At 33.9% G+C, this 72,089-nt stretch overlaps 2 protein-coding genes across 2 annotated transcripts; one reads left to right on the top strand and one right to left on the bottom strand.

Moving 5' to 3' along the window:
* Window positions 1-16,363: 16,363 nt before the first annotated feature.
* On the bottom strand, window positions 16,364-18,754 carry LOC149957265 (uncharacterized). Its single transcript, XM_090166936.1, has 3 exons — window positions 18,698-18,754; window positions 17,794-18,089; window positions 16,364-16,601 (listed from the first exon to the last, which is right to left on the bottom strand). Exons 1-3 carry the CDS (start codon window positions 18,731-18,733, stop codon window positions 16,364-16,366), a joined length of 570 nt encoding a protein of 189 aa, XP_090023062.1. The 5' UTR covers window positions 18,734-18,754.
* A 36,810-nt stretch (window positions 18,755-55,564) lies between these two features.
* LOC149957264 (uncharacterized) lies at window positions 55,565-66,488 on the top strand. Its single transcript, XM_090166935.1, has 9 exons — window positions 55,565-55,627; window positions 60,559-60,789; window positions 61,172-61,375; window positions 61,438-61,689; window positions 63,466-63,564; window positions 63,629-63,830; window positions 64,313-64,584; window positions 65,286-65,472; window positions 66,352-66,488. Exons 1-9 carry the CDS (start codon window positions 55,565-55,567, stop codon window positions 66,486-66,488), a joined length of 1,647 nt encoding a protein of 548 aa, XP_090023061.1.
* The last annotated feature ends 5,601 nt before the right edge of the window (window positions 66,489-72,089 follow it).

Here is a 72,089-nt window from a genome sequence, read left to right as displayed (position 1 = left end):
ATATTCTTAACTGCTTTTTTTCATTCCAACTGATTACGAAACTATACCAGCAGTAGAAAGCCGAGTAAAACTCATCCAGATATAGCGTCAATAAAACTGCCTCTACATTTCTGTAATATATTGCGTGAAATGGAACAAACAAGCCCATATGGTACTGGACTTTATAGAAAATTACTTAAAAAATAAGATTTTCAACGAAATTAATCTTTTCGTATTACTATTTCAGATAACACCGTTGTCACAATTAAAAGCTGTGGTGTTGCGATGGTTGGTGGCTATGTAGTTAGGTGTGCGAATGAAAGGACTGAATGCCTATTTTCCTTCGATAAACTAATCCAACCACAATCTCAATCTCCATTATTTTCACTAATTCACGCCCAAGACTGCGGAGGGCTACGATATCCTTCAAGAATGTTAATTAAGCTCTTGTCTCTTGTTACTGAGTTCGTTCAATCCTCCCTTCACATTATTCCCTGAACGGAAGTATTACAAACATACGTCAATGAAATTTTTCCCTACTTTCAAAGTTCATTAGCTTGTGATAAAGGTAAAAATTGATCATCTCGTGAAAATCCAGATTTAAGAATAATCCTTTTGGGGAAATTTTTAAGAGCCATTTTAGATAATCATGCAAAGGAGTCATCTGATCGCAAAGAAAAGTATAAAAAACTCAATACAAAGCCTTTATACAGAAAGTACTCTAAGTTTAAAAATTGCTGTGGTTAATAAAATATTCCAATTTTTTAAAGAAAAAAAGTCATATTACTCAAATAAATTTTATTCCTGTTACATTCGTGATAATGTAAGTTGAACTTTATGTATGCCAATCAAAGTAAATTAATTATTGATTTAAACAAACAGTTCCTGTTTATTTAAGGTTGTCTTAAATTTCAAAATAAAGGTGCTTAGGAAAGGTTTTTAAAGTCTAATGTGCGAGAAAAATGATTATGATACAATAAAATAAAATAACTTCGTTAAATTTCCATATTTAATTTTTTTATAGAAACAAAAAATGATATTTACAATAAAACTGGTTAGACTTTTATTGTCAATATTATCTTTTGATTTTTATAAAAATTTTAATTGTGGAAATTTAACGGAGCTATTTTATTTTATTATATCATAATGAAATATGGTGATAGTATTTCAGGGAACAATATTAAATAAAATGTAAGGTTTATATTTCCCCTTATAACTGAATTTTGTATGGCTAATATTGGTAACTTGGATAACATTATAAGCTAATGCGAACAAAACTCAATATTTTATAACTGGGTGAAAAGCGCCATCTAACGCAAAAAATTAGAAACTTCAAAGAGGGGGGTACTCATAGTAAAGCAAACCCGGGCCTTGATAATTACGGAGGTAGTGGTTTATGGCTCTAGTTTAACTTTGCCTTAAATGTATCATCAACCTTAACATGGCCATTAAATGATTGCAGGTACCTTGAGCACCATAGGCACATTTGCAATAAGAATCAATTAAGATTCCTTCTATTAGATGCATGGCGGCTAGTACTGGATATGCCTGTTCCCTGTTTCTTTGGCTTCTGTGACAGTTTCATTTTCGGAAATGTAAGTACATGTATTTGAATCAGTCTAACTCTAAAGACTGTATTAAAAATTGACAAGGCTTACCAATCTGTAAGAGACAGCAGTGTCTTTTTGTCAATATACTCTTCCACAAAAAGTTTATAACTTTTTTTTTGTAGTGAGCGTCGGTGTAATTTTTTGTTCCATAATATACTAAAATTTCATTTTCCTTAAAATTTGGTACATTGGCAATTGTTGGACTTTAACCTGTAATTGGAAAAATAATTCCACAAATTCCGACGGGTGTCATTTTAATATAATTGAGATCTAAATGACTTCTTAAAGTTTTGATTCAGAGCGCCATCTATCCAACCACAGAATAAATAAAACTTCAGTCTTAAGAAAACTGCCCCTGCCATTCCGTCTTTCCCTCCATTCATACGAATAATACTGTCTTGTACCAACATAAGATTGAAGCTTTAATTAAAATTGCGAATGTGAGAATCCATGTTGAAAGAGTGGCTAGTGAATTGCGACAAAAGTATACCATATTACATAAAAAGTTACCAATTAAACTTTTGCATGTTGTGGAAAGTGAAACAGTTGCCACAATTGTAAAGGTAGCTCTAATTGCATGTGCTTTTACGAATCTTGGCCAGTCCGTGGTTCCTTTTGAATAATTTTCACTAACTTTTCAAATAAACAAATTGAAATTTATTAAAATAATTTTAAATACCATTGTAAACATTCGTTAACTTTCTAAAAAACCAAATTTATAATGAATAAATTAAATTAAAAGATAATTGTAAACAACACTTACTAACATTATAATAAATACTTTTCAATCACATTAATTTCCTCCTCTATTTTACTATATTTCTTAAATTTTCTGTTCTTGTTTTTTTTATTAATCTAAGCGCAATCTGAGCAATACCATTTGCCTCTTGGTATGTTTTCAAATTTCAAACATTTAGTGTGAAACCATTGGATGCAACAATTTTCATTGGCACATATAATCATTGTTGAAGAGGTAAAAATTATTTAGATACAATCCACAATTTTGCTAAGTAAAATTGTGATGTGTTGCGCTCATAGTTCCTAGCAATTTCTTCATTTTCAATTCCTAATTGAGTCGCTTCTTTTTGAATTTTGTATTAATTTGGGTAACAAATTATGTTAATGAGCGATAAAGATGGCATAGTTGACTCTTTTGAACTTTGATGCTGTAATTCCAAAGTTGGCTTTAAGATTGCAGTTTAGTATCTGTTTCAAGCACCTCTGGCATTTATTAAGCACCTCTTCATTTATAAATAATATTTTGCATATATTAGGCACATTTGTTTTATTAATTTATCACGTCTTGCATTTATAAGGCACCTTCTATTTATCAAGCATTTCTTACATTTTGTAAGCCGCTTTTGTTTTAAGTCACGGCCAACTTCGATCGCGTGTACCGCGCTTTAGCGGTCCCGCCAATCGCCTGAATTTACCGTGTATATATTTTCCCGCCAGGGCTCCGCTACGACCAAAATTTAACGTTAGTCAGATAGGAAAAATCAACTAAAAACAACTTTTTTAAATGAATTTTAAAAAACATTTAATTGAACCGAATGTAGGTTAATATTTAAATAAGAGTATAATATTTTTTAAAGATTATAATTTTTTAACGGTGTTTATAAATTATAAAAGAGTTAGGCCTAAACAGAAACCAAGAACATCCTCTAGATGCTGCCAGCCATATAGTATTATTGCGTAATACATGAAACACATGTAAATAAATAAAACAAAAAGTGAAAAGAAGATTCAATGTAACTTCAGGGTAAATATATTATTTTAACATTATTAATTAAATAATATTAAGTTAAAATATATTTTAAGCGCAATAAATTATAATTTTAGGTTTCAACAATTTTCCATAAAAAAGGTACAAACCTGAACAGAAATCATCCTCCTTGAAATGCAGGCTGCAGACCATCTGTGTATCTTTTGGTACAAAATCATCCCGACTAATGTTTTTAACCATAAACTTCTAAGGCTTTCTTCTAGGTCTTTTCTATTTACATGGTTTGATGTATAATGTGGTGCGCAACGCGAAGACATTGTGATGAATATTTATATCTTTTACCTATTTAGTTCCAAAGATGTACCTATAATAATCTTTTATTTTCAATTATATTAGTTTTAAGATTCTTACTCTTAAAACTAATTAGATTTACAGAAAATACTACTTCAGAATGGTTATAAAGTCGTGAATTTGCTATATATATATATACTATCAATAAAGATTAGTTATTATTAAAGATTTATAAAGTTTAAGAGAGACATTATTTACGCATACAAACGCTCTAAACACCTCTACAGCCTTCAAAACTAGGTGTTCTAATATGGCGACTTCGCGTAAAAAACGCGTCTCTTTTTCTTAATTTAATTTTTACACGGTAATAGTTTTTTTAAACTATGAATAATACATAAATATATTGCGAAAAGAAAGTTTCTAAAATGGAAAGTGGAAAACCGAAGAAAAAACATTTTTCTGCGATTTGGCTTGCATTCCCCGCCTTTGGCGATAGTATGTTTTTGGTCGTATGTAGCGCCCCTATCGGGATTATTCATACACGCAAATTAACATTAGATGCGAGGCGATTGATGGGTCTGCTAATGCGCGGTACGTGTGATAGAAGTTGGCCATGTTTATGTTAACACCTGGCATTTAGTAAGCCAATCTTGGATCAACTAAAATGGCAATAATATTTAGAAAGTTTTTGAAAGATGTCGTTTGGAAATCAAAAAAATGTTTAAATGAATGGGGACAATGAGTTTTGATGTGTACAACGGTTAAAATCTATTTTCTATTTTCAATAACTCCCGTCCCCGCAAACAAATCCGGGATATTTGCGCAATATAACTTTGCGCTAAGTTTATGAAGAAAACATAGAGTAATAAGTTATTAAAAGAAAATTCGTGTAGTGGTTGAAAACCTTACAACGATAATGCACTGTCACAAGAGCTAGACAATTCACCCGCTAAACATCAATATGCTCTAAATCAATAGGATCAAGTGAGCCTCAGTCAAGAGTTAAGCAATAATGTTTAAAGTTTTAAAGATTATTCGGCTAAACTTTTCTGTGAATAACTATCTTCTGATACTAGAGCCAAAGGCAAGCCCCACATTCATTACTCTTGCATGTTGTAAGTCTCAAGTACGAAAGCTAATATAAAACCTTTTTTGTCAAATATGTAACTACATCTCAATTACTTGCATGTAAAATATAACAAGTTGGCAAGCCAAAATATACCTCTCCTCGGAAGAGTTTTTAATTTTCAGTAAAGCGTAACTGTATCCGTGGTTCTGCGGTAGAACACTCAGCTGTCGTTCAACAGGGTTCGGGATCGTATCCCGGCCGATTAAAAAATTATACTACACCCAATGACAAAAAGAGGGCGCTTTTGGAAAAACCTTTTCCTTGATTCTAAGAAACTGCGTACGCAGTGATTACCCTTTGCCCCGAAAATGCGAACGCGTTCGCAGGCCTGACAGACAGACCGACAGACAGACACGGTGGTTGTATAACCCCTCCTAGGGTACAAAGTCCCCTCGGAGAGGTAAAAACTAAAGCCGCGTTACCATGTACGCTTCTACTTTTAGTAGAGGTTTTCATAATTTTTGAATAGCTGCGCTACTAGCAACAAGCAAAAGTTTTCGTTTTCACGGAAATTTGTAAATTATGATTTTTGTAAAAATTTAAAACGGAATTTACTTATTAGAAAAAAATGGTTTATTAAAGCTTTAAGTTATTATAAAAAGTGTAAATAAAGAATGCTATATATAATAAGCAGAAAAATTCTGGGGGTGCCCGATTTGAAAAAATAGGAAAACCGAGGGGGGATTATGGAACACTAGTAAGTATATGTAGATTTTTTATGTCTGACTGAATTTTTTTCATTATTCTTCCCACTAACGAGTTTCAATGTCTTGGTATAACAATCAAATAATAATAAGCTAAAGGCCACGATGAAGACGGGCAGTGTTTACTTTAGAAACTATACATGAATGTATAATGAAAAGTTTTATTGTTTGTGGTCAATGGTCGGCCCATTTTTAAAATCAAACTATTTATAACTTAAGGAAAATCTGGAATTAAGATGAAGATTCAAATACAGGGTGCTTTAGAGAAGTCTTCTTTGGGTTACAAGGAGTCTAAAAGCCGATTGTTCGAATTATTTATTATTTACGTCTGTTATATGCTCCTTTAGGCGGAGAGCCGAATGTCACTCCGTCTGTCCAATGTAGCGCATGTCACAGCTACAAGTGATTAAATAAAATCCCGGATTAACTACTTAATTGCTTTTGTCCTTAAGATTGGGTAAGATATTGATGATTTTATTTATAGGTTTGAAATTATGTGTCCTATTTTGGTGATATGCCTGGATAACACGGAAAGATACTCTGTGCATAACAGTAGTTTTCTGAGAGAATAGCGTAGTACCGTTGCGTTATTGCAATTTGTTTTGTTAAATTTGCGAATGGCCATATATAATAAATATCAGGGTTAAACCCTCTATCCATGGCAATTTGTTTTAAGTACTCTAGTTCTCTATTCAGAAGTAATGGAAAATTACAAATATTGATCGCCTTATTACAAGTGACCAGTTACTCTAAAACGATTGTATACCGTGGGACCGAATTCCAATCATCCAAATGTACCATTGAACCGAATGCCGATCATCCGAATGTACCATTGAACCAAATTCCAATCGACCGAAAACCACATTTTGCGCGGTTTCCATTCAATATAATGTTAGGGATACTTTTTTATATAAATATATAAAAGATACAATACATACAACTACTATACATTCGGTCAAATGGGAATACGGTCGTACGGGAAAACTAATACAAGTGAATTCCCATTCGGCCGAATCAAAGGATTTTGACGGATTTTATCCTAACCTAACCTAACCTTACCTAAGCTCAACCAGAACTATAGCCTATACTATACACTATACTATGTCTTTAGTGTCGGTTTGACTTTTAAAACGTGCAATGTATTCTAAGTATTGACGCTTAACGGCGCCGCGCATTCACTTCGCTCGATCGCCACCCCAACCCCATTCTTGCTATCACGATACGCCGTCTAAGACGCAAACTAGAGGACAGTACCTAGCCAAACGCACCTAGTATTGCCCAATCCGATACTAATCCAACCTAACCTAACCTACCAAATCATATATTTCTTAATTCGGTTGAATGGGACCCCGCCAACTTTCGTGCTATTTTTATAAATATATTGGCTATATATTGATTCGGTCGTATGGGAATTCGGTTATATGGGATATAACTCTCTAAAATGGCCCACTGTCACGAGAACTTTAATATTACAATGGGTCACTTCATCTACGTTTTGGCATATCTTATTCTATGTTTAAATTTTTTAGTTCATTTTACGGTATGATAATTCCACACGAACAAGGGTTTACTAAGAAACGAAAACTCTTATTTTTAGATAGGTACAGGAGGGACGCGTTATCCCCTGAATTGTTAAGCTGTATACACGAAATTTCTTTAATAGTTTAATAATTCCGGCTTGGCCTCTGTTTTTCTTTATTTTTAAAAATTCTATGAAAAAGCCCTCGAATATTTTTAGCAAGGATGGGTTATTTTACCTTTAAAAATAATTTAATAAATTGGGGTCATTCCACGTGTAATCATCTAGTGATGCCACCAAGGGTCAACCGATTTTAATGAAATTTTACACAGGTGTTAACGGTCCCATTTTAACAACGTTCCAAAATTTTGAGCCAAATATACAGGGTGTCTCAATTTGCTCGTTCAGGCCATTTTTCTCAAAATGTATTTATGCTAGGGTTCTGAAATTTTCAGGGTTTATTTGTTAGGTATGGAAGACTTTGGTTACTAAATTTCAGAAAAATCGAAAATTTATTTTTTCACCGGTAGGTGTCACGTAAAATGTTTCAATAGAAAAGTTGTAGGGCATAGTCGAAAGTGTAAAAATAATTTTGGTTCGTTTGAAAAAGACCTATTTTTCACTGAGTTTGGAGGTCAGGGGAAAAAACAAGTTGTACTAGCAGGCAATAGCCTTTAACGTAAACAATCGTACATAATCACAACACGCATGTACATTTATTTTAGGGAACTTATGCTTTCAGCTAGGTAGTTAATAATCAGATCTGCAAAAAGTTATTGTTAAAGAAAATTATTACGTTCAACACCTAATTAGACAAAGTAGACAAAGACCGCGTTTTCCATTTCGACGTGGTTACGAGTAAGATCATCAAACAAAGATTTGTAGAACAAAAATTACGCTTATTTTTCTTTTGTTGTTTGTTAAACGTGAAATATCAATTGTCGTAGTAGTATTTAAAGCGTTTACATTTCAAAGTTAAAACATTATCTCAGCTTGGCCGATTGTTGTCCAGTATGCCTTTTTTACACTCGAGATCAGCGCGCTCATATGCTAGAATTATTTTACGGAGAAGGTCGTCGTAATGCTACTCTAGTAATTCAGTTATTTAGACGAAGATTTTCCAATTGCAGACCAAGTCATACGACGGTTCTTAGAGTGGTCCGCGACTTTGACAACTGGGGTAATATCAATCCGAAGTTTCGTCGTGGTCTCCAGGACATTGACATGGAAAACACCATACTTGCCTACTTCGTTGCCTATCCTCGAGCAAGTTTCAGGACTTCCAGCTTTGACTTAGGGTTGGATCGAAAATACGTTTGGAGAACACTCAAAAGACACCATTTTCATCCTTATCGAGCGACACTTCACCAAGGACTGCATGACGGTGATAGACAGCGCCGACTCGACTTCTGCAATTGGTTTTTCCTCATGGCTGACGCACACCAGGATTTTCACGATCCACTACTGATGTCCGACGAATGTTCATTCGGAAGAGATGGGCCTTTCAACCGTCAAAACCAACATATTTGGGACTACGCGAATCCACACTGGGGATTTCCTCACCGCCACCAAGTGCAGTTTCGCTTAAATGTGTCGGCTGGTCTGTTAGCTGACAGAATTATTGGCCCGTTCTTCCTGCCAAATCGTCTGAACGGTCGAAACTACTTGGAGTTCCTTCAAAATGAAATATCCAACGTGTTGGACGATATTCCTCTGGCCGAGTACAGACGCATCTGGTTCCAGCAAGATGGGGCGCCACCTCACCAATATCGTGACGTGGTTGTATATCTAAACGACGAGTTTCCTGGAAGATGGATCGGAAGAACTCGTCCTGTTCGTTGGCCCGCAAGATCCCCTGCTCTAACACCACTCGACTTTTTTCTTTGGGGATTCGTAAAGGACTACGTATACCAAACACCTGTGACGAGCGTTGAAGATTTACGACAAAGAATCATCGAAGCATGTCGCCAGGTGACTACAGAAATGGTTCGGGGAGCATTTCGCAATATGCAACATCGTGAATATTTGTGCATTGCATCAGAAGGTGGCATTTTTGAAAACATTTTGTAGAAGTCACAAACATTTGTCACTTGGGCTAATTATTATTTGTTTATTTTTCGAAATATTATAACTGAAATGCATGTTACCTACAATTCGTTAAAGGCTATTGCCTGCTAGTACGACTTGTTTTTCCCCCGACCTCCAAACTCAGTGAAAAATAGGTCTTTTTCAACCGAACCAAAATTATTTTTACACTTTCGACTATGCCCTACAACTTTTCTATTGAAACATTTTGCGTGACACCTACCGGTGAAAAAATAAATTTTCCAAAACGGCACAACATCGTTCGATTTTTCTGAAATTTAGTAACCAAAGCCTTCCATACATAACAAATAAACCTTAAAAATTCAGAACCACAGCATAAATACATTTTGAGAAAAATGGCCTTATCGAACAAATTGAGACACCCTGTATTGAGTAGTTATGTTGTTACGGTACTGTGAAAAAACCTCTGACTTTTAGGATTTGTCTTAACCCTTTTCGGTAGTGTTTAGGAAATATATGTTTCTGAAAGTTTGGCTTTAGCTACGCTTTTGAAATTGTGTGGGGTATTAGAAATTTATCCTGCGCATAAAATTCCAGTGAAAAATGTGCAATTCGACATTTTTAAATATTAACATGTTTGGATAGCTTACGTCGAGGGCTTTCAGAAAATATACATTTCCATATTTATATTTAAATTTAACCGAAATGTTTGTTAAAAGAAATCTGTTAGATCTTAAAAAATATTTATGATTTTATTATTTCGAAAAACAAATTAATTTTAATAAAAAAAGATTAATTATAGCTTCGAGTAAAGGTAATTAATTTTCTTTACATCGTTTGAGTGGATTTTAAAATATTTCTGTCTTTTGCCATCTATTAACAAAGGTTCTGCTACTTTGCATAAAATGCAGCTTAAAGGCACACAACACTGAGCTATCTTTCTAGGCCAATTCAATCTAGTGTTTTGGTCATCCTTCATGAAGTTGATTTGACAATCCATTTGGTCTTGACATTTTTCGCTTATTACGCCGATGTACCAGTCTTTGTCATAGACTGCAGCAACATATTGTCCTATGTCGAGGTCTTCTAGAGCGAGTGTTTCTTCCGCAATTTTTGTTACTTTTACTGTGGTTATGAAATTATCAGCAGAAATACGATACATTTTAAGTTCGTTTTTTGAAATGGGAACAAAACGGTGGTGGCTACGTGTCTCGACAATTGTACTGGCATTTGACATTCTGACGTTTTGATCTACTTTAGCATTTTTAATGTCGGCTTTGGAAACGACAAAAATTTAATTCCTTTTATATTCTGATTGGCAAATTGAAAGAATTGTAGTGGCGTTAAAATCTGGTTACTTTCGGTTCGTTGAAGGGATTCCTGTCTCACAATTCGTTTCGCAGTGCCACCAATTCCGTCACAATTTCTTTTCCCATGACTAGTCGCAAAATTATTCCATTCCGCCTTCATACCGAAGTCTGCGTCATGGTGGCACAAGTTCAAAAGATTTTTACAGTTTGTGTACTGAGAAGCTGCTCCGTCACTGAAGTAGTGCATGTGTTGTAATTGAGGTTGTAACTGTTTTAGATGGTTAATGAGTTTGGCAAATACATGAACCGTTATTGCGCTGTGCTCCATATCATCGCTAACAACGCAACTACACAAGCATTCGAGTTGTTCGTTTTGTTTAAAGTACGTTACAAATGGATGTAAAGTGGCTTGCGAGGTTTCCCAGTGGAAACCTTGAACAGCGTCTTGAACTAAAAAAGAAAAGTTCTCAGCGAAATCCAAAATGGTGATAGCATGTCCAGCTTCAAGATTATTCTTCAAATCCCTTAAATAACCAGATTGCGACTTTGCTATGTAATGATGCGGAAATGCCTTTTCTACCATAGCAGTTAGTGTTTCAACGAATTCTTCAATTGTTTGTGTGATCTCTGCTAACTTTGTTTGTCCTTCTTGGTGAATCCACTGCTTATAAGTAACTGAATCATCTCCATCAATCTCGTTTTCTTCAAATAAGTCTCTAATTAGCGCAGATAAATTCTCTTCAGATGGGCAAACGTTACAACGATGTAACAAACATTGTCGGTTTGAGGTGGAGCATACGAACTTTAACATCAAGGATTTGTATTCTTCTTTTTGTGGTAAGGCTAAAGCCAGTAACTTGAGATTTTGGTGTATTTCGCAAACACATACATTATGCACACCTTTAGATCCTGCAGTAACGCACCACTTTGGTCTTAACTCACAAAATTTTGAAAAACCAATTTTTAGTTCAGGGTGCATCAATTTGAAATGCTGATATATTTCTTTTAAATTTGCTAATAAGAGTTTCTTCTGTTTTTGAACCTTCTGTCCTTCAATGTGAACGGAGACAAAATCCTTTTTACCGGGGCATGTTCTACTGATTTCTTGATCGTCAAAATACGCAACAACTTCATTAACCGTTCCCAACGGAAGTTTATTTCCCTGCCTTTTCTCAATAGTTGGAAGAATTCCGTGCTCCTCTTTAAGTATTTTCGATTTCTTAGCTAGATATTGGGACACATTGAACTCCTCGCATATTTTATTAATACTCCACGAATGGGGTACTACAGTTAGGAGCTTGCATTTCTCTTGTCTAGACGAGCTATGTACTTTCATTTTGAGATTTTGAATACAAATTTCTAAATCAGTTTCCAATGGCAGATTAGATGCACATTCGGCTTGTGGTAAATTCAAAACTTTAGCGACCTTTGTTTGCACTGCTTCCACAATCTCATTTACTTTGCGTTTCGCGTAATTGGATTTTTCGCGTTCGTGAAGAGAATGAAGTTTAATTGGGCTTGTCCCAAGATCCGACAAAGTTTTGTTAAAATCCTCCGTTTCTGTGGTCAAAATAGCTAATCCGACACTAGACTTAGATATATTACTTTCCGGACTTCCGATTAACTGCGAAGAAGAACTGGCCTGGCTCTCAATTAAAGGTGTTGTAACACAACTTTGGCTGAGTTGCGGCTGGCGTAGAGATACGTAGAAACAGTTTTGGCAAAGATTTGGGCCAGGAATTAGCGAAATTCCACTTATGGAAAGTATTTCGTCGACATCCTTCAGTGTGAAACAATGAAAATTTACTTAAAATAACAAGTTGGCAAGCCAAAATATACCTCTCCTCGGAAGTATGGTCCCTAGTGGTATTAATTTCTCGATACGACCCCCAAAGATATCTCCGCAATTCAGAGTTATTTACGAAAAACGTATTCTCGGTTCAAATTCTGCCCGGTATAAAATTTTAATTTTAATTTAAATAATTGAGACGAAACAATCGAGTTTAATTTATTCAGAATATTATAAATTAAGTAGTTACAACAGCGTGTTAGATTCACTAAAACAATGCACAATTGAATTTAACCCTTTTTACAGTACATGTTTATCAGTTGAATATAATACTAAGCAAATTTTAATGAAAGAAACATCTACAGATGGTATTTGTATTTTTCTCGCTTACGAAATACTTGCCGCATCTTTAACGCTCATTTTATTTCAACTTCCAGTTGACGTTGTGACACATACCGCATGAAAAAGACCAATGCCGTCCAATTTCCAATATCATATAATGACTCGCACACCCAAGAAATCATTGACTGCGTTAGAAATCGTAGATATCCAAATATCCACACCAAATATATTTACAAGAAACAAAAACCTTACCATCAACAAAGCACAGAGAGCCACTTGACTAACCGCCAGCTCTTAAAGCAATTAACGTTAAATTATCTCCTTTGAATTAACACAACTATATATAGGTCGTTAATAATACCCGTAAATAAATAACAAAAAAAAACTAACAAAGTGGACCACCCACAGGGTCTACCCTATAACCCTCTTATCTTGGCTGACTGCGCTAAAACAAGATTTAACCTTTAAAAAAAACCAGATTAGGCCTTCATAAATTCATTAATAAAAAAAGACTTTATTACCTATTATGCTTACGATGCCTGTCTTAATTTCAGTGAAGCTAAGCAGCTATCGGTGGTTCTGTGGTAGAGCGCTCGACTGCCAAGCCGAATGGTCTGGGTTCGAAACCTGGGTGGCGCATTTGTTTTTAATCAATAGAGAAACGCTAAATTAGAATTTCTTCGTTGCAATAATTTCAATTTCCATTCTATTTCAATTAAACCAAAATTTCGTACTCTATTAAATACGCTTCCGATAAAGCTGAAGGTCTAATTTTCAATAAGGCGTAACAAGTGTCGGTGGTTCTGTGGTAGAACGTCCGCCTGACAATCAGGAGGTCTCGGGTTCAAATCCCGCCCGATGCGATCGCAAATTGATACTAAGACGAATACCGTGTACAACTGGTGGAAACCCTGCCATTGGACGTTGAGAGGTAGCATTACACTCAGCACTCGGTCCGTCCCAAAGTCATTAAGAAGAAGTTGGAGAGAAAACGCCCATATAAACACAATAGACTCAACATGCACAGCCATCAGAACACAAACACAACAAATTCAACACTCACAACCTGCGCATAAACATTACAAAAACGTAATACACCAAACCGTCACGACGGTGAGCGAAAAAACACCATCCAAACCAAACCGCAAATGCTTCGTCAACGCTCACCGTCACACGGTGGTTTTGCCAACCCTTTGAGAAACTGCGTACGCAGTGATTACACTTTTCACCGAAAATGCGAACAGACCCACAGACCCACAGACAGACACGCTGTTGGTATAACCCCTCCTAGGGGACTTTGTCCCCTCGGAGGGGTAAAAATGTTACGTTAATTTCCATTTACTTAAAGAAACAGTATCGCCTATATAAACTTTACCCACCTCTTATAGACTTAGAGTGAAGTTCAAGTGGATCAATGCATTTTTTTTTAAATGATGAATATTTGGAAATGAGAATGGCATAATGGTGATAGCATACTGTGTGAAGAGTGACGTCTCTTAAATTTGCCCGTAAAGAAAGAAGTTCTATATCCTCTTTATTTAACTCAGACACTTTCATCAATCCTTTCAGTTTACATTGTGTGATTTGATGACAAGATTCAAGTTTAAAATCACCAACTGAACATAGCGGTAAATCACACTCGTCATTGTTTTCCATGTCGTATTCCCAACCAACTACACGAGCAACGAAATTCAAATATGACTCCTAACGTCAATAGCAGACTGACTTGCAGACTACTGTAGTCGCTTAAAAAACTTCGTATGGGCTAGATATAAGCCAAATATTTTTAAAAGATCTAACAGATTTCTTTTAACAAAATTTTCGGTTAAATTCAAATATAAATATGGAAATGTATATTTTCTGAAAGCCCTCGACGTAAGCTATCCATACATCTTATTATTTAAAAATTTCGAATTGCACCTTTTTCTCTAGGGTTCAACGTATTACACCCCCTCCCCCAACGGAATTTCTGAAATTGCGCCAATTTAGCAAAATATACCTTTCTCAAAACATTACTTAAGGATAAAAATATAAATAAAAAATGAGTATTTTCTGAAAGCACTAAACATAAGCTCTCCAAATTACTTGGTATTAGAAAATTGGTTTGTATTTGATTTACTATGGGTCAATGAATGACACCCCTCCTAAAATTGAACTTAGAATTTTGGTCAAATTTCGCAATTTATAAATATCTCGACATCGTACCTTAGGAATAATATATACATATCAAAATAAGTATTTTCGGAAAGCCCACGCTGTAATCTTAAAGAAAATACTAATTTAAGAACAATTGAAGTTGGACCTTTTTCCCTAGGGGTCTCAGAGTGACACCCCCCAAGATGTTAATTTTCGTGTTTCGGGGCTAATTGCGAGACGGGTGCTTATCGTAGACTCGTGGGAACACTGGAATTTTATGCGCAGGATAAATTTCTAATACCCCACACAATTTTAAAAGCGTAGCTAAAGCCAAACTTTCAGAAACATATATTTCCTAAACACTACCGAAAAGGGTCAAGACAAATCCTAAAAGTCAGAGGTTTTTTCACAGTACCGTAAAAACATAACTACTCAATATATTTGGCTCAAAATTTGGGGAAGTTGTTAAAATGGGACCGTTAACACCTGTGTAAAATTTCATTAAAATCGGTTGACCCTTGGTGGCATCTCTATATGATTACACGTGGAATGACCCATTGTTATTAAATTAAAAACTTTACAACGATTACCGGTACTCTATTAAAGAAATTTTATAAACTAATTAAAATCGTGTTACATGTTTCAGCCTATTGTACTTACAAAAACTACCTTAGCCTTAACGCATGATTGTAGTTTTAAATATGTTCGGCTAAAAATAGTGCCAGAATGATTAATTTTATACTTTGGAATAAAGGCCACGTTGATACGATTTCTAGCATTGGATTTTAACTGTCCTTTTGCTCAAAAAGTAAACTCCTTTAAACCAAACAATTCAGATCAGAACGTTTTCTCATTGGTCTGAGGTTTTCCCCGTACCGCGGAAACATTTTCCTATGAAGCCCGCGGTTCGTCTTGACATATTTACTCACCCTGAGTTCAAATAAATGCATTTTTGACATAAGTACAAAAACATCCGTTAGGCTAGAAGAATTTTTCGAAACCTCTCTAACTCTCGAAACGAAGAGTAGCATTTGGTATGAGCCCCACCTCCTTATATACGTAAGAAGTACACCACCCTTTGAATTTCAATTGCACTATTGACCTAGAATTATGAAATTTATTTCCAAATGAAGCGATTTACTTTTTTGTTTTACCTCTGACACATCTATTCATACTATTACTAATGATAAAACAACTGTAAAATTGCAAATGTATCTTAAAATAGTTGATTATTTAGGTTCTAGTATAGAATTATGATATGCTGTTTAATATTTGAGCGTCCTCCCTAATGTAACACACAGCAACGCTTGTTGAAATCCCACTCCCTACCTTCCTGTGTTACGTATTTTGTGAACGTCCCCCTATAAAGTTTTTATTTAATTAATAACTGAATTTAATTTTCTTATTTAAATAAACTGGGCTATAACAAAGGCTATAAGGACCGCAGCGGCATTATTTGTCGCTAGTTTTATTAGGGAGCTGTGGGAATTGGGCTGAAAAAGTTCCATAATGTGATTGGCCGTTCAAGATACGGAATAAAAGTAGCTTCGCTATTTGATCCTAAATTTTCTGTCGCTTTGGTTAGAGATGTACGCCATTTATCGGGGTTCTCTATTTTAAAACGCGACTTTTATAATATACTAGCTAGACAAATTTTACGCAAAGAAAGTGCAGACGTTAACATTTAAACATCAAGAGATCTACATCATAAAGCACATTTAACTGGGACAGTCTAGGTATTAAAACACTTAAGCATTCAGATTTTTGGTATTATTGAAGTGTTTAATTAAATTTATTCTTTTTTTTCTGTGTCGGCTTGAAGACAGTCAACTCGGCGAGCAGCACCACTAAGCAACAAGAGAGAAAGAACGCCAGTAGTTGGAACAGCGGAAGTAGGTGTTCCATTCCCAGCGGTGTCTCTTCCGCCCCCGAATTCTCTTCCTCTTCGCATTTGCGGAAATCCCTGACGAAAAACTTCATCCAGCGGTTCACGAAGTCGCCTTCCACCAACCACGATATTCTGCACATACATTTTCAGTTTAGTTTTAAAAAAGGTACTTTTCCCCGACAAAGATATCACAATCAATTGAAAAACATTACAAGTCAATGGGTGTATTAACTAAATGATGTTTCACCTTTTAAAAACCAAAAATATGTTAAACTTTATCTTGCTGTCAATGATTATTGGTCACCCGTCCGGGCTGTGGACGCTTGCGTGGGGAATAATGATGAGACTACCTTTGATATAGGATGATATGATTTCCCAGGTTCACCACTTTATCAAATAATGATTCAATGACTTTCTAGGGCTGCATATCGAAAATTATTTATATCCACGGGATTTTATAAAAATGATAGGTGGCTTGGATAAAGTAAAGGGAACAAGTTGGCAAGCCAAAATATGCCTCTCCTCGGAAGAGTTTCTACTTTTCAGTGAATCATTATATGTATCCGTGGTTCTGTGGTAGAACGCTCACCTGTCGTGCAAATTGAAAAAATTATGAAACATCCTATGACAAAAAGAGGGCGCTTTTGGAAAAACCTTTTCCCTAATTCTAAGAAACTGCGTACGCAGCGATTACACTTTGCTCCGAAAATGCTAACGCTTTCGCAGCTCTGACACACACAGCAAGCCACAGACACACACAGCAAGCCACAGATTCGGTGATTGTGTAACCCTTCAGGTAACTAGCAGGTGGCAAACAGTGGTAAATACCGGCATGGCCAAAATTGTATTTAGTGGCCAATACATTTTTTACTATTATGAAGATTTAAACATTAAAGTTTTTGCATTTTGGACTATAAAATACAAATATCTATACATAGTTGCCAGAGTTTGGGCTAGTTTGGCGGTAAATATTTTTATGTTAGACCACAGATATTTATTTTTTGGCTATATTTTGTCAGTTTTTCTAGAGCCCAAATTCGTCTGCTAGATGTCCTTAATTTTTTGTAAAACGTTTCATCATTTTATATTTTATTATTTTTCATTTGTAACAAACAAATGAAGAAATAAGTGAAAATTAATAAATAAGTTCAAAAGTTTATTATTGATAACTGTTTATTAGATTTTCAACTTATTCTCTTTTCGAGAGGCCTATTTTCTTTATTAGCCACTATTTTCCACTATTTGCCAGTATTTAATTTTTTTTAAAGTTTTTTATAAAAATATCTAATTTTCCCCAAGCGAATTTTAAAAAGAACAAAAGTACCTTTTATTTAATTGTTGTAAGAATGCCGGTGGGTAATTTTTGCGCAACGAAAACACGAAGTAGTAGGGATAGAATTTCTCTTTGATGAAGTAGAATGAGCGGTCGTTGGTCAAGTTTTGACAGAAGAGAGGCATGATACTCTTCATAATAGCTTGATCAGCGACTCCGTAACCTTTTCCGTCTTTTATGTTCTGATAGAGCGGAGGCGTTAGGAACATTTCAGATGACAAAATGGCCTTATCTTTGTGCGCCATGGCGGTTTCCCAAATATTTTGATAATCTTCCAATGGAGAAAACTGTTGAAAAGAATTAATCAGTGTTTATAAATTCAATTGTAATTGTAGCTTGAAAATTCTTAAACTATTTTGGTGAAGATCGATGTACGGATTTGCAAGAAGGGAAAAGCTAGCTGTTTACTTAATTATTTTATGTTATTGAGAACTCTTAAGATTAAGAAGTAAATATAAATATATATTAAGGAAAATTTACTGTCTTAATTTTTTCACTCGTAATTTTAACTGAAATTTTAACATATAAATCTATTTTAGACGTACGCTCTTCTCAAGAATATATTTACTTTACACTTCATTTATTTAAAGTAAGAGACACTAACAAGGAGACTACCCGAGGTGTAATTCACCGATTTTCTTTGTACTCGGGAGTTAAAGGGAATATAACCTCAAGTCTTTTTTTAAGGTTTTTTTATGTTAACAATTTTGGCGGGAAATCACTAACCAGCGCCAAAAATGACTGAAGCTATAGGAGGGAGCGGGAAATGAACCTGAGGTTATATTCCCTTTAAGTAGACTTTCATGTAACTTAAAAAAAAAACACTTTTTTTGCTAAAGGCTTTAGTTTTGCCATGGCAACCGAAAACACTTTTGACAACTAAATTAAAACATACCTTTATGTAATCATATAAGTTGATTTTCTTTACCATGTCTAATACCTAATTTAAAAGCCATAAAATTTTACGTGGACGGATAATTCATGGTATTTTTATTTTTTACAAATAATTTTGTACGTACAAAACGCTTGAAGGTGTTATTTTCGGAACGTTCTTATAAATTTTGTTTGTAAGTAGATAAATAAAATGTCTCTTTGTTTTTTCCAAAAATTCGCATTTTTCTTTATACGAAATTAAATCGTGTAATACCTTCTTCGCCATTGTCTCCTTGATTTTTCAGCGGTGTTTATTGCATTGAACACCAGATTAACAAATTTCTGACTTTCATAAAGTTACACTACTCTCATAATGGAATTCAAAAAAAGTTATTTAAGCTTGCCCAACTTGTCACTTTCTCAAGTCGTATTTTGTCAGTGAAAAAGACGTCTATTTTTTTCGCGCCAATGCTATTTGTACGTTTTCGGTGACGCTCTACAATTTTCTCATTGACAAATTTATCACCTAGCGGTTAAAATTTAAATTTTCAAAAAACGTGAAAATATTTTTCGATTTAGATGCAATTTTGGTAGAACGTGTCCCCCGTCACGTATAATGGACAGTACCAATTTCAAATTTATAAATCATCAGAATCAGAAAGAGTGCTCTGATGGAGATATAACTATTGGCCAAAAGAATGTGACGCGGGACTCATAATAGCACTAATTATATTAAACGTAATTCATCGACAATACTATTTTTATCAAACACCAAAGCATTTATCTCAAAATTAGATATATTTGCCCAATTTACTCCATTTCGAAAAATTATTTTTGATTTTTCAATTTTACGCATTTTTTCACGAATTTACTGAAATTTAGCACCGCGAAATATAGTGTCAAGATAGTAATTGTACCTAAGTGAATCTTAATACGTTCGTGATCTGCTCTAGTGCTCAAACTCCATTTGGAAATTTAAAACTTAATAACTGGCTTTAATGCACTTTCAATGAGATATTGTTGAGCGGAGCGAGCGTAGCTCTCTTAGCAGCGAGTTCAATGGGAAAGTTTTGTCCGTCCGTCCGTCCGTCCGTTAGTAAGTTTCAAAGGAGAGGGGGGGGGGGCGCACGATAAAGAGGCATGGTATGAGCCACGGGTTGCGAGAGTGAGAGAAAGCGAGAGGGTATGGGTGTGCTAGACGGGGATAGGAACGGTCGTCCGTTAGTAAGTTTCAAAGTAGGGGGGGCGGAAGAGAAAGAGGAATGGTATGAGCCACGGGTTGCGAGAGAGAGAGAGAGAGAGCGAGAGGGTAGAGGGGGGGGGGTGCTCGGCGGGGATAGGAGCGAGTTGTACGGGAACGTTTTGTAGAGAAGTGGAGGGGGATGGGGGCTCTGATAATTCGCAGAAATTTCGCAATATCTCGAAAACAGTAATTGATCAGGGGAATCCCTTCGAGGGTTTTTTAATTGAGAGATAGGGTACTATAGACGAAGTCATTGACATTATCTATATTTCCACCGATACTCGCGAGTATTTAAACGAGTTGCCACTTTGTGTGCTTGTTAATTTTCCAACATACTCAGGTCCGTCGTTATACAACAATCTGATACCGATCCCACCAGTCACCGTTTCGTTTAAAAAGGGGGTGGCCACTTCTACCCGTAAGCAATTCCCACTGCAACTTGCTTACGCAATCAGCATTCATCGTTCCCAGGGCTTAACACTTGAGCAAGCAGTTGTTGGTCTCGGACCCAACGAATTCGCTCTCGGCATAGCATACGTTGCCGTTTCGCGCGTAAAAACATTGGACGGCATAATTTTCGATCCCGGATTTAACGTAAAACGACTTTTGAAAGTCAATAGTAAGACCGGCTAGCTTTCAAAAAAAAAAGAACTGGAGAGGCTGAAACTACTATGATATGTATGTCATAAAAATTAAAGTTATTACCTTAATTTCTTTAAATGTGTGTTGAATATTTGAATTATTTATATTATCGCTAGCTCGTTCTGCTCAGGTTTTTGTCAAAAATACCCGTTGGGGTTTTGTGACGCCCTAGTTATTAAACATACGATCATGGCTTTTTTGTATTATTGATTAAAAATTAAAGGGCCGTTCTCACATTACGTAACGCGAAGTCGGTTTGTAAAAGGGTCCCTAAATGTTAGAAAGGGGAAAAGGCCTTTCTATAAAGTAACATTGGAGTTCGTGTTTAGATGGATCAGGCGCGTCACTCGTGACGTAGAAGTGACGTTTCACTATGAAAATTCGACGAGCTGCCCTTTTTTTAAAGATCAAACCTTCAAAACCGAACTTAACTCCTACGTATCTCGTGACGAAAGCGATACATTAAAACAAGATCGGCAAGCGTAATGACTTTATATAAAGGCCTATTGAAGAAATCGCTTATTTGTTACGTCTTATATTATGAGTCTACATCCGAACATAAATAATCATTTAATTTAAGTCACAATTAAGTGCTTGTTTATTCTCATTTCTATTATATTATTAGTTTGCTTAAGGTACAATTTTTTTCCGAGATTTAAAGGACCCGAGGGGCTAACCACTCTTAGAAAATCTGTACACCGGATTACGCTTAGATTACCACTGCCAAAGGCCGGGACTTCAAAGATTACGGGTAATCCTATTAGTACAGTCAAAGGTACGGCTCTGTACACCGATTACGCGGAGTGATCAGCCCCTCGAAAGGATCTTTCCAATTGCTACTCTACGTATTTGGATTTTAAACAAGTATAACTGTTCGTGCTTTCACAATACCGCGTCCATCGCCGCTCAACATACATTGGTCAACAAATATAAAGTTTTTTCTAATCATTTTGCCCCAAGAATTGCGCAATTTAAAAAATCCTTCACTTTATTGGAGATTCGAATCATCCTTATTTACTTCAAAGACATCCGAAAAGATCGTGTCCATTGGAACGTAAGGGAGAAGGTTCTTTCTCCTGGAGAGCTGTTGCACCGTATCGATTATGTCCGTTTTCGACCTGACCATCAGAACTGACTTGAATTGACTGGTGAACCCGTTGGTTAGAATCAAAACGGACAGGAGCCAAAGGGCCAAAATGAATTTCGTCATTTGTGAGGACGGATTACGCACTGAACCTAAAAATATGAAATGAACGATAAATATTGAATATAAGCTTACTTATCAAATTGGGATAATGTTGCTCATCGTCGTTAGCGTAGTTAAGTTTAAACAATTTGAAAGAAATGTTGAAAATGACTAGAGATGGAAATTATGCATCGTTATAATTTCCAAATTTGGGCCTGTGGTCTGTGATACGAGCGAATTTAAAAATTGAAAACCTTAATAAGATCGAGCATAATATTTAAAAATTTATTACTATATAGTGTTGTCCTCTGAAACCCTGCGACGTCACCATTGTAATTTGCCTATTGATAAAAAACGGTAACTGTCATGACGGCCACTATTAACACTACAGCTGTGACGTTACAAGTTTACAAAATCGTATCAGACGACAACACTCTATTTATTTATATTAATATATTTCACCCGCAACTATTAAGGTGTTCAATTTCTAATTTCCGTCGCACTATTATTCGTTTTTTTATTAAGAACCTTTATAGTAGTTCTAAAGATTGAAAGATTTTGCGCTTACCTTCTGAAAGTAGAGCGGCTAAATACATCCAAAAGTACTGATTCGTTTTATGTTTGATGTCTTTTGTCAAAGCAAGTGTTTTAATGTTGGATTTACGCTGTTCGTAGAGTATATCACCAGCGACGGACAATATAATCAGTGACGCGAATCCGGCTAGCAACGAATACCATATCTGCAAGGATTTTTACTTAATTATCAGCAGATATTAACAGAATAGCACTTTGTTTACTTGTCCATCGAATGTGTAGAGAAACCCGAAGAAACTGCTCAGTTCACTTCGACCACTCGAAGCCAAGATGTTAATTTCGGCAATATTAAATACAGTGGTTTGAAAAGTATCTCTGCTCCTTAATTCCTCAAGAACCCAAGGTCCCAAGATCAAATCAGTTTCCTGAGGAAACTCATAATTAAATTTTGACTGAACTCTTGAATTTCATTTCGTTTCGAGCTTGAAGCTGAAGTTGAAAATCGATCCCGTACATGAGCTCCATTATCAGGAGTATTCACGTAATACTGTTTATTCCTAGACTCAATCTCTGCCTTCTGTAAGCCTATGCCTTAAACAACGGAAACTGTTACGGATCGCATGGCTTTGACCTAAACTGGATCGTTTAGCGCGAATTTTCAATGATTTTTGGCAGGGGTGAAAATTTTTACACCCATTTATTTCCGCGAATCTAGAGACGAAACTAGTCATTGAAGACAAATTCTGTAAGCACCATCGGATTCCTGACACTTCAATATCCTCCACCTAGTTGATATTTCAAGTTATTTTATTTTATTTTCATTAGGAAATCATTTAATACAAAACCATTTGGCTCTGAAAGCTACCTCCATTTAAATAGGAGAATCTTGAGAAAAAACTACTTATCGAAGACAGAATCTGACGCCACTACTGGATTCCTGACGTCGCAAACATGTGCCTTTTAAGTGTTATGAATATAATTGATAAGCTGTGACCTAAAAAGGTAGAGGTACCGAAAATAAACAGTGACTTAATTTTTAAAATTAGACATAATTAATTAATTAAAATTAATAAATTTAGTTATGTGTATCAAAAAATTATTATATTATTAAATTCAAAATTGAACAAATTACTATAGTAGATATTTAATTTAATTTAATTGAAATATACGATCTATTAAAATTTTATAAAATTTTATGTTAAGTGATTAACTACATGCAGACAACTACCAAATTAGAACTTAAATTTAATTATTTATTTGCTTAACAATTTGTAATAAGAGTAATTCATAAGTCTAAATATTAACTATTTTAAAATATGCGTAATTTCCGAAAATAACAATTGCCTAAAACTATTTCGATTTCTTACCTTAAGCAAAATACTAATTTACTTAAAAAAAATTAAATACATACTTTTTAAAACTATAAATTAAAAGTATAATGAAAACCAATTCCCTAATTTTATATTAAATCAGTTAATTTTATATTAAAGCAGTTAATTTTATAACTAATCAGTTAATTAAAAAAAGTTAATTTCATATACAAAAGCCACAATTTAGTAATTTGTAAAATGTGAAAAGTAAAAATACAGTAAAAGAAAAATTAAGAAATTTCCAGTTAATTTCAGAAAATTCTCTAAACAAATTAATTAGTTCCTTAAATAGTAAATTATGCCAATATTAAAGTAATAAATTTCTAAAATAATAAATTACTTAAATATTAATCTACTAAATTTTTTAAATGTAAATTCCCTAAATATTAGCCTAGTTAATTTCTAAACTTATAAATAACATTAAAAATAAACAACTTTATTTCTATAATTGTAAATTATTAAATAATAATAATAATGAAATAAACAATTTTTTTCTAAAATAGTTAATTCCTTAGATATTAAACAACTCAAATTAAAGAAAAATCAACTCCTTAAATATTAAACAACTCAAATTCTAGAATAATAAACTCCTTAAATATTAAACAATTCAATTTATAAAATAGTAAATTCCTTAAGTATTAAACTAATTCATTTCTTAAATATCAATTTTTTTAATTTTTCAAACACTTAATTCCTTACATATAATTTTTTTAATTTTTCAAATAGTCAATTCCTTAAACATTAAACTATTTCATTTCCAAAATAAAAAATTCCATAATTTAGGAAGAAATTATAAAATCCCACAAGATAAATTTATTTAAAATGAAAATAGCCCGACTAGTTTTGAAAAGTGTTATTGGTCCCCCTTATGATGATAACGCTGTCCAAAACTAGTCGGGCTATTTTAATTTTAAATAAATTTCTCTTGTGCACGCAAAGAATTTCGTTTGATTTTATCATTTCTTCCTATACTATTGTGCAAATTGCTAGACAATTAATTAAATAAATTACATAATTATTAATCTGTTGAATTTCCAAAATAAAAATTCCATAATTATTAAACTAATTTATTTTTTAAATAGTTAATTCCTTATAAATAACACTATTTAATTTATCAAATAGCTAATTCCTTAAATAATAAACTATTTAATTAACAAAATAAAATTTTTCAGAATTATTAAACTAATTTATTTTTTAAATAGTTAATTCCTTATATATAAAACTATTTAATTTCACAAATAGATAATTCCTTAAATATAAAACTATTTGATTTCTTAAACAGTAAATTCCTTAAATATTAAACAAATAGTTTATAAAATAGTTAATACCTTTAATATTAAATCATTTTATTTAAAAAAAATTCCTTTAATATTATACTTTTTATTTTCTAAAATAATAAATTCATTAAATAATTAACTATTTAATATTTTAAATAGTAAATTTCTTAAATTTTAAACTATTTAATTTCTGAAATAGTAATATCGTTTAATAATAAACTATTTAATTTCCAAAATAGTAAATAACTTAAATATTAGCCTAGTTAATATCTGAAGTATAATTTTTTTTAAATTCAACCAATTAATTTCTATAAAGGTAACTTCCTTAAATACATATCAATTTAATTTCTAAAATAGTAAATTTCTTAAATAGCAGATTACTTAAATATTAGCCTAGGTAATTTCTAAAATAATAAATTACTTAAATAATAAGTTTCCAATAGTTAATAATTAATTTCCTTAAATAGTTAACTATTAAATTTCTTAACAAGTCAATAAAGTCGAAAATAAACCAAAATGTTTATAGAAAACGTTTTTCAATTTGTGTACATCCCCAAGGCACTTTAGCGCATCCTATGAGGAAAAAACTTCATCTCTTTATACATTTGTTCATAGGTATATTGAAACCCGATTAATTTAATATAAATCTAACATTAATAAAAAATACTAAGTCTGCTTTTTCAGAACCTTTATATTTTAAACCAGCTCACACAATTTGTTGGAATGATTCAAAATTAGTTTTGAAATCAAAAATATTTTTGAATTTTAATTTTGCTGAAACTTAATAATTTTAAATAGTATGAAAATTTCCTCATCAGAGATGTGGCACCTTGTGTAGATATGATCAAATATGTTACTTTTTGGTTTGAATGATCAAAGTTTTCTTACGTCCCCCACCGCGCTTTTCCTGCTTCCTGAGTAAGGCGGATAAGCCTTGCATTATATTTTAGCTCATTTGACCTTTAGTGTTTGATAAAGGTGGCGTATTCGCCTGAAACCGAAACATGTAACGTGGTTATATTGCTGTTAAATAAAACGCAAAAGTGTACCAGTATATGTACCGAGATCAATATATCGTTAAGGGGGAAGAATACGGTAAAAGCCTCTTTTTCTTTCAAGCTGAACGTTTCTGTTTTGACAATTACATCATTAAATTATATTTTTCTCATTAGGCTGAACCTTCCTCTAGTGCTTAAAATAATTTTGAAAATTCTAATATTAATAGTTAACGAGATATAAGGTTCTAACTAAAGGTTAGTTCGAGCGCTTGCCCCACTTGTTTAGCTCCGGGGGTCCCAATTTTAACGTAATAACTTAATTACTTTTAAATTTAAAATTGTCAAAATTATTTTAAGCACTAAACAAAAGGCTGTTCTACACATAAATATTAATTTTATAAGTTAAAATACAAAATTAAAATAGTTCAGCTTGAAATAGCGAGAAAGTAGACAATGGCCACTGTAGTCTTCCCCCTTAAGGAGTGTGTATTAAATTCCTTAAACATTAAAATTTTAAATTCCTTAACAAACAAATTGTTTCAGTGAAAATAATTTAGTTTTTATGTTGATAAATGAAAATACCCAGCAATTAAATGATTTCCAAATAATTCCTGATATGATAGGATTTGGATTATAAAATATAATCAGATTCCATACAAGGCCTTGCAAAGCCTAATAACTGGTGTTGTCAAATAGATATCTAATTCAATTCCCCTTAAAGCTTAAGTTTAAATAAAAATCTGATGATAAAATACGCGAATAAGTAGACTAGTCCATTTGTTTTCACTCGAAGATCTATTTCCTCTGATTTTCACGTCTTTATGTTTGCTCAAAGACCTCTTGGTACGAGCTATTTACAAGTTTTCAAATTTGTTTAGGGTTTAGCTTTTTTATCCCTGTTTTTGTGGACTAATCTATTTATTTGCGAATTTTATCATCCATTGCAATGCAGTCCATAGCCGTGGTTCCTTTTAACTAAAAGAAATCTGTCTATTACTGTGGTGAAACCAATTGTGCAAGGTCTGAACAAAATGTATGGCAGCCAAGAAATCATCAAGATAAAATTACAAATGATCAAGTCAGACTATCAGGCTTTATGCATTTCATCGGTAGCCATTGTATCTTGGCGAGACACCAAAGCTTGAGACCCCAAACCAAATCATTGTCACCATAGCTACTTGGTGAGCTCCTTCCATTATTGGTTGGTAGTTCTTACTTTGTCTAATAGCTGGCCGAGCATTCCATCTGTGGTTCCATTCGGGTAAGTTTTGCCAAAAGTGAAATCTCTCCCGATGAACGACTGTAACCTGTAAATTTATTAAAAAATACGTGACACCTCATACAGCAGAATCAGAGATTTGCATTTTCCTATCATTTCTGACCCAAAACATTCTTCAACAAAATCAGTGACATTGATAGCTACTGGTGGCATTACTAACAATACCCAAAAGCCCAAGGGAAGGAAAATTAGCGTTATTTATTTAAAGTTTATATCGAAAAATCTAAAACTAGACAAGAAAAACCTATGTAACGATGTTTTCTACGATATAAAGTAGGCTTTTCTAGTATTTAAGCGGTTTCAAAGTTTATAATTAAAATAATATTAAAATGTTTTTGGTAACATATTATATCTAGAAGTACAGTGTATAGTCGGGGTTAGAAAAAACAGAAACCCAGTTAGGGTCAGAGTTTTCCAAGAACTTAAATAAGGCCAGTTTTCAATGTTTTCTGCTCTTAACTCCATCAATTATTTCATGTTTACCAGATACACTTAGGGTAGACCTGATTTCATTACCCTGGTGATCTCGAAAAGTCGGATAGCTAGCCGAAAAATATTATGTGTTTTGTCAAAGATTAATTTACTGCATTGAGATTGAATTTTACCATTGTGCAATTTTATAGTACCTTTTTAACATAAACGGGTTAATTAGAAACGAAACAACTGAAGAATGAAGTTAAATTCACTATTGGAAAAATAAACCTCCATGATGAAATATTGAAATATTCGGTCGTTTAGTATAAAGAAGAATTCATGTACAGAAATAGCATGCTTCGAAATAAACTTTGTAATGGCTATTGAAAATGATTGTGGATGAAAGATGTGTCAAACACTAATAATATAATTCATGTAAATAGAAATCGATTAGATGATTTTTACTTGATATTAAGAATTTCGCATATCGTGAATATTATTTGATATGAAATTCCATCCAGCTTATATCCCCCATTCTCGTCCTTTCCAGTTATTATAATCCACGGAGGATACTAGAAAATAGAACAATGAGTTAATTAAAATGTTAATAATACTCTACGGTTTATCCATTGCTGACACAATAATTTGTTCAGCGGATTTATCTGCAAATTACTGTGTCTTATGTTATTTAACTTATTTTAGAGATTGGTGGATATTGTGATTGTTACCAGATTTTGTTGAAAGTTTCTAGATTTTTATTAACGCAGAATAAGTGAGACTACTGGTGTAGTTACAATACCATGTCATCTTAAAATATGGTAGATTTTATAACCATAATACTTAAGGTTAGAAATTAAATCCCGAGTTCAGTAGTCTTAGTACACAAATTTTACATGAAAGTGATTTGAATGTAGTGACTCATTTTGTCGCCTTTCATAATTTTGTATACTTGAAATTAATTTTTCCTGAGACTAAGAGTAATGAAATACGGTGATAGCCTCTGGTTCTTGTATCAGAAGAGTAATTTACAGAATAGTTTTGCCGAATAGAAATAAAAATTAGACACCCGAGTCACTTAAATTATAAAAACTTTGACTTCAATCTTGATTGAGGCTTGCTCGACCCTAGCGATTTATGGCAGCTTCAAAAACGTGTGAATTGTCTGGCCCTGGGTTAACACTTAGAGAGTGTGCTCATTGAATTTATCATTAAAATCGTTGAGAGTGTGTTACAGTTCTTAATAAATGCAAGAGGTGCTTTAGAAATGCTGCTAAGTTAATAAAGAGGTGCTTTATTTTATAAAAAATGTGCTTAAAAATTTAAGAGGTGCTTCATACACGCAAGCTGGGATTGATAAATTAAAAGGTGCTTAAGAAATTGAAGAGGTTCTTCATAAATTTAAGAGGTGCTTAATAATATTAAGAGGGGCTTAATTAATAAAAGTACGTTAGCTCAATTATTAACATACCGGCAGAAATCCTAGCTTCAGAGTTGTTATATTATATAACTAGAAAAAGGTAAACTTTAAAGAATGAACAAGTTTAAATTTAAAAAATACATACTTCTAAGGCCATGGATTTTAAATACCGAATTTACCAGATGTCCATACGCTGCTCTAAAAAGGACTAGATTAAACCTCTTTCACCTCTTATAATCGTCATGTATAAGTCAATGAAAGATAAAAAAAAGAGGCGAACACAATTTAGGCGGTAATAAAAGATCTTAAGTGTTTTTTGTTGTTCTTTCGCGGAATGAAGATTGTTCAATGGGCTCTATCCAAAAAAATGCTACTGTCTCAGTAAATCCAATTTATTGAACTTGGTGGAAATTTCATTTGTTACATGAAATTCATTTTATCCGGTTAAAAGAAAAACATTTTAATTGGAGGTTTCCTTGTTTATTTTGAAATCTCAGAACGGTCGAAATTTTTAAGAAGTATAATACTTGTAATATAAAGTTTATCTGAAACGTAATGCACCTTTTAGTATTTCGGGAAATAATTCAGTTTTATATTTAAAAATCTTGCTTGGGGGCTGTTCACAAATTACGTAATATATAAAATCTATTTTTACCTTTCCCCTGCTCCTCGTAACAATGAGTAGCGATTGCAAACACAGACACTCATAAACTTCTTTACAGATAATCGAACTCCACTTAATTTTACTGGCACCAGTATCCTTAACATTACTAAATTTCATTAAAAAATATTTATATTAGAAATGAAAAACACAAGTAGGCCTATTTAAATTCTGGTATGAAACCAAAATATGTGACGTAATTAATATGCAACCCACTTCTCAAACATTAAGTAATGCTTAAACAGCCCCTCCCTCTTACTTCAATACGTAATTTGCGAAAGCAATTGAAAATTTCCGGAATTTACTTATGACCATAAATATTTAATTCGATCACCAGTCTGCTGTACAGCAAAAAACGGTTTAAAGACGGTACGTAAAACCTATTTTCAAGCTGCATGACTGCCATTATTTCTAAAGAAATAAACTGTTACATCCCGGTAAGCGTTCGGTTGTATATTTTGATTGTATTGCATTTTAGAGTATTTCATTTTTCTTAGTACCCGACCTTAAAAAATGTAGGGCACTCGATGACGATCGAGTACTTGACAGCCCTCCCCATTAGCAAAATACATTTGGGCTGACGGCAAAAATCTTGGTCGGCTGGCGTGTTATTCTCAAAAGTCGGGCCTTTGGATTCGATGTTCGAGCCACTGACTATCAATTGGTAATCGCAAAGCATACGGACCAACTGTTAGACAATTGAAAAATTACCGTAAATTTAGTGGTCGGACACGAGTCATTTAAGAGGCCTCCTCGACTCTGAGTCGACTCGAAAACGACTACCCACTTAGTGGTCGGCTGATGAACTGTAATAAGACCTTTTAAGTAGTATTTAAAAAAGAGGAAACTGAACTGTGTTTTAATAATACTACTGATATGTTTCAAGCGTGACTAATCTACTATATGTGACATATGTTAATTGTTTGTGACTGTTATAGATTTAACAATTAGTAAAAAAAATATTTTTATAATTGTCGACAAAGCGCCAAAAACGTTTCATATCTAACCAATATACCGATAGTAATTTTCAGGGTTCGAATTAAAAAAAACCCCAGCCCAAAAGGCCCCATGGGTTTTTTTGGGTATTACCCACTTAAAAAAACCCACATAAAAAACCCCATTCAAAGTTTTGAATTTTAAAAAACACGAGTGGAAATTTTTTAGATATTTATTATTTTAGAAATTTAAAAATATTCTTACAACTTGTAAAGAACTTAAAAAGACTAACTTACTCAGAGTAAGATTATTTTTACTTTTATTACCTAAACAACCTTATATCTAAATAGAGTAATGGCACTGTGACGTCCTTGTACGTCACCCAAACATTTGCGACCAAAATGGCGGCCATGGCCAAAGCTACAGAGTGTTACTACTCTATTAGACTATTAGCCTATTACCAGTGTTTTGGTTCAGCGCGGAAATTTCTATAGACTTTCACAAGTTTCATGGCCTTTTCACATGTAAAATTGTAAAATTAAAATGTTATTATATTTAATAAACATAACATATTTAATAAACATAATATATTTAATAAACATAATATATTTAATAAACATAACATATTTAATAAACATAATATATTTAATAAACATAACATATTTAATAAACATAATATATTTAATAAACATAACATATTTAATAAACATAATATATTTAATAAACATAACATATTTAATAAACATAATATATTTAATAAACATAATATCTATACTATATTCCTAAGTGTCTTCTGTCTGTCTGTTTCTCTATAGGCGTCCGAGCCGTTCGACTTAGGACCTCCAAATTTCTCACAGCTATACTTATGGCTCAAAGGCAGCGAGTCGCGCTATTTTCATCGATTTCCAATTTGGGTTAAGTTAATTAATTAAATAATGATAAAAAGTGAGTCGAAATCGATGTATTTTTGTCCTTGGAAAGGTGCCGTGAATCCTGTAACCTACATACACCTATACGACCAATATTTTTCTGCCTCAGTCAATTTCGCGGCTGTGTCATCGTCACTTGGAGAATGGAGACTGGGGGGAGGGGGGGAATAGGGTTTAGTTCTAGCTGGGGCCCGGCCGAAACAGTCTTCACGGGATTTTAGTTCTAGCTGGGGCCCGGCCGAAACAGTCTTCACGGGATTTTAGTTCTAGCTGGGGCCCGGCCGAAAAAGTCTTCACGGGATTTTAGTTCTAGCTGGGGCCCGGCCGAAACAGTCTTCACGGGATTTTAGTTCTAGCTGGGGCCCGGCCGAAACAGTCTTCACGGGATTTTAGTTCTAGCTGGGGCCGGCCGAAACAGTCTTCACATGAATTTAGTTCTAGCTGGGGCCCGGCCGAAACAGTCTTCACGGGATTTTAGTTCTAGCTGGGGCCCGGCCGAAGGACGGGCTACCCAACTAGTATTTAATAAACATAATATATTTAATAAACATAATATATTTAATAAACCATAATATATTTAATAAACATAATATATTTAATAAACCATAATATATTTAATAAACATAATATATTTAATAAACCATAATATATTTAATAAACATAATATATTTAATAAACCATAATATATTTAATAAACATAATATATTTAATAAACCATAATATATTTAATAAACATAATATATTTAATAAACCATAATATATTTAATAAACATAATATATTTAATAAACCATAATATATTTAATAAACATAATATATTTAATAAACCATAATATATTTAATAAACATAATATATTTAATAAACCATAATATATTTATTAAACATAATATATTTAATAAACCATAATAATTTGCTAAACATAATATATTTAATAAACAATAATAATTAAATAAACATAATACATTTAATAAACAATAATAATTTAATAAACAGTAATAATTTAATAAACATAATATATGTAATAAACATAAAATATGTAATAAACATAATATATGTAATAAACATAATATATGTAATAAACATAATATATGTAATAAACATAATATGTGTAATATTTTTAAAATAAAAACTCAATAAAACCCATAAATACCCAATAAAACCCATAAATACTAAAAACAAAACCCGAAAAACCCTAAAAAACCCACTGGGCTGGGTATTTAAAAAAAAACGTTTTTTTTTAAACCCTGGTAATTTTTGAGTCGGTTGGGAGTCAACAGAGCTCTTAAGCCGTTTCTCAGCCATTTACTGAATGAGTAGTATTTTATGAGTAGGCTCGAAATCGGTAAAGTTGAATTTCGACTGCTTGCCTTTCTACAGACTTCCGCCGACTCATTGCCAACTTCGACTACTACCCGACTGAGTCGACTGCTAGCCGACTGTTAAATGGAAACCCAATGCTACTGGGACTGGTATAATTCCAACCACGAGTTAATGAAGACAAGAATATCATAAGCTTCTTTGTATATAACATCGCCTTTATATAACAGACCGTGGGGAAATTGAGGGTGATTAAAGTTCTGGTGCTCTTTTAAGGCTGTGTGAAGCTACATCTTTTCATAACATTTATTACATGTTGGTGCAGAAATATTTCAAAAAGACTCCATGATTGGATTTAACCTGCCACAAGCTTTTCGAAAATTACACGATCTTAGCAATAGTTTCGGTCCTAATGCTTAGTCCTTTCTTACCGTCGGTTGTCAGGTACTTTTTGAAGCGAAATCTTAAACGTACAGCACTACTTGCTTTTCTTACAGAACGAACTTGCCGAAGAAATCGACGACCTTCCTTTAGCTCATCGGTGAAGACTTTGGTTTCAACTACATGGCGCCCCGCCCCACAGAGACGTGACAAACCTCCTAAACCACGAGTTCCCTCAACGTTGGATCGTCAAAAACGGTTGGGGGATTTATCAGAGAAAGGGTTTATTCAAATCCAGTTCAAAGTGAAGAGGAATTTCGTCAAAACATTATAAATGCTTGCCGTGAAGCAACCCCAGAAAAGATCGAGTGCGTGTTTGATAACATGATCATTCGAGCTCAAGCCTGTAAGGAGGTAATTGAACCATTGTTGTAAATAAACGATTTTCCAATATATAGTGCAGGAGCTATTGCATTTTCTCTTGGGAGCTTTGTTAAAAGCAATTTGACTACAGTGTTATCAAAACGAAATTAAACCAATGTTTCCCCTTTCACGGGTCCGTATAAAGAGGGGGACGGGGCGAAAATCCCGTTCCAATAAATAGTTTTTATTTGTTTATGAAGCAACTACTTAAATTAAAAATGTATACTAAATTTTGTTTCGTTTTACAGGTTACGTTGCATTTACATGAATTTGTGCGATTGGTTTAGGGGCACCGTTCGAGGGGGGGGGGAGTGTTTATTTGTTTACCCTTTTTTAAATAATGCGTAAAAAACAAAGGTAACATTAGTTTTTAATATTTTATAACTCAATGATAGTAAAATGCAAATAATCTAGCTTTCAGGGTCTTGAATATCAACTAGTATTTATTTCTACGACGAGTTATAACCTCCTCTTTAATACTTTAGAAGTAACCCTTACAGTGGCAAAATTATCGGTTCTCGGTAAATATTTGTTTTATTCAAACATGTGTTTAAGAGTTGTACCTGTGTTTCCAGAAAAATTTAATTATAAACTTAATTGTTAGACGAACTTTCAAGTTAAATGATTTTTAAGCTTTAGACAATAGCAAAAATTAAATAATTTACATCATTATTACTAAAAATATGGTTTTAATAATAATTTTAATATCAGGTACTTAAAACGATTGAGAAGTTTATAATATTGAGAGTCGACATAAAATGGCCAGTTGTATTTTTAAAAAGGAACTTCGCCGAAAAAATATCATTTACTGTTTTGACTAATTAAGCTGTATTATAATTAGACCAGATTTAAGTGATTATTTTATACTCCATCATCGTTGTATATCAAAAACTACTTCAAGAACGCTATAACACTGCGCAAAGTAGGTCATTTTTACGGCAAGATAAATTGATTTTGCAGCCACTTATACAACCACATTTTATCAGCTGCAAAATAGCTTCAGGAGCTGGTAACTCGAAACTTGTTATGGCCTCGTAGCTACCCGAGTTTCCTTGCTTAAGTTTCTAGTCTTCCACAAGTGGTATTTGAGGATGATATGTGTGGTCTCATTGCACCACTTGTAGGGGTAGGATTTTCTCCCTGTTAACTACGCGACCAATAAAGATACCAACGCAGAATTTCAAAAGACTTCTTTTCTTTTGGGTAGTTTACATACATAATTAAGAAGGCTGTCCCCGATAGCTTTGTTTGGTAGCCGCTTCGAGTCTCCCAATGAAGCGAAAACATTCAAAATCACATCGTCGCTTTTCATAAAGATTTTGAAAGAATTTTCTTTGCAATGTCCACTAAACTTTCCCGTGATATCGGTTCCAGTAAATTCATGGTAGCCAAGTATCGTGCTTGCCCACTCTTTTCCAAAGGCTTTGTATAATGACTGTACGTAAATACCGCTGGCCACCACCCTCCTACGCATTGTAGCCCGACCACCTGCTTAAAGCGTTAAAAGTCGCTAGAAGACTTGGGCCTAAGGTGGTGTCAAGGGTAGTGTTCGGATTTCGATTAATTTTTATCCATGAATAAAATAAGCTCGGCGATATTTAAATAATATTTATTAAATAACCAATAGTTGAATAAAAATTGAAAAATGTTTAAATTATCAAAAGTGAATAAGCCTATTATTTAAATAAAACAAACAATTATTGAAATAAATGCCACTTTTATTCAAATAAATGCTTGGTTGCGAAAAAAACATAATTAAATAAGTTAAAATGATATTCTTTTTACCAACCTTTTTTAAAATAAATCGGAACATTTGTGGATAATGAATAAACAATTCCGAGAACTAGCCTAGCTGATTATTATTTATTAGCTGATTTTAATAACGTTACCGGATTGGATTTCGATTTTATTTCCACGAACGTACGTTTCGGTAATGACGGGCAGAAGTAAATAAGTGGAAGCAAGGCATTGGTATCCGGAGATTTGACACACAGATTTGCGGTTTTATTCACATTTAAAGCCTGAAGTAAGAGACGAGTGTCCACCTCTGAGAATGTGTTTCGATAGATGGGTTTAGAGAGACATTTGCTAAAGTAACCTATCCAAACATAACGAAAAATATTTTGAAATTATTTGGCGGACTTCGGCTGTGTGATAGCGTAAACTGTTTAAAGAACCACGTTATTTCTGACTTGATTTTTACTCAGAATAGCGAGTCTTTGAAACTAACGTGAGCGTTATTGATCGAAACGTTTACTTGTTATTAGAACGCGTATTTCATGCTTTTTTAGTGATAATTCCTTGTACGTGTAAAATACTTAACGAACTTCGTTATAAGGAATAGCCATCATCTGAATTATGTCAGAAGAAACCACCTATGGACTGTGAGAAGGATGATAAAATACGCGAAAAAGTAGATTAGTCCATAATTAAAAAGGATAATATAGCTAAATCCTAAACAAATTTGAAGAAATTAAAAAACTTACTACTAACTCGTACCCAATAGGTCTTCGAGCAAAAAACGCGAAACTCGGATCAAATAGATCTTCGAGTAATAAACTAAATTAAAATTAAATAAAATAGCCAGAAATTCCAACGGTAAACCGGTTTCGTTCTATTTGGAACTCATCAGTACCGTGCGGGAAATCCGGCTGGCGACTGTTAAATCGAAAGGAGAAACTAAGCCTAAACATTAAAAATTTCAAAACGCGTTTCATATAGCAACGGAAAGCCGAAAAGGGGGGAGTGTGGTGGAGAATTGAATATACGATAAGTTAAGTTAGAAGAAAACACCTATGGACTGTGAGAAGGGTGATAAAATACGCGAAAAACTAGATTAGTCCATAATTATGGACTTATCTACTTTCTCGCGTATTTTATCATCCTTCTCATCTAGTTCTCTATGACTTAAAAAGTTTTTGAAGGTTTTTAGATTGGCTGTGGAAATGATAAAATTTCCATCGTTAAGTGTACATACCAAAAGTCACGCTAGATCTTCAACCGAGACGATTGGCAGTTCTTCTTTTACGTTAAGAGTTTAAAGGGGAAACTTTTGTGGTTGAATTACATAGGGCTTCTTGCAGAGTTCGAAAAATTCTTAATATGGAACGTAACTCGTATCCCTAGTCAGATTAAGTTTCGGTACCAAAGGACGTTTATCGGTTGCTTTTACTTAAAACACTGCTATGACTGTTCCGTGAAAAGAATCTTGACCATATGGAGAAGAAGCCAAAAAATGAATGATCTCCATGGCGAACCAAACAAAGTTATCATTTACTAGTAAGTTTTTAAATTTCTTCAAATTTGTTTAGGGTTTAGCTTAATTATCCCTTTTCATGATGGACTAATCTACTTACCCGCTAATTTTATAAACCTTTGCGATGCAGTCCATAGGTGGTTCGCTAATTACCTCTCCGAGGGGACAAAGGGTTGGCAAAACCACTGGGTGACGCTGAGCGTTAACGGATTCATTTGCGGTTTGGTTTGGATGGTGTTTTTTCGCTCACCATCGTGATGGTTTTGTGTATTACGTTTTTGCAATGTTTATGCGTAGGTTGTGGATGTTGATTACATGTTATGACGGTTGTGAGTGTTGAGTTCGTGTTATGTCGGTTGTGGGTGAAGAGATTGTGGTGTGTCTGTGTTTTGATGGTTGTGGATGTTGAGTCTGTTGTGTTTGTACGGGCGTTTTATCTTAATGACTTTGGGACGGACCGAGTGCTGAGTGTAATGCTACCTCTCAACGTCCAATGGCAGGGTTTCCACCAATTTTACACAGTATTCGTCTTAGTATCAATTTTCGATTTATTAGCGCCGGCCGGGAATCGAACCCGGGTCTGCCTTGTGCAATAGATTTTCTCTAACCACTCAGCCACCAACGCTTGTTAAGTTACGGTTTTTTCGAAAAAACAGCTTTGGCGAATGTCATTTACAAAGTTATAACGTTAGGTACTATAATTTATTCTACATCATTTTAAATATTTATAAATTATATTAATCTTATATTTAATGAAATATTTATAAATTATATTAATCTTATATTTAATGAAATATTTATATATTATATTAATCTTATATTTAATTAAATATTTATAAATTATATTAATCTTATATTTAATTAAATATTTATAAATTATTTTAATATTATATTTATAAATTATATTAATATTATATTTATAAATTATATTAATATTATATTTAATTAAATATCTGAGTATTTTACTTTATTTGATCGTGTTCAGGAATTGAACTCGGGTCGCATTGTTACAATGCAGATAGTTTACCGCCGAGCCATTGACTTCCTTTAGGAAAATAAAAAGTAAAGAAACCATCATGATAAGGCGGGTTTTTTACCTTTTAATAACGCTTAGAAAAAGGATAATTATTCAAAACTCCCGCGGAAACTATATAAAAGTAATAATATAGCTCCACCGTGTGGAGAACTATCAATCAAACCGGGTAAAAAATATAATCTCTTCAATTTTTCGAACTTTAGTCAAATCTTGATGGGACTAAAAAACATCAAATAAACGTATATAAAGCCGTTGCCGTCAATATGGAAGATTAGTCTTTCTTAGTTCTTGGCGGTCAGACGAACTACTACAGGACGGGGTCCTGGTGTCGGTCAAAAGTTATGAGGTAACTTTGCGGTTTTAATTAGTATGTTCGGTCTTCGGTCAAGGAAAGAGTTAAATTGTGTTTCGCGTTTGGAACGTGAGTGAATGGACTTAAGTGTATGAACAGTGCGTGTTTAAGACTGAAAGTGTTAAAGTAATTGTGAACTAACTCAAGTCAGCTGTAAGATAAAATTGATTGTTTTTTTGAATTGGAATAACCTAATTATACCCTTGAATTTATCAATTAACTACTTAAGTAGATTGGAAGATATTAGTAGCGAACAGCTCTCAGCTGTTAATTAAGACAAGAGTTTATAGTAAGGTAGTTTGAATTTAGTTAAAATTACTCGGTATAATTTCTGATATTTACTTAAGTGTAAGTGTGTTTTGGTTTATTTTTCAATCACGATGAACTAAGACATATCTAGTCTTGGACACTTGAGTACCAGTTCTGCACAATTACGTAGGAGGGATATAAATTGTTGGGTTATTGATGAAAGTTAAATCTAGAACGTTACATAGACTGTTCTGAATAAAAATAAACATTTATAATTTTGCATAATTCTGGTTGCCATTTTATTTCTAATCACTCGCCCACAACATTAAAGTACTGGAAATCCCGAATCTACTAAATTGTCGATATAACGGCGACGGGAAATTATTATCGTAAATTTATCGCGCGGCCTTAGGGAATATTCTTTTAACAAAATTTCGATAAACTGTCGTTTAATTAAAATCGGCCCGATTCCATTTAAATTATAAAACAAAAAGCGAACGGTCGTTATAATACCCTCTGTAGCTATTTCTTTCATTAAAATTTGCTGTGTATTATATTCAACTGACAAACTTGTACTGTAAAAAGGGTGTAATTCAATTGTGCATTGTTATAGTACGTCTAACTCACTGTTGTAACTACTTAACTTATGATATTCTGAAAAAATTAAAATTGGTCGTTTCGTCTCAATTATTCTAATTATAATTAAATTTTATACCGGGCGGGATAGAACTGGGATAAAATGTTTAACAAATAACTCTAAATTGCGGAGATATATCTTTAAGGGTTATCTCGAGAAATTAATACCACTAGGGACAATTCTTCCGAGGAGAGGTATATTTTGGCTTGCCAACTTGTTTTATTATCCTTTACACACCAATTTGGCAGGCATAATCCGTCATATTTAGACAAGAGCTCAGCGAAACAGATAAATTAACCGCTAAAATTTCGATTAACCATAAAAATAACGATTAACTGTTTATTCGGGGATATTATCCAGACTAAAAAGCTATTTAACATGTAAAAATAATAGATTTTTTCCGATAATTTGTGGATAAATGTGTGTTTTGGATAAAAATAAATAAAGTGATTAATTCTTATCCAAACGCCGAACTCTAATTTACACATTTCTTCCCTGACAGCGTAACAGATAACGTTTTCGAGTGCAATCATAGTTTCATAACTTATTTAAAGCCCAAGGTCGTGAAACTTAGAAACGAGCCCTCTAGACCTGGTGCTTTTATGAATAAACAGTGTTAGACCGACTGATAAAAGAGATTCTTGATGTGAGTGAATAAGGCGCTCGTTATGCGTTAGTGGCTTGTAGCTTGCTTGCCTAGCTGTCATAAATAGATGTTATAAGTGATCAACCAATGAAGCTACCCCATTGTCGACAAAAGCTTGTCTCCTTTCCGTTTCTTATTTGCGATGCCAGCATATTACATCTTTTCCGAACTGAGTTATTATCTTTTCGTCTGGGTAGTTTGTAAAATCGCCCTCAAACTTCCATTTCATTCTACTCGTTCCTTCTTTCCTCAGAATTATCGCTGCTTTTTTTAAAGTTTACAAGTCTTTTTCCAAACACTTCGTTCTTTTGAAATCTGAAAATGCAGCTTTAACCGTTTGGGTGGACCAAATTGTATTGGGTGTATTCAACCATTTCAAAGCCATTTTCCTCGAGGATGTACTTGTAAATTGTTTGAATATCATTCGGGTTGAATGTAGTTCCTGAAATACCGTATCAATGATTGCGTTGTTCGATAGTATTTGTTTGAACTTTATACTTTCCGTACTACTTTCTAATTGGCCATCTTGGTAAGTTTGGCTTTTAATGGTCATTAAACAGAAAAAAATGGTACTACATGTCGTACGCCACTGAGGATCGTCAGACAATACAAGTTATCCCTTTATCACATCGGATTTTTAAAGCTATATCCTTCAGTTGTTCCCCTATATTTGGTGTTTCCATGTGATGTTCTAAAGAAATTCCACTCGGCAGTTTAGCTTTTTTATCCCTGTTCATAATGGACTAATCTACTTACTCGCTAATTTTATAATCCTTTGCGATGCAGTCCATAAGTTGCAGTTTAATTAAAATCCGAATTATGGAAGGATAAATTTTGAAGATTTTTTCAGTTTTTATCTTGGGAAACTGCTCTGTCACTAAAGTAATGGAGATGGGTAATATGGGGTAAAATATCCTTAATATAAGTCACCATTGACTTCAAGAAACAATTAACAGTTTCAGCACTATGTTCCATTTCGTCGCTGAACTTCATTTGATTGTTTCCATTACTTTTCGAATATATTACAAAGGGATGAAGCGTGCATTGGTTGTTCTCCCAATGGAATCCTTGAACCGCCTCCTAGACAACGAAGGAGTAAATCTCAGCGAAGTCTAGCAGAACTTTGGCGTGGTCTGAGCGTTTTTTAAGTCTCTTAGGTACGATGCTTGGGCTTTCGCTATAAAATGGTGTTGAGCGGCTTTGCCCATCATATTTGTGAGATTTGATACAAACTCAGTGACAGTTTTATCTGTCCCTCATTGTGTATCCATTGTTTATATCGGACAATATCCTTTTGATCAATTTCCATTTGATCAAAAGGAAGTTCAAATAATTTTTTAAGTTATTTTCTGGTGGACAATTCTGACATCGGTGAATCATGCATGTATGATTTTCTGTAGAACATACAAATTCAAGCATAAGATATTTATAATCAGTTTTTGATGGTACAGTTACAGACATTAATTTCAGGTTTTGGTAAATCTCAGACACACAAACATTGTGCACCCCTTTAAGTGTTACAGCGATGCACCACTTTGGTCGTAACGAACAAAACTTTGAAAAACCAATAGCGGAATTTGGATTTCTTTTTCTGTTCGAAACTCCGGGGAATAACCCAATAGTAGATTTTGTAGTGGATGGGTTATTTTATAAGGGTAAAAAAGAGTCTTATTATTAATCTAACAAATTAATGTAGGGTAGTTTTGGAGGCCCCGAGATTTATATACGTTAATTATGATTTTATTTACAAATATTAAAAACTAATGATACCTTCGGCCTTTATGGGTTTTTTTAAAAAGATGGTATAAACAAATAAACCAGCTCCCCTCGAACGTGGCCCTGGGACTACTCACAAAAAATTCAGGTCAATGCAATAAAATCTATAAAACGGAACAAAATGTACTTTAAATTAGTTGCTTCATAAAAAATAAAACCATTTTTCTCGAACGGGATTTAATACGAACCTGCGAAAGTGGTAACATTGGTTTTATTTTGTTTTGACTACACTTTAACAATAATCATTAGTGAAATTACTTTTAACAAAGCTCCCAAGCGGAATTACATTTTTCGACAATCGCGCCTGCGCTAATATGATCATATTCAACATCATTGCCATTATCTTTAATTATTTAATGAACGATCTTTTCAAAACCTATTTTTAAGGAAGCGTTGCTTTAAAAAAATAAAAACACAAAACCAAAAAATATACTGAACTTATTAAATGGATATTATATTAAACATTTTTCTAAATACAGAATTTTTATCTTGATGAATGTTAATCGTGTTGAAGCCAGACTAGTGTTTATTTATTAAATGCTTTTAACGAACAGCATATGAACACGTATTGGCTGCACATTTTAAGAAATGAAACATGATAGTAAGTCGTTATGCTTCCAATTAAAACTTGTTTAAGTGAAATGTGAAAAAGTTCAAATACGTTATCCTAAACCATGATTATCGGTTCATATGCCTAGTTTAAAAACAAGTTTTTTGTTTCGTTGTCAAAGCTCTTAAGCTACTTCATAGACTAAATAAAGCTACATTGAATTTCTTTAAAACACAATAATAATAAAATGTTAAACAAAAGGTTCTCATTTCGTAAAGTTTAAAGCACTCAATATTATACGAATTTAAACGGAAGATGCTGCCCAAATTAACACTCCTCTGGTTTAAACACGGTTGACTTTCTACAAGTTAACAATTGTAACCTTAAGGTATTTAGAAAAATGTTTTATAAAATATCCATTCATAAGTTCAGTATCGGGAGGTCGTTTGATTACAGTTATAAAAAGTGTCCTTTGATGAAATAAGGGAAAAAATGCTATACAATACAAATAATAACAATAAAACAATCATTTTAAACATAAGGTTGAAAATAATTGTCCTATCATTTTAATAACGTTGTTTTAAAGGTCTGGATTTTGAGTTCAGTCAAATATTTATCCTTGAAGTGTATTCTTGTCGGAAGTGCTTAGTAACTTGAAGAAAGTAACCCTTATTGAAAATTCTGATAAACGACAAACACAGGGCAGATAGTACCATCAAGGACAAAATGATGTACAGTTCCGTAGACAGAGCTTTTTATCCGCTGAAGGCATTGCCTATCATGGGTCCCAAAAAAGACCGCAAATGACCTTATGTCTTCAGAGGAAACAACACAGCGTGAAGAACTGATAATTTACAAAAATATTATATACCGTAAAAACTATTAAATGCACAACCGTGAAGACTGATATTGTAGCCTGGTGAAACTTAACATTGAATCGCAGTACACAGTGGAAAGCGAGAACGTCGTCAATGAAGCCATAAATAAAATAACATTTCGTACCTTAAACCTACTATGCTATGGCGTACTTCAGGAATGCAAAATATGCCGATATGCATCTTATGTATGGACTCGCTCAGAGAAATGCGGTGGAAGCACTTTCCTAAAAGACAGCTTCCAAATCAACAAACGTTCATGACGGTAGAAAATGTTATAAATTTTCGGTATTATGCCTATTTTAAGCTGCTGCCTACATAAGTTACAAAATAAATCTACATACTTTTGAAATAAAAGGCCTCCATGTACAAATTTAAAGGTTCCCAAAAGAGACCCATGAGCAAGCTACCCTTATACAACTTAAATAAATTAAAGTTTATAAATATTATTAAGCATATTACGTCCGTTGACAAAGTAAAACATATAATTTCGTCTTTGTTGAAGCAAAGCATATAATACATCAAAACGTCTACAATCATTTAAAAATACAAATAAAATCTCAATGGGAATTTCACATGATGGTTAGGCTAGATGGTCCTGTATTTGGGTACTTTGATTCAAAATAGGTTAATCTGATCCAAAATAGGGTTATCTTGTCCAAAATAGGTTAATTTGATCCATAATAGGTTAATCTGATCCAAAATAGGGTTATCTGGTCCAAATTAGGATAATTTAGTCAGAAACGTTGTACTGAGGGTACAAAAATGGGTCCTCCTCCAATCACCAGAATTTGTTTTCCAGCCTAGGCATTTCCCCCTAATCGAGAGCTCGTGATACGTAATAAGAACAAGTTGTATATATTTGATTTGTTTATTTTAGAACTGTTTTAACATAAATTTGGTTCTTCTACGACTAGACCAATATTATATCGTCGGCTGAGAACAAAATCCACGTAACAATGTACACAAATCTTAAGAAATTACGTGGATTTTGATCTCAGCTGACGGTATATAATGTAGAAAACCGTTTAAATCGTTATTTATCATTATAAAATTAATTAATTCAATCTTTGTAAGGGATATTAATCATTTAACTTAAAGGGTTAAAAGGAACTACTTTCTGCAAGAGCAACTTGTATTAATAAATAAAAGTTCTACCTCGTGTATCTAACCGCATCGGCCATCGACTGGCAGGAACAGAGGAGCAGTCGTAGTTGTCATCAGATAACCTTGGCGCAGGTACTATTCCGAGGCTAGAATGTCTCGTGAAGGGCAGTTTGTAAATAATTAAGCGTGTTCAAGATCTGGCTCCTAGTACAAAGTTGAATTTGTAACATCGACCATCTTGAGCACGTTGAATATAGAAGAATCTTGCAGCCGCTGGTTTTTCTTTGGAGACGTGGGGGGTTTTCTGGTGAAGAAAGGTTTCTAGAGAAAGAGATAAAGAGAGATATAGTAGATTTTTATATTGGATAGCACCGCCGTGCAAACACAAAAGTATAAACGACCAAAACCAAAATAAGGAGAAAACCCGCGAAATTCAAACTTTCTTTGCCTTAAGATACCCCAACTTACTTCTTTCAAGTTTATATAGTAGACTTAGATTTTTCAAGTCAAATTATATTCTTGTACTAAACAATTTACAGGCCAAACGATATTTCAGAAATATCGTTTAAAAATGCTTTTTACCACGTACATGTATATGTTGGACTATTTATGTCTTAAAACGCAAACAAAATGCGTCTTGATTTGACTTTTAAAGAAAATAAACATATTAATACGTTTTTGGTTTGAAAATTGTGCAAAAACCTAAAATAATGCGTTTTGCAACAAGTCATTTCTCTAAGAACAAAAATTTTAAATTCGAAAAATAGTTCAAAATAGAATTAAATGTATAAAATAAGGTGAAATAAAACCAAAATCTGTTAATCGAAAATTTGGTCGTTAATGCTTTAGCGCTTTGCACGGCAGAGCAATATAATATTTCCGTTCGCTCTTTAGAAAAATAGAACTCATAGCTTGGAACCGTCAAGGCCAATGGAGATGTGCAACGCTCTTCCTAGCGTAATTAATGTTGATACGTGTTTCTTGCTTCTTGGATACGGTATGGGCCTGGGCCAAAGAGAAAAAATCGTTAAGCCTTGTCCCAAGAATAAAATATGGGTCTTTGTACTATACCTAATCTAAAAAACAATTAACAAAAATTTAAGAATGCTTACTATTTATCTGTTATCCATGTTATCAGTTATGCAGGTAATTTTTTACAGAGATGCAAGGGTAACGGGCTTGTTTTTATCGGGATGTCGATACTTGGTGTATAAGTACGCGTACGTCATGTGTGTCTCCGAAAGAATGTTGCGTTGCAAGAGTAGTGAATTGTTTCTAGGCTCTTCAGATCATAAATTAAACCCCAAGTAAGGCTTTAAGGTAATAATTTAACATGATCAAAATCAAAAGCAAAAACTAACTCAATGGAGAGAAAAAAAGATATAACCGATGGCGGTGTCACTTAAGAAATCTGGTGTACAAATAGTGAGAAATCGAAATAATTATTTCCGGAAATCTAGAAATAAACATAATTTTTTTCGATATTTCTGGAAATTGGGAAATCCAATGAAATTTTGGAACTCTCGAGAAATCGAGAGAAATTATGGAAATCTAGAGATAAACGGAAATATTTTCAATATTTCTGGAAATTAGGAAATAAACGGAAATATTTTAAAGATTTCTGGAAATCTTTAAATATTTGGAAATGTTTAAAAATTATCGGAAATATTTAAAAATTATCGGAAATATTTAAAAATTATCGGAAATATTTAAGAAATATGGGAAACATTTAAGAAATACCGGAAATATTTAAGAATAATAGGAAATATTTGGAAATCAGAAATCTGGTGTACAAATGTTTTCTAAGTGGCTACCCTCCCGGATATAAATAAGATTGCGGACACAATAAGATCATTAAGATGGAAATTGGTATAAGAAACAACTTATTACAAGTAACCGGAGAGCCGCGTTTTGTGGAATTTTAGACACAATGTATCATTATTGCCGTGCAACGGGGTAACGCGGCCGCGGTAATGAACACTTTCCCGCTGGCTCCTCCCTCGAGGACAATTTATTCAAACGTTAAGTGTTTTTTCTTCTTTTGTATTTAAATTTTTGTGAACTTTTCTTATCATTAAATTATCGCTATATCTTTAGACTTATTACGAGCAGTTCTAATCGTATACTAAATCAAAATGTCAATAATTCGAAATTTCATTTAAACTGGGGCCAGTTTAAACTTAAATGTCTGTTTCACATAATCTTTGTAATTATCAGCTCTCTTCCACGTACAATGTAGCCGTTGCCGCCGATGCCACCGATGCCGACGGCACCGTGTCGCGCATACCTCTTCAACGGTTATAACTAGAAGAGTCAATGATATCTCCTTCGAATGTACATACATTGCCATTGATAGCCTTTCAGAAAGTTTTCAAATCGGAGCCCAAGAAGTTGGGCATTTGCCCTATTTACTATTTTCGGTGATTTCGCTTCATGTGGTAGATATTTTCATTATAATTAAGTCCGATAACGTTAAAAAAACATTTATTGGATAGGTTAGGATTCAGCGGACGTTGAACTTCGGTTATATCAGTAAATATTAAATTTAAGTATAGTTTTCAGGGTAATTTATGGGACCCCAATTTTCATGTTTTTATATTTTCGCATAAAAGTCTACATACAGTTCCTTAATTTAAGTCCGATTTTCATGAAAGTTATATTTTTGAATAGCTGTGGTTTACATATAACGTAGAATTGCAAAAACGTTCCTTAAATTTAATTCTAAGTAAGGTTTTTTGTGCAGCGTATACGGACCCCTGCAATTTCCAACATTGTTAATCCGCGTATTTATAGAGGTCTACGCACCCGTTTCCCTCTGGCGTTTTTCAAGGCCGTTCAGAGTGGGCCGCACTTTCAACCTATGACCAGAAATAACAATTAAGTATGACACTGATCTACCTAGTCTTCGTCGTATGACCAGAAGTAATAAGTGTGACACTCAACGTAACAAATAAGTGTGATCAGAAGTAACATATAAGTGTGATCAGAAGTAACAAATAAGTGTGATCAGAAGTAACAAATAAGTGTGATCAGAAGTAACAAATAAGTGTGATCAGAAGTAACAAATAAGTGTGATCAGAAGTAACAAATAAGTGTGATCAGATGTAACAAATAAGGGTGATCAGAAGTAACAAATAAGTGTGATCAGAAGTAACAAATAAGTGTGATCAGAAGTAACAAATAAGTGTGATCAGAAGTAACAAATAAATATGATCAGAAGTAACAAATAAGTTAGTTCAGAAGTAACAAATAAGTTAATCAGAAGTAACAAATAAATTTGATCAGAAGTAACAAATAAGTATGATCAGAAGTAACAAATAAGTGTGACCAGAAAAACAAATAAGTGTGACACTGATCGAAGGAATCATCGATGCTTTCAAAGTATGACTAGAAGTAACAAATAAGTGTAAATATGTATATGTGTGTGACCGTGGATATATTTTGGTTGTGATACCGGCGTTACAGGTTGCTGTGAATAGCTCAAAGAAACTTAACACATTAGAAGGATTATGTGTATTCTTACCGTCGTACGTCTTGTTAACTCTTTAACTTCATTTCTCAGAACAATTTATCTCGGACTAGCTTCTTCTAAATTGAATTTCCACTCTTCTAAATGCTTTTCGAATTCTGACAAACGCTTTCTTACTTCTTCCACCTCTAGCTGCGATTCGCTATACTATTCCACAATATCACTCGCTTCTTTAAATGTGTTGAAATCCATACTGCAATCAGTAATAAAAAACAAATAAAATAAAAAGTTCTGCAATGCTAAGATTTCATCGAAAGTCGTCTGAAAATCTTATCATTTCAGGGAGATAACAGCAAATTAAAACTGTTGTAACCGATCTACATTCTGAACAACTGATCTCTGTCGAAATGCAGATTGTGGGTCAATACCACGCGAAAATAATCTAACTGAGTTTTTACCGCACCGTGTTTGGGTCATTACTTCCATCGTGTCTAATGTAGGGTCTACTAACTGGTCCAGAAATCTAACTTGTTGGGCTTTTTCACAGGTTAAACCGCTCCATTGTGTTTTTTCGTAAGACGAAAGAAAATTAAACTTTCATTGGTCAAATAAGACGGAATGATAATTAAGAAATTCTTGAGAATTTTCGTTAAAATTCTATTCGGAGCTCCAAATTCCATTTTGCAACTTGGTTTACATCTGACATCTGTAATCACACATAAAATCAATAAACCATAGTTCGAATAATGCGCGCGGAAAAGGCATTTTTGAAATAAGAACCAACTAGCGCGGTAAAGACAAATTCAAAATAGACCTCCAACCGAAATGCACACAGGTGAAAATTATATTTTTTTACAATACGCTGCGTAAATTTTTTTTAATATTTTATTATAAGTACTCTGGTTATTTATAAAAATATCTGTCACTTTTTATTATTATAAATATTGCAATATTAATATTTACATAAGTTATTATTTTTAATATAAATTCGTACAATCAGGACTTTTCGGGAATATAATTACCAGATACAATGCTTCTGTTTATACTTACACAATTATATTTGGTGTAAACAATTTCACCATCCTTGAAACTTTCAAATATTGCAAGGTGTTCGCTAGAGCAAACCTTTTTAAATTGGAAAAGCATTTAACTCCCTGAAACTGTCAATTGCTGACAATTTGTAAAATCGATAAATTGGCTTTTCAAATACTTTAACATCAACGATTTCCCTTTATTTCCATCTTTACCTTTCACAAATATTATATTTTTTCATGAAGGAAATAAATGTTCCAATAAATTTTTCTGCCACGCTCTTAGCTCTTGATCATTGTTCACTGGTTTCGGTTGTTTCAACTTCTCCATCCAAGCACTATTGAAATTTCCAAAGCGATGCGTTAGTAATCCGAAATGCGCAACAGCTTCTGCTCGGGTACGTTCTATTAAAATTTCTTCTACTTTCCTTCAGTTTATTTTGTATGGAGGTAGTTTGCAACGGGTCGCCTGAATAACGTGGAAAGGAATAACGTGGAACCTGAATAACGTGGAAAATATCAAGCCACTGGAATAACAAGGAACCGGAATAACGTGGAATCGGAAAAACGTAGAAACTAAATAACGTGGAAAATGTTAAAACCGGAATGACATGGAATCGGAATAACGTGGAAAATGCTAAAACCGGAATAACGTGGAACCGTTATAACGTGGAAACTGAATAACGTGGAAAATGTTAAAACTGGAATCGGCATAAAAAGATAATGGCAGCAATAATTTAATTTAATTTAGCTGCTCAATTCAAAATTTCAAACATTGTTTGATAAAATTACCAATTATATGATATATTTAAATTTTTCTTAAAGGGAGTGTATCTATCTAATTTAGGATTCAATGTACAACTGAAGTCACCAACGACAATAAAGTTATGAGGATTAAAAGCCTGTAAATCATTCCTTCCTAACTCAGTCATTTTTACAGCCTCAGAGTCTACTTGCGAGGAATAACAATTATAAAGTATTATATTTAAATTGAATTCCAAATTGATTCTTTGTAGAAAACCTGCGACAATGTCAGATAGCGAAATTCCTTTACTTTAAAAAAAATTAAGTCCTAACCGACACCTATAACAGCTCTGTTGTTTGTAAAACAACGTAAAATAGTAATTTAAGAATTGGGAACTTTAATAGTAATCGGAGCACGATTAATAGAGGTTTCTTGCCAGCATGCGAACGTCAACTTATAATTTTTCATGTTGTTTATTTTCTTTAAGAACTCAATTAAATCGTTAAGTCCTCGCGTATTATGGGACATGAACGATAAAAGCATAAATAAAAAAAGGATTAGTTAAAAGTCTGTATAATCAATAGAAATAGGGCTCTTAAAAATTAAAAAGGTAAGTTTAGTATTTAAGCATACTTTTAGGATTATACATTTTATTCTACTTTCCACATTATTCCGGTTCTATGTTATTCCGATTCCATGTTATTCAGTTTCCACGTTATTCCGATTCCATGTTATTCAGTTTCCACGTTATTACGATTCCATGTTATTCAGTTTCCACGTTGTTCCAGTTCCACGTTTTCCCGGTTTTAACATTTTCCACGTTATTCAGATTCCACGTTATTCCGATTCCACGTTTTTCAGTTTCCACGTTATTCCATTCCACGTTATTCCATTCCACGTTATTCCATTCCACGTTATTCAGCATCTCCTTTGCAACGTCTAAAATGTTAACTCAATTGAAATTTGAACGATTTATTGCACGATGGACACGACGTAAGTTTACATTTATGTATAATGATGCTATCGCTGCGTATATGTTTGTCGCAGCTCAGACACTAAAAATATTTGTTTCGCTTCATTGGAATATATTCAAAGGAGACCATATTGAAACTTTTACACGAACGGAATCTATTCATAAACTGATCCCGATTTGTTTGGGAACCCCACAGTAAAAAAACGTTTGTGGTCGGGGAGAAGAGTTTTCTCTATTTCAAATATCTCACAAGTTTAGCGTTTCTGATTACCAAAATTAATTTTTTGATAGCATGTAAAAATCTTATTGTTATTTGGTCATTCGAACTGAACAAAAATTCATACTCCAGCACTTGATCTTATAACCTTCTCTTCTTATCACTTCGGTTCGCATTAAAATAAATCGGCCGAAATAAGCTTATAATATATCATATATCTAACCGAAGTAAATAAAGCTTAAACAATATCATATATTTAACCGATGAAAATATAAGCTTAGGTTAATTATTAATATATTTGAACCTATCCGAAACCGGAATTAGGATTATGATAAGCTTGGGTTATGCGTGTATTAATCTACTACTTTAAAGTATCGCGAATGTAATACAACATTGCTTGCAAAGCTAATAGGTGAAGCGTTGGCAAACCTTAAAAGAAATGTATTTATTTTAACTAAAAGACATGCCAAACCTTTATTGCAATTTTACGTTTATTCCCATTTGACCGAAAGAATTTTAAAATGTAGCCCAATTGGCGGGGTGATTTGGTATTTTATTTATAAGGTATGTACTATCGAAGATCCATGTTTAGGTTAGGTTAGGTTAGGTTAGGTTAGGTTAGGTTAGAGTTGGTTAAGTTTACTATTTCAGTTTTGGTTCAGTTACTTTTCTTGACTAGGTGAAGATAAAAATATAATTCATGCTCATTCCATTTTATTTTCAAATAAATGCATAGTACAAAGATATTAAAATGGCATAGCTAAATTCATAGCTACTGCATCTAGTAGGGAGAGTGGTACTTCATTTTGAGATTTCAAAGGATTCTCGCGGTCTTTGTAGTAGTTTTTGATTGCGGTTGCATACCTTAAGTTCATTTCAGCGTATTTCTTTGACATTTGTTTTGGTGGTTGCAAACGACTTCAGTAACTAAAGTGAAAACATAGCAAAAGCCAATTTATATAGCAGCGTTCGGTCGAATGGGACACATAAAATCCGCACGTTTCGGCGGAATTCGGTTGAATGGGACACCTCAAAAACCGCCTTCGGTCGAATGGGACTAAAGCGAATTTTAGGCTAGCTAACTATATTCGTCTATTCTTATGAACATTTGACAAAACTGTCTTACTGAATTGAACTAGCAAGAATTTTAATTTTAATTTCGGTACGAATAAAGGGGTATTTGGCTTAACTACGTAATAAATTTTGTTGATTAACTATTAAAATTTTAGGCAAATTGTTAACTAAGCGTACAACTAGGGCCGCGTCTACAAATTCAACGCATCGATAGTGTTGCTAAAAAGGGTAAAATTATCGTAATTTCTAGTTATGGAAACCTTTAGTTGTACGCCATTTATTTAAATACTTCTTAAAATTAAATATGTCACAGCAAACGTTCCCGTTAAGTTCAATTTCTTTCAACCGCGCGGCGAGCGCTTAGCGTTCCGTGAATCCGAAGTTCTATAAGTACTTACATCGAAGTATTTGTACCATCCAGATGTCGCTTGGTGAGTGCTTTTCGCTTCGTTCCCAAAATTGAGCATGGTTTTGATATACGCGCGATAGGGGTCAAAATAAATTGAATTTTACCGGATTATTTTTTGTTCAAAAGGTGCTCACAAAGTAAAAGTACGTTTGCACAATTATTTACACACCGACAGTTATCCTAGTTTCAGAGTTTTAATAAAAATAAAACTAGAAAAAGATATATTTTAAAGGACGAACAAGTTTTAATTTAAAAAAATTACATACCTCTAAGGCCGGCCATGACTTAAAATCACAGAGTTCAAAACATAACCATACGCTGCTCTAATACGGACTGTATTAAATATCTTTCACCACTTATAATCGTCATTTATAAGTCTATGAAAGTTAACAAATAGGTGAATACAAATTAATCGGTAATAGAAGACCTTAAGGGTTTTCTGTTGTTCTATCGAAGAATTAAGATTGTTCAATGTGCTTTATCCAAAAGGAGCTACTGTTTCAGTAAACACAATTTTAATGAACTTGGTGGAAACTCCATTTGCTACATGCAATTAATTTTATCGGGTTAAAAGAAAAACATTTTAATTGGAGGTCTCCTTGTTTACTTCGAAATCTCAGAACGGTCAATGGAAATATTATGCATACATTTGCGCTTCAATTCAGCAGAATATATTTTGGTTTTTACCTGAGAACCTCCTGCAGGAAATATTAATATTTTTACAAAGTAATACTTGTAAATAAAAAATATCTAACATAATGTGCATGTAAGCAAGTCGGAAAATAGTACCGTATTATACTTAAAATCTCCCTTAGGGGCTGTTCACAAATAACAAAATAAATAAAACTATTTTAACCTTTTCCCTGCCCCTCGTAACAAGGAGTAGCAACTGCAAATATCCACACCCCATAAGCTTCGTTACAGAAAGTCAAACTTCAATGAATTTTACTGGCACCATTATCCTTAACATAACTTAATTTCATTAAAAACAATCATTTTATTAGAAATGAGAAACACACGTAATCATTTGAGACTGGAAGTTAATCTAATAAATAGTTTAGTATGAAACATAAATATGTGACGTTTTATTTATGCAACTGCCTCCTAAAACATTAAGTAACGCTAAAACAGCCCCTCAATAAGTAATTTGCGAAAGAAAACGTCAGGAATTTTTTTAACACCATAAATATTCAACTCGATCACCACTCTGCTGAATCGCAAAGAACTGTTTAAAGACGATAGGTGAAAAATATTTTCAAAATGCGTGACTGCCATTATTTCTAAAGAAACAAACTGGGTCATTCCATGTCAAATCGCGAAGTTGGGAGGCACTACCTCACCGATTTTTACATGAATTTTTTGTGTTAATGTAGGCTTGAAATAATGACAATTCCCAAAATTTAAGCCCCCTAGCTGTAAAATTGGGCGTTTTATGATTTATTGAAACTTCTCTACTCCAAGGTTGGACATCCTTTAGTGTTTAATCCATGTCTACAGTAATGATCTAAAACAAATTTCGGGGCCCAATTAAGATACACTAAATGGTTTTTAATGGTACAATTATAATTGAAATAAATAAGAGATTGGTTTTTTAAAATAATTTATGATAAAAACAAAGCATTTATATTGCACTTTATTGAAAAAGCGACCTCTATATGCAACATTACAAATAAAAAATATTTTTTTCAAAATAAATTAAACTAAGTGTTATACGTAAAACAAAAGTTTCTCATTGTTGATATTTTAAATATAAGTTACTTAAGTCAGGAGAACTAACATATAAAAAAATTAAAAATATCGAAGGTGACGTCATTATCGATTTTTGGGGGTCAAATGAACCCCCCTAATACCTTAATATCTTCTACAATAATAGTCCCATTTAAATTTCATTGCCAGATTCGGATTTTTTGTCGCATTTGTGATAAAGTAACTCATCGTTATTAGTATTGGAAAATTTCACTGCGAGTTATGGTCAAATATATGAATTTTTGGGACCGTGAAGCCTTCGTTGTGTGAAAATTTCAATAAATCATAAAACGCCCAATTTTACAGCTAGGGGGCTTAAATTTTGGGAATTGTCATTATTTCAAGCCTACATTAACACAAAAAATTCATGTAAAAATCGGTGAGGTAGTGCCTCGGAACCTCTCGATTTCACATGGAATTACCCAACTGTTATATTCCGGTTAGCGTTCCGTTGTATATTTTGATGAAAAAAATGATTAAATCCAACAACGATTCAATGAAGAATTACATCTAAGACCAGAATATCGTAAGCTTCTTCTTATACAGAGTGTTTTAGATAAATCAAGCACAAATTTACAGGCGTGTTCTTTGGGTAACAAGGAGCGAAAATGGTCCAAAGAAACCTTTCCCAAAATTGAGCCGTATGCGAGTAATTGGCCGTCAAAAATCGGCCTCCAAAACGTCGAGAAACGGGCAATGTGCAGTTTCTACTATACCTTGGACCCAATTGTTTCCTTTTACTCAGCATTTGGTTTTTAATCGAAAAAAATAAGAAAATGATCACGAGTATCAGAAGTTCGTTATTAATTGAAAGAAATATTTTACGTGTAGAAATGAACAAAAACAAGGTGTTCATAGTGACCACGTCAATTTATAAGAAAGTAACTTATTGAATTTGGTTTTTGTTCTTCAAATTCCATAACTAAAAATTTAACTGAATTTCCAAAAATGTACAAAATAATCACCTGGGGCACACGAAAATCATTCCTGAACCCGTTCAAAAATTCGAGGCTTGTGAATTCGTGGTTGCGCTCCCTAACGGTGGCGGGTGGAACTACTCGTCCGAGGTCAAATTTAATGCATTGTGGAAGCTAGCAAGTTAGAAACTTGAGGAGATTCCTTTTACGGTTGGGCTCCGTTGCGTCATCTAGACCCATTTCGGTCGCGAATTGTTTCACAGCGATCACTAATGCGTTGACGTAGGTCGTCAATGTATCAGTCTTGTGTAACAATTTTTCAAGATGTCCCTAGAACTTATAGTTGGGTATGGGTAGAATTTCGTGTTCTTTGAGGAACAAGGAGTAAAAACGTCTTATGAGATAAGTGAATAAAAAATGTTCCCAGCAAAAGCTTATTAAGCGTTCGCAGTATGCTATCGTTAATCATTAATATAATGACAAGGTGAATTAAATTACCAGAGTAACAGTGAAAAATGCATTTAATTGTTTTATGGTTTCTCAGAGGTAACATGTACAGTTTCTTAAAAACATTTCATTGATTATTGTATTTACAAAATTTGTTCGAAATGGCCCCCATTGGCGTGTAGGAAAGCCTGGACGCGTCGTCGGAAAGATTCTGGAACACGACGAAGGATTTCTGGCGTGTCTCGGATTGTGTCGCAGGTATCAATTATGCGTTGACGTAGGTCCTCAACGTCTCGAACTTGAGAACCAATTCCTTTTTAAAGCCCCAAAGAGAGAAATCACATGGGTTTCTGAGGAAACTTGGCATCAAGATGAGATCTTACAAGAAGGCTAAAATGTGCTACATTGTGCACAAATCACATTCGTGGCTAGCGGTTCGTTTGTTTAGAGGTTAAGTAAGACTCACCAGTTAGTCTTGGTGGTAGGAAATAAAGTCCAATTATATGGTCACCTACAATTTCGCACCAGACGTTGAGACTAAGCTGCACTTGAAGTGAACTAACGGTAGTCGCGGTCGGATTTTATTGCTGCCTCTCAGTAAGATTATGTAAATTGAAGATTCCGTCACGGTTAAATTTATACTCGTCAGAAACTAGGAGCGTTCTTAACCAATTGACGTCGTTAGTCTGCTCCTGAAAACACTAAACAAATTCGACTCGTTTTGAATAATCGGCCTCATTTAAAGATTGAACCTTTAGTAAATAGAATGGGTGGTACTGGTATTAGCCAGAAAAGTCCTTGGTTGACTCGCAATTGACGTTCAACTTGTCGTAGGATCATCTTAGAATATAGTAAGTGCTTATTTTTCCATGTCTTCTGGAACGTCTCCTTCTACAGTATCAGGTCACGTTGGTTGTATTTTACCAGTTTCTCTTAAGCGACTGAAAACCACCGTGAACCTTTGTCGATTTGGAATCTGTCTTTGATGAAAGTGCTCCTGATACAAACGCCACGCTTCCAACCTGAGCGAGTCCATATATAAAATGCATATCGACTTAAACCATTTTAAATAGCAAATATCGTCGTACATTGTTGAAAAGTAGTCCTACCAAACTTGAAATCTCTCCCGATGAACGGCTGAAGCCTTGAAAAATATTATTTGAAATATTCCCATTGATCATTAATTAATTAAATTGTAAAAAATGTTTAAGTTTCAAACACACACTTCTGCTTTAAATTCGAATTAAAGCGATTTAGCGACTTCTTGCGTATTAGGTAACTATAAAGAATAAATAAATTCACTTTATTTACGTAATTAAAATAGATTTATTTTTTGGACCACTAGTTTCACACTCTATATAGAGAGGCATCATCAGACCTGATATAGAGTGTGAAATTAGTTGTCCAAAACATCTTAATAATTTTAACTACCGAAATAAAGTGGATGTTATTTATTTATTTTTTGCAGTTCTTCATTCCTTGAAGGTTTGTCCTTTTTTGTTGTTATTGACGTTTAAAGGCTGAAATGGAATTTCTAAAATGCCACACTGCCACAAGAACTTTACTATCACATTGAGACACTTTACCTAGACGTCTTCAATATATTCATATGGCATACCTTATTCTATGTTTAAATTTTTAAGTTAATTTTACTGTATGATGATTCCTCACGAACAAGGGTTTACTAAGAAACCAAAACTCTCATTTTCAGATAGGAGTAACTCGTATTCCTTAGAAATGTGTGGTTGTATGTACAAAATTTATTTAACGGTTTGTGTGCTATTACAAACTCTCATTCCGGCCTAGCCTCTGTTTTTCTTTATATTCTATTCTTTAAAAAAGCCCTCGAATATCTTTAGTGAGGATGAGTAGTTTTCCCTTTTAGAATAATTTAACTGATCACTTTATATACTAATGAAATTTGAATTTACTTTTCTTTCGAAATATCTTAAGTATACTTTTCAAAAATACGGAACAGCGCACCATCAAGTGCCTGCAGAAGTTTTAAGGATCCTCCATTCTTTAGAATATGTGTATCCAAATAACAATAAGTAATAATTAACAAGGAATTATCTTGGAAAAAAATTAACAATGAACTTGAAACTAAAATGAAGTGGCTACATTTGCTAACCGGATATTGAGACCATCGGAGATTGTACGTATGATTTGGTAGGATATTCCATCGAGCACATATCCATCCTTTCCAATTCCAGCTCTGATAATCAGGGAGGAAAAAAAACTCGCGGTTAAATAATCATCGCAGTTTCCAAACATTTTTCAAATTTTATCCTCATGGAATGCAAAAAAGATCAATTCTGAATAGGGCTCGGCGATCGGGTAATGGTTATCCACTAGCAAATACACTCCATTGCGGATTGATTTATTATTTAATAGCACACTTCAGTATGGATAAATTTACAAATTTTATCCATTAAAGTTTTTTCGTTAAAGAAATTGTACTTTTTTATTTGCTACTATTGTGGTGTTTGAACAAAACAAAATTGGGAATTGTTACTGTTTAATTATCAAAAAAACGAACCTCCTTCCTATCCAACTTTAACCATTAGGGGTTATTTAATACTATTCAAAAAATTCGATCGTCTTTAGAGTCATGTTTTATATCAAATATTAATTTTAACTATAAAAAACTTTCTTATCAGACATAAGCGGAAGAAATCAAATAAATCACCGCTGACGAGCTTTTAAAATAAACACGGGAAAGAGTCGACAATTTAACCGTAATTATCCAATCATTCGAGTGATGTGTTACGGTTAACACGCTAGCAGAAAAAAATAAAAATTATTTCAGTTTAATTATCGGATAACAAACGAACTTTACTCCCTAACTAATATTACCAATAGAGTTTTTTATGTTACTCAAATAATTCGATGGTTTTGTAAAATAATAATTTCTGGGATAATACAATTCGTTTTAGACATAATCGGTTTCAGAGGTTTAAAGCGGGTAATTAAAAACTTTTGCACTTAAGTAATCACGGGGAAAACTATTCTTTCGGACGAAGCGTTACGTTGTATAAAGATAGCGGTATTTTCCTCGTATAAATATAATGGCGGAAGGTGCAAGTGACTTACCGGAATCGGAAACCGTCAATAAGAGAAGAATTTACCCAAGCGTTGTGTGGCAACATTTTCAATTAACGAAAATATGGCTATTTGCAAATATTGCGAAACGTATGTAATCCTTATTTTATTTATATTACGGGTTTTAAAATGGGGTAGCTCAGCGCAAAGGTCATCCCAACTTGCAATGTGGCCTCAAAAATCTATTTTCGTGTCTTCTTTGAGGATCCGATGAGCAATGCTGGGTGGACTACATAGTTTTAGAAGGGGCAGTTGCCAACGGAATTTTCGTTCAACGAATCGGACCGTGTTGTTTCCGATGTTAATGCGCACGTTGAGTCGAGTAAGATCATCGACAGGTCCAACGGACAAACCGTTTCCGAGTTATGAATGATTTGGTACAGAATTACGTGTTTATTTTCTCAAATGAAAAAATCCCACAATGGTAAATTTAGCAATCGGGTCGATTTGGGCATCGTTTCTGTAGTATATTCTACCGCCCAGTCAAATGTAAGCCACCCCGGGGCGCTAGGGATAAAAGGTTTGGATCTAGCACCAAACGTACACTCACAAGAGAGCCGTACCTAGCAGAAATGGCGCCCTGGGCAAAAAACCAAAAAGGCGCCCCCAGATCTTTTACGTAAAATTTTAGATTGTTTCATTTTGGATAATACCGAGGGGCTGAACACTCCGGGTAATCGGTGTACAGAGCCGTACCTTTGACTGTACCCTGCCGTTGGCAGTGCTAATCTAAGCGTAATCCGGTGTACAGACTTTCTAAGAGTGGTTAACCCCTCGGATAATACCAATACAGATGTATTTATATTGGTTTTACTGTTTTCGAGGTTTAGTGAAATATTTAATTTTAAGTAAACTTTTTCAATATTAATTTAAAGTGAAAATCTTAGATTTTGCGCCCCTAAACCTTTGGTACCCTGGGCCGCTGCCCCGCTCGCCCTACCGAAGGTACGGTGCTGACTCAAAAACGTGGTTTGTTATAACTAGGAAACGATTCATCGTACAGACTCGCGGTTGGTCTCATTCCCCCGGCCCCCCCTCTTGCCCCTAAGGACTCATCGGATCCTCTAAGTAGACACCAAAATTAAATTGTTAGTCCAAATTGCAAGTTGGGACGAATTTTGCCGCTGGAGAGTGGAGACTCTAGAGAGCAATTTTTGGGTCTCGTTTACCCGTACTATAAGGTTATTTATTTTTTCCGTATTACCATCATACTACGTATAATAATCCGGTCAATGGTTAAGACCTAAGAAGCCGCAATATTCCTTAGGCCTGTTGTGGTGAAAACAAACAAATCCTTAAGCCTGTCTCGCCTACCCTTAACAGGGCCGTACCGAAAGGGTTCGAATTGATTCTTTAGACCATATTAACTCGTTGAGACCCATTGAATAGGCCATACAAGTTTCGCTTTTGAAATCAGCCAAATTAAAAACCCACAAATAAGTGCTCGCATCCTTGCGTTCACTGTAACCGACATTAAAATGTCCAAAGTTGACTTAGGCTTGTAGTGGTGACGTGGGTATTAGCCTAGCTGATTTTACATATCAAATCTATTACTGATAATAAGTTGCTTCGATGCGAAGGTCCGATTTTATTTTAATTTAATGTTGAATTTTAATCCTAAGTAATCGAGCTGAGTACTAAACAAGAAATAAGATATCGATAGATACCTTTATGATAATAATAATAATCAGCTAGGCTAATACCCAAGGCACCACCTTAGGCCTAAGTCATCGAGCGACTTTTGAAGCCTTTAATTCAGGTGGCCGGGTTATAATGCGTAGGAGGGTGGTGACAAGCCCTGCATGCCACGCGTTCGAGCCAACAGCTCCCTACACTATATAGTCTTATGATAGTCCATAAATCATACTGTATTGTAATTAGGGGAAGATACAAAATTCAAGGTCACCCAAAACATCCGGGAACCAGCAATTTAAGGTATCACCTTGAAACTAAACACCCAGAGGTGATTACTAATGCTAAGGTAACGTTAAGTGAATAAGTAACAAAGGTCGGCTGTCCCATGGCGAAGTGAAATACCCAACACTAGGTTCATTTTGAGATTTGGTTATATTTTTGTAGATTTTGAAGTTTGTAATTATCGTTCTAATTAACTTTTAGGTCCTTTATTTTCCTGGCGGTGACTGACAACCTATGTAATCGAAATCTTATCATATTTTTAAGTGTTGGATATTTTATTGTGCCATGGGACAGCCGAGGTGTTTTGATAGAAATTTTCCTAAATAACTAAACGTTCTTTAAACAGCAAAGTCTGTCTCTCGTAGAACAGGCCAATGACTGCTTAAGGCGTTGGGTGGCGGAAACCGATCAGCCATTCACAGTTGTGGAAAACCCTAAATTCCAAGCCCTTCTACGCGCTATGAATCCAACAAACTGTACTTTAGCCGAAAGCGTTCCACAATCTGCCAAAGTTTTGAAAACTAGCCTTTTGAGTTGCTACGAAACTGAAGCTCAGAAAGTGTTAGAAATTTGCAATGTAGGTTGAAATATTGTTTGGGGCAGTTCACAAATTGCAAAAAGCAATGGAGGGGGTTTGTGTAAGTGTTATTACGAGTTGAGGGAAGGGTCGTTAACGACAAAACTTATTTTTAAAACGGAATCTAAATTTTTAATTATATTATTTAAACTCACATTCGCTAATTAGAGTTGGCGTCAATAATGGGTTCGCAGAGCCTGGGGCGCGGACGGGTCCCCGAAGATTAAGGGCAGCTCGGGCACTCGAAATATGGACCTTATGATTAGAAAGGGTTACAAAACAGCTACAGTTACAAGAGCCTTAGTTACCTAATTGTGAACAGTCCCTTTACACTTGTTATTATTTCGCAACAATGTTTAATAATCAATCATAAATTGCTTAGTCTATTCCCGGGCAAGTTTCAATTACTATTGACGGGTGGACGTCGAATAATAGAATACCATTTTTGGGTGTCACTGGGCACTGGATCGACGAAAGTTGGGAGCTAAAAAACATGCTTATGGGCTTTATTCACTTCCCAGTGCGTCACACAGGAAAACATATTTGTGATTCTTTTACGTCGTTAGCACAAAAGTTTGACTTAAAGGTTGGTTTTTATAATTCGAAAAGGTAAATGATTTTAACTATTTTAATAACCAAAATTATCAGGTTTTAGCTGTAACTATGGACAACGCCTCCAATAATGAAACATTTAGTCAGGAGTTAGAACAAACGAGTAGGGAGAACGGAACACTGTACAGTTCCCAAACTCGTATCCGTTGTTTTGCGCACGTGTTGAACTTGGTGGTGCAAGAATTACTAAAACGCCTCAAGTCGCAACTGAAACATAACACAGAAGATGAGTACCTACAAACTGACGAAGATACTTGTACTGATAACGTCGGTAATGCAGTTGCAAAGGTACGCCATTTAAAAAAAGGATTTACAATATAATCATAAGTATTAAGTATTCGGGTGACACTAATGTTTGACTGTAGCGTGTGGATTTTTGAGTAAGCTTAGTGCACCCTATCAAATTAGAATAAACATTACTTTTTAGAAGTTAAAATTGCTTGGTTATTTCAGATCAGGACTATCGTAACTAAAATTCGACTTTCAACTCAGCGGGAAAATAAATTATCAGAACTAAACGTTGCATTCAATCTGAAAGATCTGAAAGTGATACTCGATGTAAAAACAAGGTGGAACTCTACATACGCGATGCTTGAGAGAGCTATTTATTTAAAGCAGGTTACATTCAAGCCCACTCGCAGTGTGCTTGGAGATTAAATTTGTGACAAATATTTACAGCATATCAACCTATAATGCATTTGATTTTGTTGTGGTGAGATTATTTCAAGAAACGTTAATTGACCATTTAGGTTACCATAGAGCACTCTAAAGGCCAACTCGAGAAGCTCACCGAACTACTGGATTTTCGTCTGCTAAGATCGTCTACTCAGTCTAGCAGAGGCTCCAAAAATAAAATATTTCCCAAAGAGACATACTTAATACTTATGTAAAATATTATAAACTTATGTTCGAACGCATTGACGGATCTAGCAAAAACATCTGTTAGTTTAATAATCATCGTTGTACACCCCTACTATCACCAAACATCACAATTCGGCGAATACCCCTCATGCGTGACGTAAGTTATGAACGGCCCCTTACGCTTGTGGTAAAATTAAGAGGCTACTATTGTGGCTGTGCCATCTTGTTCATTTATAAATGTGTAACTTAACGTTATAAGTGATCCCGATGCTTTTTACGTACGTTATACGTCAGTAAATTACTTGTTTTTTAAAATCTCCACTAGCTACGGATATAAAACTTGTCGAAATGACTGTGCTGAGAATTGTTTGAGTTTAACTGCGCTTTAGCCTGCTATTTTGAATATTAAAGGGGGACAGCTAAGCTTTTAAAGAAAGATCAACAAGACGTTCAATATACTAATATTTTGTCTTGAAAAAATAGTTTTGAAAGTTGAAACGCAAAATTAAGCCTAGTATTTTGGTTTGAATTTTCGCCGCCATCTTAGGGTCTGTCGCCAGCGTCAATACGCCCCCACCGTACGATAACAGTGAACGATTTGCGACCTAGCCGAACTTTTCAAATTTCTTCAATTTAGGCTTAGGTCTCTTATAACTGGGAAGTGACGCTCGTGCAAAGTAAAGAAAAAAAAATAAAAATAAAACTTTGCATCTATAGCAGTGCGCGTTTTTTATTCAATTTTAATAAAGCAGAGTGTCTCACCGGTTTCTCACCAGGTGTCACAGCGATTTTCGATTTCCCGAAATTTCTTTATTTTATTAAAAATTAACCACTTAATATGTTTTGATGTGGTTATCGCCATAAATTTTAGTTTTTAATGGGATATAGGGTTATCTAACTGGCTAAAGCTTGACCGTTCCCTTTAAGGGTTAAAGCTGGTTGAATAACCGAATATTTTGTTTCCAACCTACCGTTTTAAAATAGAATTATAGTAGGTTAATGATATATCAAGTAACAGACTTATAGATGAAGTGGCCTTCAGGTGGCACTATCGGCTCCAAATGTATATTTTTGAAAACCTCTCACCAAAATAAAGCTAAATGCTTATGTAATAGGTAGATAGGGTGTAGATTTGTGGCCACCAAATTAGTCTATTAGCCCACTATACCACTGTTGAGATTAACTAATAGCTTAAGTGTTTAGTCTTTAGACTCAATCACGCAAACTGACAAGGAATTAAAAAGGTTTGTGTTGATAGAAGCTGAATGGCAAACATTGAACGGACTAACGTCTGTTTTGAAGGTATTTAGCGTGCTATCTACCAAAAGTCTATAATATTTCTTTAACGTACATAACCTTTTTATAGGAGTTTCATCTGGCAACAAATTTAATATCCTCTGCAAAATATCCTACCATTTCCATGGTAATGCCGGCTTATTACTGGCTTATCGATAAGTTGAGTAAAGGTCCTCATGACACTGTTTTCGACGATGCCTGCACTAGTGCGAGTGAAAAGTTGAAGAACTATCAAGAAACTTCAAATATTGAAGCTTTTTGGATCGCGATTGGTACGTATATTTTAGTGTATTTTCATCAACCTAAATCATCATATATGTCAAATCGTTTTTTTCTCTACCTATATTTATCCATATTTTACATTAGCTATATGGTTCTTATACTAAATTTCAAATAACATTAATGATACGTTGCTTACTATCTTTCAATAGGGATTTTAAAAGTTTTTCCTCGATATCTTCGGTTTCTTTTACCCGCAAATGTATTATTTAAGGCACGGTGGGCTGCTCTGCGATAACAGGCGGCCGAGAAACGACAGTTTCAAGATTTGCTTTAATGAGGCACCGTTTTTAATAACTGGGCGTTAGAGAGCGCCAGAAAACGGTTCCTGGTTCCTGATTCACTATGTACAAAAAATTTTTTGTTTCGTCCGAAGTTGGGTGAACGAGGTTTCACCTGGCTCACGGACTATAGTTAAAATATTCCCTAAACGTAAAATCTAAATAAAATAGTCTCTAAAATATTATTTATATAGCTCTGGACCCAACTCTGAAGATGGACTTCGTTCAAAAATACTATGGGAAACCTATGGTTAAATCTATTAAGTCGATAATTTTGAACGTGTTCAACACATTGTATGAAAGTAATTCGTCCTCTGCGACTCAAAATTCTACTGTCGAAGACCTTGAGGGAATATTCGCTTTCTATCCTAAACGACCGACTAAGTTGGCCCGAGGTTCCGAGCTCCTGAAATATTTCAAAGATGATCTACAGCCACCGAAAACTAATGTATTAGAATGGTGGAAAGTCAGTATACAAAAGGGAATTAAGTCAATGCAGTCAATTGCGTAGCATAGGTATTTCGCGATGATTTTATTGGCGCCTGTGCTCGATTAATTGACCTTTATCTTCCGCGTAGTTCATAACTCGGTTCGAAAAGTCCAACGGTAATTGGGTTTATTTCACTAAATTCACATCATTTTGTACTTGGGAACAAAAAGGGGTAGAATGATTGTTATTTTAAGAAAAATTGCATTATACAATAGATTTTGCTCCAGAAGAAACGGTAGAAGGAATTTTTACACCTTTTTCATTAAACGTTACTGCGCCAATGTGGTCGATTCACAATTATGAAATGAATATTTCCGAATCTTATTTACTCTACTTGCCCACGACCAAACTGTATCCAATTATAAATACGATTAACTTTATTTCAACTTCTATGATTTGCTCCAATTTACTGTGAGGTCAGCGCGAGTCACCCATGGTTATGCCTTTAAATAAATGGAAAAAGTTTTCACCCGAAATGGCAATCGTCTTAGACTCGGATTAGAGACAAGTTTGTAGAACTATGCTCACGAGAGCCATTGACCTTTTGAACTTTAAGTGTATGCGTGATTACGCGCGATTTTAAGGTTTATTCCGTTTTACTTTATTGCCCTTTGACCTACTCGTAAAACCAAAATTTGATATGACACATATTTAAATTTACCCTACATATATTTCAGGTAAATCAAGTAAATTATCCATCCGTTGCCAAAATGGCGAGGGATTACCTCGCTATACCAGCGACGTCGGTTCCTGCAGAAAGAATATTTTCTGCTGGATCGGATCTCGTAACATCAAAAAGGGCAAGCCTGCAACCAGAAACCATCTCTGCAATGATGTGTTTGAAACTTTGGTGGAAAGATGACGGTAAAAATTAAACACTGTGTATGAAATTTCATTTAAAAAGGGTATTTGGAAAAAATAACACTGTGAAGATAATCTAGATTGAAATAAAAATTATATATGGAACTCAAAACCGTTATTGTTATAATTTAAAATTAGGGTAAACGTTCACAATGAGTCGCTAGATTTATAAAGTTGAACTCTGACCAGTAGCGTAGGCACACAATGAAAAAAAATGGACATACAACCATTCGTTTCGGGGCCACTGACTCTGACAACACTATTTACTTAGAATAAGAAATCGATTGAGAAAGTTACGTTTTAGAACCGCGATTTCTAAGATCATTTCATTTTAGTTGGACCATAAGTGGCATAATTACCCTAAGTTTGCCAATAGGAGCCTTTTGCATAGAAAATCATCGATAAGAGCTTGTTCTAAACAGACCACAGAAACGTAGGACTCGCGAATTCCGTTCTACTACCCTTTTTAGCCCGTGTAATGCTTCCGCCGCAGACGCTGCGCCGCCCCGCTTCGCGAACACATTACGTAAATTTCGTCACTGGAAAAAGTGACGTCATTTACGTCACTTTCGTGCAACAAGGTATCATAGAAAATGTTTTCTTATTGTTGTAGTCGGGCCAGGGCGGTCCAAGGCGCCGCCCCGGTGCTTTTTTAAAAGGTTTTTCCGTTTAGACAGGGCGAACTCTACCTCTTTTTTACAAATCTCCAGGGCGTTCTTTCTTCAATTTCGTACTAGTTCATTTATTAACCATATTAATTTTTAGTACCTTCTCTCAATTTATAAATTAATCTTCACGTTTCCTACTTTACTACTACCCATTAGAGAGAAGAAAGTTAGTCTGAAGCCCATGATTCGTCGGTATTCGTACACCTTTTAACAGACACGATCACCCGACATGAAGTTCAGTCGACCAAGGAAGAGGAGTTTACTGGTTGCTTTACGTTCAACAAACAAGGACCAACCAAGCTCTCCCTTAATGGACACACGCGACAACAAAAAGTTTCCTCCAACGTCTAATTTTCAAAACGAAAACTGGGACTTTTCAAGTTCTATATTCAATTCCGCCGAAAAGCAAAGTACTTCATTTGCATATCTAAGACCCGGGACAGCTACCGCTTTCCCTAATGTGCGGTAACTTCGTAGCGGTTGTACGAATGCACTACTTGATGTTTAATCGCACCCGTCAATTTGAACGCCTTCTTACGCACTTCATCTTATTGTCGAACGAGATGATCTGAGTTGGAGCTAAACGCTACTCCGAGATATACAACAGTATCAGTTCTAGCGATTTCCTTACTTGGGGGGGGGGGGCGTAAAAGGGGAAGTGGCGTTCGGAATCATGGGGACGTTTCTGGTTTTGCTTAACTAGTCATATATTACCACCCTACCAAAATTGAGCTCCCTCCTAATTTATTCAAGGTTCATGGTTTTTACACACAATCCCTATGTATATAGAGATTGTAGTGTATTAGTTTCACGTACAATGTAGGCCGCCGCTGCCGCCGCCGTTCGTTCGATTGCTCTTGAATCGTTTGCGATATTGCGATACAAATTCAAACGAAACGTCAATCTATCGGGTATATCAAACTCTAGCGTCTATCGTTAAAAAGTTTAAAATCGATGAAGAAGAAGTTGGTCATTTGTACATTTTAATGGGACGCGATTCAAATTTCCCGCATCCCAGAAGCGAAACCAGATAGCTTTAAGAGGTTTCAAATAGGTGATAATTGACTTATTTTTTAACGTGTTTTCGCTAATTCTTTTACTCACGTGTATTTAAATTTTTGTTTTGATATACACGGTGGTTGTAAAAGCTCTCCCATTAGGCTAACGAAAATTTTATTTAATTGCCTCACATATGTGGCAAAGAAATATTGGATAGGATCACGCCACCGCCGCTCCCAGTAGGATCGATTTGGGGCAGGAAGGGAAAGGGGGTAACACAAGGGAGGATCCCCTACCTTATTAAACCAGAAAAGCCCATTTTTAAAAAACCATCTTCACCGAGATACGAACTCACGACCATCCGCTTAACAGCTTTAAAAAGTCTCGCCTTTACTATCTACGCCATCGTCTAGCTCGGAAGACCTAATAGTATCTTGACCGCGAAAATTTAAAAACATAATATTTTTAGCGATCGCGAAATTTTAAAAACCATATAATATTTTTGGTATTGATATGACCGCGAAAATTTAAATACCATATAATATTATAAACTGACCGCGAAATTTTAATAGCCATATAATATTATTAGTATATCTTTACAAGTCACCCGTGGTCACTGGCCAGCCGGTAATGATAAGCCAAATTTCTAATAATAAAATGCATTAACATTGAAGCTCAAGTTAATTTAATGAAGAAAAATTACGTAAATAGGTTAAATTAAATAGTGGTAATAGAAAAATATATACTTAGGTTACATTAAATACAAAAAATATATTAAATAGAAAAATTATATACATGCATACGAAATTTTTCTTCGCGGCTTGGGCATTACACAGCGTGGGCTTCTGGCATTCAGAAGGTCGCGGTCATTAATTTAAAAACATTCTATAGTAAAAACAAAACGTTGGTAGTATATTAGAGTGTTGTGAAATTAAATTTAAAAGAAACCAATTTAACACTGTTAAACTTGATATCATAGGTCGGGGGGGGGGGGGGCTCTGGGGTTCAAAGATCGCCAATGCTGTAGGTAAGGCTGGGGCTTGCGAACGCGGTCGCTCTTTTTTGTATATTAGAAAGCTGATCTATGCTTGATTGAGAGCCGGGAAATGAAATAATATTATCACCTTCTTGGCGAACTTGTTTCTTACATTTTGTTACATTACCCAAATGTCCAGGGTGATTCAGCACGGCATTGTAATGAATTTTTTCTTGCAATTAAACGGTCCGATAAGACCATGATTTTTTCACAGGGTGAATGTTTTATTTGTTTGTGATTATAACTCTGTTGGGGACTTTTTAATGTGATATTTTATACAGGGTGAATGTTTAATGTCAGACTGTATTCTATAATGAGTACTTCCTACCGCAAATTTAGGTACAGGGTGAATGCTTTATTATGTTCGAGACTTTCTGGTGCGAATTTTTATACAGGGTGAATGTTTTATGTTGAACTGTATGGTAAACCGCAAATTGAGGGACTCATGGTAACAAATATTATTAAACTATATATATAAATATTTCATGAACGAATTAAATATTGTTACATGTGTATGCCATTTGCTTCTGAAAATTTTTCTCTCAAATTTGGTTGGATTATAATTATTTCGCCGCTAGATGGCGCTGTTTTGCTATAACATTCTATATACCATTCGATTTGAAATTGAAAGGTTTATAACATAAACCAATTAAAAAAAAGAGCTTTACCGAGCCATTGTGGAGCAATAGTCGAATAATAGGCGGTTTTATTAATTGCGCAGTAGTTTTAAAATGTTTTTCAATAGATGGCGCTGTTGCACTATAACACGCTATACCATTCGATAGGAAATGGCTTGATGTACAACTCTGATTTTAATCATAAAAATTATATCACCAACCGCTGAAGATAAATTCTGAGAAACACGAAAACAGACAAAATAGCGGCCATTTTTAGACAGTATAATCTCATCCTATCGCGGAAAACCTTTTCCCTCAAAATTAGGACTTAATTGGCTACACACTTCCTCTGAAAGTTACTTATCGCAAATTATGTCCGAGACAAATGCTATTTTGACAGTACTAATTTTACATTTTTTTCCAAAATCAAATAGGAATAAAATTATTTATAAAGCCAATTATCTAATCCATAAACCTAAAGATAAAATACCGTAATATTTGTTTATAAATTTAATTTTTCAATCAAACAGTAATTAAATTATTTATAAAAACACTTATCTGTTCGACAAGCGAAGTGGTAAATTTTTGCGATAAAAAAAACACATTATATGCTTAACGATTATTTTTCCAAAATTAATTGTATTGAATTTTTTTTAAACAATCATTTGTTCTTTAAACAAACGGTAAATATTGGGATAAAAACCGCGTAATATCTTTAACAATTATTTTTTTTCAATTAAATTCTAATGAAATTAGTTTCTAAAACAATTATCTATTCTCCAAACGAAACGGTTAATATTTCTATTAAAAAAAACGAATAATATCTTTAACGATTATCTTTTGTAATCAAATTGTAATGAAATAATTTAAAAAAAATAACCATTCAATTAGCATTACGATAAAAATACGGTTAAAACTAAAATATTTGGCGATTAACTACAAATATCCGCAAATTTAACGGATAACGGTCGAAAAATGCCGAGCACTAATTCTGAACCTGATTATAAAGCTAGAAACGTAATCTAACCAGCTTCATCAGTTCTAGCTTTTGCTTTCGCCTCAAAAGTATTCCGTCAAATGCTATTCCGAGTATTGGGATTTGGTCAAAATAATAAGAATTATGTTTTTCGTTTTCCTTACAAAGTTGTATTAAGTTCAATTACTTATTTAAGCAGATTGGTGAAACTTGAATCAATGAATAACTTACAATGAAATTAAATAATAGAGGAAACTAAACTACAATTCTAGGAGAAGAAAGAAAAAAATACCTATTCAAATTTAATATCTAAATGAATCATTTTCCTAAAATTTATATAATTATATGTGATATATTATTATATTATTTTTAATTTAATTTTTCGTTCTGATGGTCTTCGATGTTTTTGCAAAAAATAAAACCGAAATGTGATTTATCAAAATTTTGGGGTACAAATCGTACAATGTATCCCTTTATGAATCTCGGAGGAAAAATTTTATACCCTTGTTCGTCGCCACCACTAGTAGCACTTTCAAAGAATTCGATATTGCATTATCATTTAAATTAATGGGAATTATAATTCAAATTTTCTGTATTGACATCTATCTACTGGTTTGTTACAACACGTGGCGATTGCTCTGAGGATTTTTATAAAGTAATAATAAAGAGTAAGTACCATTTGCGGACGTGAGATTTGCAGATACGTAAATTTTCATGCCAATTGCGGACAAATATGTTATAAATAAATTAAACGAATTCTATAAAATTGAATTGTGTCATTTGCGAACATGGTTTTTTTAAAATTTAAACCGTTATTGATAAACATTTCGTAGCAATGTTTTCAGTAACTTAACCTTTATAATAGGCCGATAAAAATATTTCGCCTAAGTCGTTCTCTTTCCCTCACTACAAGAGGATTTCTTAAAGGGGGTAGGAATGGGAAGTAAGTCTGTGACGTATGTTCAACAGTATGTACAAATATCAAAACTATAAAAAACGTTAAAAACAAATTTCACCTGCTGCACCATTTTAGTGGGAAACATAAGCCTTAGCAAGAGTCGTGGCCTTACGCGAACGTTTCTTATGATTCACACGTTAATTATAAGTTAACAAGTTGGCAAGCCAAAATATAGCTCTCCTCGGAAGAATTGTCCCTAGCGGTATTAATTTTTCGAGATGACTTTTAAAGATATATCTCCGCAATTCCGAGTTATTTACTAAAAACGTAATCCCGGTTCAATCCCACCCGGTATAAAATTTTAATTATAATTAAAATAATTGAGACGAAACAACCGAGTATAATTTATTCAGAATATTATAAATTAAGTAGTTAAAACAGCGAGTTAGACGTACTAAAACAATGCACAATTGAATTTAACCCTATTTACGGTACAAGTTTATCAGTTAAATATAATACGAAGCCAATTTTAATGAAAGAAATATTTACAGTGGGTATTTGTATTTTTCTCGCTTACGAAATACTTGCCGCATCTTTAACGCTCATTTTATTTCAAATCAAACATCTTAATCAGTCGAGAAAACGTTTAAAAAAATAACGAAGTAATGACGACCCAGTTAAAAAACAGACCAACATAAGTGTAAGTGTACGATGTATACAACTCGCTAAAAATATACGACTGAAAAAACGAAATAAAATACAAATAAACGAAAGATATTTAAAATTTAAAAAACTGATCCTAATAAAACGTAAAAATACCCTCCACATCACGCACATTCGAAATACGCAGAATTAACGTTATACTATATCCAGTTTAAAATATTATAGTATCAAAAAATAAAAATAACGAATAAAAAATACACAATAACAACCCAATCAATCAGACTTCAGAAACAAAACTCATAGAAAAATATTATAACGCAGTCAAGCAATCAGACTTCAGAATCAAAATAATTCATAGAAAAATATTATAACGCAGTCAAGCAATCAGACTTCAGAATCAAAATAATTCATAGAAAAATATTATAACGCAGTCAAGCAATCAGACTTCAGAATCAAAATAATTCATAGAAAAATATTATAACGCAGTCAAGCAATCAGACTTCAGAATCAAAATAATTCATAGAAAAATATTATAACGCAGTCAAGCAATAAATTAGTTCAAATATTTAGAAATCAAGCAATAGAAAATATCAAGAAGCGCAACACCTTACCATTGACAAGTACGATTTTTCACGTTATTATAATGAAACCGGATAAGCTTTTGGGCATGACTTATGCTCTGAAAGGTTCCTCTAAGACTGGTTGATTTTGCGGTAAAAAAGGAAATAAACTTAAAAAATAGTAGATACAAATATAAGACAGA

Source organism: Leiobunum rupestre, chromosome 2 (genome assembly GCF_980474605.1).
Source record: "Leiobunum rupestre chromosome 2, qqLeiRupe1.1.hap1, whole genome shotgun sequence".
In the NCBI taxonomy this organism is placed as follows: Eukaryota; Metazoa; Arthropoda; class Arachnida; order Opiliones; family Sclerosomatidae; genus Leiobunum; species Leiobunum rupestre.
Note: the sequence above shows the minus strand (reverse complement) of the source record. Positions and strands in the feature narration are given on the sequence as shown.

Bases quoted from the DNA above. Each gene is read 5' to 3' on its own strand.
- LOC149957265 (XM_090166936.1), bottom strand. From the start codon at position 18,733: ATGGTAAAGAAAATCAACTTATATGATTACATAAAG. The intron at 18,090-18,697 runs GTATGTTTTAAT...TCTTTTCAACAG, and splicing joins ACTTATATGATTACATAAAG to TTTTCTCCATTGGAAGATTA. The intron at 16,602-17,793 runs GTACTTTTGTTC...ATGTATGTGCAG, and splicing joins TTACAACAATTAAATAAAAG to AATATCGTGGTTGGTGGAAG.
- LOC149957264 (XM_090166935.1), top strand. From the start codon at position 55,565: ATGAGATCTTACAAGAAGGCTAAAATGTGCTACATTGTGCACAAATCA. The intron at 55,628-60,558 runs GTTCGTTTGTTT...TTCTTTAAACAG, and splicing joins AATCACATTCGTGGCTAGCG to CAAAGTCTGTCTCTCGTAGA. The intron at 65,473-66,351 runs GTAAAAATTAAA...ACCTTTTAACAG, and splicing joins ACTTTGGTGGAAAGATGACG to ACACGATCACCCGACATGAA.